Source organism: Columba livia, chromosome 5 (assembly GCF_036013475.1).
Source record: "Columba livia isolate bColLiv1 breed racing homer chromosome 5, bColLiv1.pat.W.v2, whole genome shotgun sequence".
Lineage (NCBI taxonomy): Eukaryota > Metazoa > Chordata > Aves > Columbiformes > Columbidae > Columba > Columba livia.
In genome coordinates this window covers 16,486,434-16,557,782 of record NC_088606.1, presented here as the reverse complement: position 1 = coordinate 16,557,782, position 71,349 = coordinate 16,486,434, and the positions used below count along the sequence as shown (strand labels likewise).

Sequence of the window (71,349 nt, the reverse complement as noted above, 5' to 3'; positions counted from 1 at the left end):
TTTCTACTTCAATGCCTCATTAGGTCAGAATACGTTGCTTTATTTTAAAGAACCACTCGTGCGACATGTTTTCCAGATGAATTCCTCTCTGTGTGTACCCCAACATCCTGGTCACGAGATGGTGAGGTCACTAGCGTGGGCTTGGCCCCTCCTATCTTTCCAAACCAGCAGGACAGCCTCCTTTTCTTAAGGCAAATAGGTCCATGGCCAGAATGGCGCTCAGGAATGAGCCTGGATCATAGCATCTTGGCCATTTCTGATAACTGTGACCCTTTTTTTTTGTTTGCTTAATGCTTTCTCTTTTGCTGGTTAGACCAAGAACACGTTGGGATGATTTGTAGTGTCTAGGATGTTTAACCTGCCAGAAAACAGGTAAGAGCTATTCCAATTAAAAATTGTATTAGTAACTCCAAATAGCCTTCACCTTGTCCTACTTAAAGCGGAAGAGCTTTAGAGAAGATCACATAAGTTACCTGCTCACCTCCCAGTCAATAACAAAGGCATTCAGAGACATGGGTTCAGCAGGGTAGATGAAATGTTTATTGAGATTTCCCCCACCCTGTGTCAGCAGTCTGATCTCTAAGATTTGGGTGAAAAGAAGCCATGTTGTCCATCCACATCTTTGCTCTGTGAGATCTAAGTAAATCAGGACTTGCAGGGGAGGTTGACATAGCAAAATCAATTTATGAGTCCTGTCTGGACCATGTTGGTGTACATAAGACAGCTCATTCACCTCAGTTTTCATTACCTGGTTTTAATCTTTAGGGAACATTAGTAATGATAAAAATAAGGTTTACAGTTGGGAAGCCAGAATACTTCCCCCTTGTTAATGAAAAAAAAAATTATTTTAAATATGAAGGATGTGGTGTCTACTACAGACTGCCCTATCAGGGGGAGACTATTAATGAAGCCTTCTTTCTCCAGCTACAGGAGGCATCATGCTTGCAGGCTCTTGTCCTGCTGGGGGACTTCAATCACCCCGACTTCTGCTGGAAGAGTAACATGATGAGCTGTAATCAATCCAAGAGACTCCTGAAGTGCTTTGAGGATAACTTCTGAAGCCAGGCAATAAGCCCCACCAAGGGGGATGCATTACCGGACTTGATGGTCACCAATGCAATTGAGCTCATTGGTGATGTCAAGATTGGAGTCAGCCTGGGCTGCGGTGTTCATGTGCTTGTGGAGTTTGCAGTCCTGAAGGATATGGGAAAGACAAAGAGTAAAACCAGGACCCTGAATTTTAGGAAAGCCAGCTTCCAGCTCTTCAAAGAGTTAGTCAACAGGATTTCCTGGGAAACTGCCTTCAGAGACAAGGGAGCAGAACAGAGCTGGCAGATCTTGAAGGACATTTTCCATTGGGCACAAGAGCTCGTGATCCCCAGGTGTAAGAAATTTGGTAAGGAGGGCAAGAGGCTGGCATGGCTGAGCTGAAACATGCTGGTCAAACTAAAGGGCAAGAAGGATATGCACAGGCAGTGGAAGCAGGGACAGGTACCTTGGGAAGATACCCCTCTACCTTGAGACACTGTCCAATTGTGTAAAGATGGGGTCAGGAAGACCAAGGCACAGCTGGAGCTGAACCTGGCAAGGGACACAAAGAATAACAAGAAGGGCTTCTATAGGTATGTAAATCAAAATAAGGTCAAAGAAAGTGTGCTCCCTCAGCAAGACTGGTAAACTGGTAACAACAGACAAGGAGAAGGCTGAGGTACTGAACAACTTCTTTGCCTCAGTCTTCATCAGCAAGCTCTCTTCCCACACTTCTCATGTGGATGAACTGCAAGGCAGGGACTGGGGAAGCAAAGTCCCTCCCACTGTGAGTGAGAATCAGGTTTGTGATCACTTAAGGAACCTGAACATACGTCAATCTATGGGACTGGTGAGATGGATCCCAAAGACCCTAGGGAATTGGCTGATGTAGGTGCCAAGCCACACCCCATGATACTTGTGAAGTCATGGCAGTCAGGTGAAGTTCCGAGTGACTGAAAAAAGGGAAACATTGCACTCATTTTTAAAAAGAGTAGGAAGGAGGACTGTAGGAATAACTGACCTGTCAGCCTCACCTCTGTGCCTGGGAAGATCATGGAGTTGGGGTTGTTCAGCCTGGAGAAGAGAAGGCTCCAGGAAAACCTTATTGTGGACTTTCAGTACTTAAATGGGGCTTTTAAGAAAGATGGGGACAGACTTTTTAGCAGGGCCTGTTACGAAAAGACATGGGATAATGGTTTTAAACTAAGGGAGGGAAGATTCAGGCTAGACATGAGGAAGAAATTTTTTACAATGAGGGTGGTGAAGCACTGGAACAGGTTGCCCAGATAGTGGTAGATGCCCCATCCCTGGAAACATATAAGGCTAGACAGGACTCTGAGCAACCTGATCTAGTTGAAGATGTCCCTGCTTATTGCAGGGGCGTTGGACAACATGTTCTTTGCAGGTCCCTTACAACTCAAACTGTTCTGTGATTCTATGAAAGAGCTATTCGAGATAAATATTCAGAGCAGTTACACTCTGTGGAGCTGATATAATGTGTGCCCACGATTTGCTATTCAATATTTCTTGAAAGGAAGTTGTTCTGTCATTTCAGTGCTTAGAGACCAGATTTCACCCTTAAAAGCAAATGTACTTCATGACTCACTAGCTAAATGCCATGCAACTGCATCAAAATTGTTAAGGTAAAGATAACTGGGTACTTACTTTACATTCAGAAGGGTCTTGCTCTCGTATGGGTTGTGCTGTTTCTTGCTGCTTTATTCACACAACTGTTTTCCTCTGTTAAACATTACATGGCTTCAAATACATATTACCTAGAAGGACAAAGCTGAATGCTGATGAAGCTAATTTTCTTGGACATCATTTGCATGTGTCCACATTTCTCCACTCTAAACAGAGAGCAAAGACCGTGGTGCCCAGATGGACAGTACAGTGGAGTGTTACAACCCAAAGGGTATGTAACTCCTAAGCAAATATTTATTGGAAATCAGATTTTTGGGCCAAGGGCAGCTACTTGGCCCTATACACTACCTGAGATGGACATAACTGCTCCTCTGGAGACACATAATGTTGCCCATCACTAAACTCTGAAGGACAGGTTCATGATGAGGGAGCTGCAGGGAACACCGCTTGTGCTCAGCCATGTTACCCAGCCTACTGGACTCCACTTAAGTGTCAACATGTCATCTTTATTTCTACACAGTAGACACCTCACTGGTCACTATTCAGAAACCAAAGAATCTTCTTGGTCTCATTAGTAAAGATGGTACATCATTCATCCATGTAAGAATGGTGAACTTTAGCTGTATATTGAGTGGTAATCTTGTGATCTTTCAGACACAGTGTCTCCTCACAACTTAATAATGGTCTTTATATGTCTGCTTAGGGCCACCACATATATTAAGATCTGAAAAGCACTTAATGTAGGCTTTAGCACTTGAAAAGGCTGTGTAAAATTTGTGTGCCATCACTGCAAGTGCCCAAACGTAATATTGAAAAAATGCAACTGTTGTAAAATATATAAAGAGTAAACCCAGGCACAGTCTCATATCTCTCAAAGAACAGCAAATAAGAGAAGAGAGCAACACGGTAATGTTAATCTGTAACAAATCAAAGCAGTCTCAAACAATAAATTTCAGCCTTCTTGTGAAGATGTAATTCAATTTCCTCGGATTATTCCAAAGGAATGTGAGTGCTGTGAAGCTGTCTGAGCAACATTCCCAACCGGATGGATTGTTTAGATGTGTGGTTTGATCAGCCAGCTGGGGAATGCCTGCTCAGTACCTCTATGCCTCTGCTTCACCTTGCAAGACTTGTTAGTGTCTGCTCAGGAAGGGGCAGCACAATTTTCTGGATCTCCAAAGAGCCAAGGAACTGTGTAAGTAAAAGAGTGCAAACGAAACAGTGTAAGCATGGCCACACCCAGTCCCCAGCTGTGCTGCTTTCAGAGGGACTTCTTTGTCTACAGGATCCATGATTTGGTCATGCAGCTAGCTTCCCTGCACAGGATTGCACCCTCAGATCTTTATTTTTTTTTTTACAGAATGCAGCTGAACTCTGCATGCTCACTTTAGATACAACTAAGATTTGCTGTTAGGTACTTTGCTTTTGAATGTGTACTTTTTCTTACTAGAGTACCACTTCCTGCTGTCCCCTTAAGCACGTCTGTAGGTCAGGTGAGGCTTGATGGAGCAGACTGTTCTCTTTTGCCAGACACAAACCCACTGCGTATTAATTAAATGAATGTATTAATATAAGCTCGAATACTTGATTGCAATAAGGCAGTCTTTCAGGAAAAAAGAGACAGATGTTCACACTGCTCCAAGACGGGCTGTTAGCGCTTCTGTGCTGCTCCTTTAGTCATACAGCTGCGTGGTGTTAAGCATTGACACTTCAGTTAAACTTCATATGGATCAAAACAAAATTATCTGAGGATGCAGATAAATGCTGATGAAATTATTCTCCATCCACATGTAGCCATGGAGAGCAGGTAGAAATCAGTAATTGCAGGACCAGCTGTATTCAATGTTTTCTGTTCCCAAACATGCAAAATTGCCATGGGCAAACATGCTGTAGAGAGAAGAGGTCCATGGCTATAAGGAGCTGTTCTACCAGACCTACCTTACTAGCTTGTTGCCAGCTAATGACACCAGTGCTAAAACATCTCCTGAGGTGTCTTATAGCCTGCCATGGGGCTTTAGTTTCCAGACCATGCTGCTCAGACACCTGCCACAACATGCTAAACCAAGCTAACTTTCTGTTAGATGAAAAGCAGAGCAGAAGGAGTAATTAATATGCAAGTCATTTTTCCCCCAAAAATGAACTTAACATCAGTTCAGAAACAGCCCCATACTCAGAAACTTTCTCTGAGCCTTGGTTTAGTCACATCAGAAGAGGAGGCCTGCGCAGCGGTGTCCACTGTGCAGCTGCACGGCCAGCTGAGGAGGAAAGTAGCAGGAGAGAGAGACTCAGTGTTGTAAAGAAGAGTTGCATGCCAGCGTTGGAGGTAATTCTGGATTCCGTGCATGACTTCAAGGTGAACCAAAACATGCCTCACTACAGCGAGAAAACTGTGGCAGAGGCATAAATGCAAATCTTTTTGCTGTTTAGACATTGATCTGTACTATTGTCTTGTTGAGAGTCAACATGGATTGATTTTGAAACTTTAAAAATCCACCTCTGCTTTAATTATCAGTGTTCTCATGAGAAGGTGGCTTGAAGAAGAGGTCCACTGTCCTACCAGAGAGCTAACCAGAGGTTCTGCAAGCCAACAGCTGGTCCACCACAGGACTTGCTTCTGGAGAGAGTAACCTTCAAACTGTGCCTACACTGCCACTTTGATTTACACCTTAGTTCATTCCTGACCATATTTTACTCCAGGTGTCTTAGGTATGAGCTGCCTAGCTCCTTTCATCAGCAAATGCTCAGCAAGCGTTGCAGTCTCAGACAGCCCCAGCCATGCCCTGCTGAATGCAAACCACACCCTTAGCATCACTCTGTATTAACATTTTCTTGCACTGTTACATGTGTAACTCATGCCATTTTGGGCACTCTGAAAGAAAAGAAAAGCAAAACAAAAAATTGAATTGTCTCAAGGCAGCAGAAAGTCAGCTTGGGCTGAGGGAAGACCCAGACTGAGTGCCTGGGGAGCAGATACAGTCACCCCACTCTAGAAGATCTATAATATCCACATGATATGTCACATATTTAGTATAGACATAAGCACATATTTAGTATAGACATAAAGTCTGTATCATTTGGCCCAAGACTGTCTTAAAGTCTTGTCCACAAGGACAGTATACGCATTGCCAAAATTCACCATTGCTTACCCCAGCAGCAAACTCTAGCAGAAAGGATGCTGTCAGTGTCAGGTAGACAGAGGGGAGCTCTGGAGCAGTAGTCAGGATTAAGTTGAAGAACCTACCTAGAGCATCTCTTGAAGACATACATGGTTGCAGACAGATTTTCCCATGAATTTCTACTCTTACAACAAGATTAAAAGTTCTGCCTGCCCCTGGCTTTCAGGTCAGCAGGGAAGGAGGATGTGTGGAAGACAAGCCACAGCCAGCCTGGTGGTGGTTCATGTAAGAATCTTCCCTGCAATTCTTCTTCCAAAAATATTTGTCTTACCTCTGTTATCCCATTTGACAGATCCTGCATGGTCATTTATACTGTAGAGGGAGATTAATGAGACCTCTAAGTCAGGAGCTTGTTACCATAACGAGTCTTTAATACAAGAATTTGCATAATTTGAGAGAGAAACATATCCATTTGAAACAATGACTATAGAAATTACAGATGGAAATTATCCAGAAGGAATGTAGATCTATGATTCTCACTGAATCTAGATAGAACTGGGATTCACATGTCGGGCAAGTGTAATACAGTAGGAGTTCAGTTCCTGACTGTCATTAAAATCAGGACTTTAGGATAACAAATATAATATTTCATAGTTTAAAGTGTATTCAAAATTTTCTTTAGTTTTCTTTTAATAGTTACCTATGTAAAAAGCACTCCTAAGTGGAGAATTTCAGTGAGAAACACAACTCAGTTATAAAGAGATGTGCATAACGGTTTTGTTACCGTTTTCATATTGCAATACCTTGAAGATATTTCAGCTCTAAAATCTCAGTAAAGAAAGGATATGATCCCATTTTATGTCATTCATTAAACCCTCAGAATTATTCTGCCTATGTATAGTATTTACTGGTTCAGAGAAAAACTGTACAATTTATGTATTTTATAGAGTTTTTTATGTCATGTGGAAAGCAAACTTCTTATACCAGAGTGGTTGAAAACAGATTTTCTAAATCCTTGTTTGTGAACCAAACCAAAAATATCTTAATAATCATCTGTACTTCATGCTTACATTTGGCAGATACTTGAAAGAAATGTTAAGGTGCTTAACATTTGCTGGCCAAGTCACGTTTTTATCCAGAAGCCCTGGTGTGACTTAAAGAGTGTAATTTTAAGACTCCAACTTTGAAAACTCTAGTTAGGCTAGTGGAAAGTCAGTATATGGAAAAATGTTACTGGGTGTAAGTAGCTGTTATTCAACCTTCTTTTCTGAATAGTAATGGTTATCTTAAAAGAGACTTTAAAAACAGCAGCCTAGAATCTTACATTAAACATGCAAACAGAGGCTCCAGATGCACTAAAATGTCTCTCACTGGCTTAGCTTGTTTCTGTTTTTAGTGCATTTTCTAAAAAAACACAATTTTGCTTTTAGCTCTAATATAAACACAGTTTGTGTGCAAGGCTGTTGTGATCTGATGTACTGTCTTTATACTTTTATGGGAAACACCTGTCTTGATTTCTGTGATTGATATTGAATAAAACTCTAAACTCATACTTTTGCTTGGTTAGGGCTGTAAGAATTGGTGAATTGCTGTGAACAGTTACACAGTCACTGTTCAATGAACTATACCTAACAAAGTAATAAGGTTTAATTAGCCAAATCTAATCTGACAGCTTTCTGCTGGCATGCTATCTGTTAGTACAGCTGGCTAGTGATACATGTATGCATATTAAATAGAGATCACTCCGTGCAAATTTTCTTTGCTTTTCGAGTATTTTGTGTTTCAATTCTCGCAATTTCAAGTTTTCTTCTCATAAAAACTTTGCTTCCTTCTATCCGATTTAAAAACAGGTCAATAAGATTAAGACGTTCTTCATTTTGAGTTTTGATAGAAGCTGTTTTCACTCTAAGCATTGGCAATACCTGTACAAAATTCATATTTGAGTTGTTTGGGTATGTCAAAAGTTTGGATCACCCAAAAACCACAATCTGTGTGGCCAAGCCGCTAAACCTGTAATATCTCCAACATATACCATTGTGTCAGGGTGCAAAAGCCCTGAGTGTAGCACAGAGCTAGGCTTCTCAACACAGCATTGGGCCTGCACAGTGATAGTCACAGATTTAAGTTTACAGCATTTTCATTTATACTTCAAAAATAAGTCCTTTTCTTTTGTTCACATGTTGATGTTAATAGTACAAATGGAAGATTGGGAAATTGCCTTACATGGATTTCCAAACTCAAAATTCTAAGCCAAGGTTACCTCATTTTTTGCTGCAGACAGCTTAACCTACAGTCACAATCAATTATGACTGCTGAATAGTCAGAGGACAAGAAATAAACCTCTATTCAGTAGCCCTGGCGAGTGCATGCTCCCTGTGCTTCCCACCAAAATTCAGCCGGGCTTTGTAAACACCTTGCAAAGGAAGTGGGCAAATTTCATGGGAACAAGGACTGGCCAGCAGAAGTGTGAAGGGAGGTCCCTGAGGCAGTGGCTCCCTGGAGCTGTTGCATCTGAGGAAACCCAGACCAGGAGCTGGAAACAGACCTAGTGGAAAGCAAAGAACTGGAAATTCCAGAAAGGGACCGAAGTAGAAAAGAAAGAGAGAGGTGTGCAGTGCTCCTCTAACAAAACACACACATCCACTCAGTAATAAAATCTTGTTCAAATTCCATCCCACTGTATTGTCCAATTGTTTCTCACAACAACCTTATAAACAATCAACATGTCAGAGAAATATTAAAACTTGGGGATCATAATCAGACATTAAAACATATTTCTGAAACAGTCTCTCTCTACAATATATTTTACTTTTATAAAAAAATTTAGTCAACCAGTGTACCAGTGTGTTTTCCCCACATGTTTTTGCCCCTTTGGAACAGAATCTTAGATTAAAAATCTAGGTTGAAAGGAACCTCCACTGGTCATCTTGTCCAACCCTTTGCTCAAAACATTCCTACTTAGATCAGATTCCTAAGGGACATGCCTCCAAGGACAAGGATTTCACAACCCCTCTGGGCAACTTCTTCCAGTATTCAACCACCACATAGTAAAAATGCGTTCCTAAGTATAATTTTCTACATTCAAACAGTTCATTGATCTTCTCTTCAGTTTCTGCCAGTGTTAGCATCATTAGTCTCGTTCTCATAATGCAGAAACTTCTGGGCTGTCATTTGCAGACAGGGCATTGCATTTGCTCCTCTGGACCTTGCTTAGTAGTAATTGAAAGAAAATCTCTACAGATCTTCCACTCCCCTGTGTCCGTCAAGTGAGATCTTTGTCAAAGGAGAGAATAAAATGTTCCTGTCATCTTTCTCTGTCATGATCTGCTTGTAAAGTCTAAATGTGAAGTCAGCATTGCTGGTGGCTAGTTTGAGATGAGCCAGGTTTTTACTACATTGCTGCTTTTCCAGGAGGTGTCTCAAGCTGTAGTATTTACTGGGGTGACCACTTAGTATGTGGGAGTGAAACCCAATCCCACAGTGGACTACTTGCTTGCTGGCTGTCATTTACAAGATAGTAAGGGATGGAATTGACATCTGAGTAAGAAAGCATCATGAAAATTACCCATGTCTCTGTAGAATGCCATCAATATTTGTTCCAGAGGTTAATTTTATGCTAGTTCAGATCTATGACTGAACTCAAAGACCAGCATGCAAGCAATGAGAAAAAGGATTTTAATTAATGTCTTTGAAGTAGTTTCTAAAGAAAGACTGGAACACCCATTAAATCCACAGAGTGCCAAAAATAATTCCTCATTTTTGCCCACAGAAATGAGATACAAGGCTTAGGTCTCAGTGGTTAGTTCAGTGTTGCCAAAGTCCGTGAATACGCAAGTGTTTAGAGAAGTTGTTTTCTCCTTGAACTTCTCTTGACCTTTCATCATCTTCCACCCCCAAATTCCACCTCCATCCAAAGCACACATGTCAAATCCAACTGGAGCGTGTTGGAAAGAGAACAGCTGGTTTTCTTGGGTGATCATGGGAAGAACATTTTGGGGGTCAATGTCAGTAAAAAGCAATTAGGTAAATGTAGTCTTTACTGTTAAAAAATGGAAAGATGTGACATATTAGACCCCTCTTACTTTCTTTGAACTTATTTTTGCTTTTAATTTTGTTGTACCGAATTAAATGAAGATGTATATCTGTGATGCTTTTGCTTATGCAACAACACAACTAGAGAAAGGTTTATTTATTTTTTTTTTTTAAGAATCAAGAATTAAAACTATGTGTGTGTTTACCCCGACTGTGTTTTCCTCTCTTTCTTTATTTCCTTTTAGTGCAGAAACTGAATTATTTCTTTAAGGAGCCTCCACATCTTATACTATCCAAAAACTGGCCAAAAAGTGAGTCACCTTGGACTGAAATAGCTCTGAGTTTTGTTTATGATTCATAGGACTTTATTAAATTAGTTGGATGTAAATGGGTCTAAACTAAATACTGGGTCTAACTCCACTGTACCGCATCTACAAAATCAAAAAGAGAGAAGTAACCATCACCTCATCGAGCATTGTATGGATCAGTCTTCAAGCAGACACTGAGGTGGCAATTGCTGGCAGTTAGAACAGATATAAACATGTCTCAGCAGAGAAACTCAATTTTCTGCAGTGCTCTAAAATTGTTACACATGCAGGGAGAGCTTCATTTACTTCCTAAAGAAGGAAGAAGGAGCAGGAAGTGATTGTGTCATATCATCTGCCATCTCCTATGCATGAGCTTGCCTTGAAGAAAGAAGTTCTGGAGCCCTGTCCGAAAGACGCAAGGGTAAGCAAAAACTAGAATCAAGAGCTTAAAACCAAAACCTGATGTGTGCCATACAGTACATAAATAAAAGACAATGCAAATGAAAGTGTCACATAAAATGACAAACAGGTGGAAAGTTAACAGAAGGGCAGAATCTTTATTCTGACTGTTTCCAAGTTTTAAAGCTTTAAGGATCTTATCTGGACAATATGTGAGGGACAAACCACAGCTAAACTTTGGACTCCAAGTGATGGAGAAGCAACAGTTCAATTGTACTTGCACGGATCTGAACCTGTGCCCTGTGTGTAAACAACATTCAGCTGATGGAGGTGAAAAGTTCAGTGTTAAATCTTCTGCCCTACAATAATTTCCTTTGATTCTCTTTCCATTGGCTTTTGTTTTCTGGCTTATTTATGCCAAAAGCTTTAACATCTGCTAATTAAGTTCCGGTCAAGCCTTAGAAAGGCTCAAAGACTACATTGCATGGAGGCCTGCCCAGACAGATGAGCTAATTAACCTCAGCATACTGCCAGGCTGCTACCACTTCCCTGCTTCCCTGTCCTTATCGCAGCTGCAAGAGAGACCTCAGCTTGTGCCTCTGCCTCCCACAGCACAACATGGACATCTTGGTCTCCTTGGTAATTCCCCTGTCCCCCCCACCTGCTCCCCATGGACCTCTGCCTTTTTTCTAGGAATAACAATGCTCTTCAAGATGTAACATATTTTTTCACAGAACCTCCAAGGACATTTCTATTTTCTTATCATTTCACAAGAGCACATATTTTCCCCAGTCCTTGCTTTGCAGAGAGGTAATTCACTGTATCACCACTGTTGAACGCACCCTTTTATATAGGCAAAATAAGAAACCGTACCATAAATATCACAGGTAACATGGACTCTAATACAAGTTCTATCTCATATTCACGCTACTTGCAAGATGCCCCCTTAGCCAAGACATCCTCTTCTGCTCTTTGTTCTATTGCTTGCACTCCACACAGCATAAGGCAACAGGATAAGAAGCTAAAGACAATCCTAGAGGCTGCAAATCAGCTTCTAAGGAGGGTCTGTTCCTTTTTTCTCTTATTTTTTTCCCCCCTCCTTTTTTTTTTCCCCACAGTGCAGGCGCCTAGTGGTTTAAGTGCTTTTAAAGGCATTGTGATAGAAGCCTGAGATGTATTTTTCAATTAACTCATATCAAACACTTGCAGGTCCATTTAAATTGGAGAAATCTCGTAAGAAATATCTAAGTCACCTACCTGGAGGGTATGAGAGATATAACAAATGGGATGGAAAGCCAACAGCCTCAGCTAGAGCATGCTTTTCTTATGGAGGCATCAATTTCTGATGAACACTGTAAACCTACCTTCCCAGCCTTTTTCCCCAGCCTGAAATGGTTTACAATTGAAATGATTTCTGAGTTATGAAGTTGTTCCTGGTCTATGGCACTCTTAGATTTCTGGAGGCTGAAGCAGGTAGCTATTCCTGGAAAGGTGGAGTAGGAAGAGCTGGTGAGATGTTCTGACAGCTCGGTAACTTCAGCCTCTGAGGCCATAATCTGGAAGCAGTCCTCAGAAAACAAACCGGTCCTTAGAAAAAACACCTTGTGAATCTTTGTCTGGAAGAAAGCTGCAGTCAAAGCCTGGAACCAGGTAAACTTCAGCATGCACCGAAGGGAGGTTTCAAACAAGAAAGTAAAGGAGTGAAAGGCAGCTCTACTTCCAGTGATTGACTTGTCTGTGTGCACCAACATCTAATTATCACAATACTGTAGTAATAAGAGAGAAATATCATGTTATATGTAAGACAAAAATGACTGAACCATGTTGTGTTTGAAGAAAAGAAATATAACTCTTTGACAAGCCTTTGCAGGAATCAAATGACCACAGATCTTCCATTCTTCCCCACAGATATATTTCTCCTGGCCAAGTGACAGAGCACATGCCAGGAATAGGATATAATATATTTCAGAATAACTAACTTAATATTATGGCTCTCCATTAAAAATGCTTGGAAACTTTTGTGTGAAATACATCAATTTGTTATGGTCTGGCTTTTGCAATCTCTTAGCATCCAGTGGTACAATTAAATCCACTCCATTAGAGAAAACTTTTTCTAGATCCACTACGATAATGGAACTGTTGATGTCTTCAGGCTCCCATTCTGAGTCTCAATCATACCTCACATAGGTGATTATGTGGCTGGTAACTCCATCTGACACATGCCAGGGGTATGCATGTGGTATTTGGGGTTACCAAGGGTCTGTGAAGTCTGCAGGAGAGCATTGCCTCAAGCAATACTTCTCTCACAAAGACTTCCTGAGCCTAAGAATTAGTGTGATTAACAGGTGATGGATTCTTCCTGTGTGGATTTCAGCCACAGCATCTTCATGGCTGCCAAGTCCCTGGTGACAACAGAAGCCAGGTTTTCAGCCCTGAGTAATCACCAGGTTCTGACTTACTGGCTGTAGTGGTTGGAATTCCTTTGTGCTGCTCTTCAATTGCTCTCCTGCTGACCTGTGGCTGTTCTTCAGGCCTTGGGCATCTATTGCAGTGCTGGCATCAGACTGGTAGGAATGGCATGGATTGAGACTCCCCTCCCCTGGCAAGTTTATCTTAAAGCCCTCTTCACAAGCTTGGCAAACCTATGACCAAAGATGCTCTTCCCCTTCTCTGACAGAGCATTTAACAGAGCATTAGTAGGTCTTTCCAGCAGAATAAGCTATTTGCTTTTCAGCCCATGAACTTTAAAGCTGTTGCTTATGTTATACACCTTTAATTTCTTCCTAGCAGACACTGCACAGCACTGGGAACAAGGACAGACCTTCCCACTGGCACTAACCACTGGTTGTTTGAAATACATTATTTTCCTTTATTTACTTCAGACATACTATTTCCCTCTCTACCCCCACATGTCCCACATATACACTTTCCTTCTTTCTGATTGTTCCTTCTTTTATGATCTTTAGCACTACTCAAAAGTGCTGCTAGTTTTCTTCCAATGTCTTTTGAACTTCACATAGTTTGCTGGTAAGAGTTAAATCTATCTCCACCATGGATTAATCCTGGTTACTGAGTGCCTCATTTATGCTTTTAGACTTTGTTTCACTTCTGTAGATAACTCCTTCCTAGGTATAACAACAAATACACCATTTACTGCCATTCCCACAATGCTTGTTTTCACCTTATTTCTGGGACCTGCTCAGTGTGTGCTGTTCCAAAGCTTAGGCTGTGCTGGCAATTCTTCTATGGCTATTACAGAAGACCACTTTCAGCCATACCATCACACATTTCTCTTGGGGTCCACAGGGGCCACAGGGGCCACAGGGGCTGCTGAGGCTGCAGCTCCTGTGTGCCCTTGGTTACATGCACTCCCACAACAGATCTGTGTGTAGGCTTCAGGGCAGGCTGGGTTAGAAGATGTCCTTTGCACCTTGTCCCTCAGGTGATTCATCAGGGCAGCTCCATCCTCCAGAGACATCACTGCATTGAGGTGCCACACCATGGAATTTGCACGCAGCAGCAGCTCTTGAGTAGAAAGGAGGAAGATCCTTCCCCTGTTACATTGAGGCTTCTTGGTCATGAAATTTACAGTCAGCAAACAAATCAAGAAACAAAAATCCAGGACAGAAGCAGCAAAAAAACAGCAGATAGAAAGAAAAAATACTGTCCTGAATAAACCATGACTGCACTGGATTTGTGACAACATTTATGCTGACAGTTTTGGGTGGTTGTGCAATCCTTCCATACTCGATGTTTACCAAACAAATTTGCTGTCTGCTGCACATTTCCCATGAAGGACATTTCCTGATTATTGTCAAATTAGAAAGAAAACCAAGGCAAGACTCATGTATGTGGTCCCTACTTCCATTTGAAGATGATTCCGTACCAACAATAGTTTCTTGATACACTTTGCTTATCCAGTTCTTAATTCAGCTTGATTTTTCTCCACCCACTTTCAAATAGGTTAAGCAACAAGCTTACGTCTCAAAGTGAGACTTGATTGGCAAAATCTTGTTTAGATATTTTTTGCCTCCTAGCAAACAGAGACTATTGATCTGAGGTCCATGAGGAACAACAAACATAAAGTCTATTGGTATTTGCTTACAGTCATTTGTCACTGCAAAGCTGGACTTTGGCATTCTGTCCTGAATTAGCCCTGAGATTTGCCAAGCACTTTTAAATGATCTTCTGTAGAATCAGTTTATTTGTATTATACCAAATCCTTATATGTTTAGAGGTGTGAAGACAACAGTTTGTTACTAAATAATGAACAGACTAAATACAGTTAAGAGTAAGAAGCATTTGTCATTGATTTGCATGATTTTATGAGGGCTTTGAGAGTGAATGTCAAGTGTTACACGTGTGACAGATAGACATGGAAATATTCTTATATTCCTTATTGATATACTTACAGCTACAGTTTACTAATCTTGATAAAATTAATGTCAAAGAAAATAAAGTTCCCCAAAACAATGAAGATAATGATATTTTATAAATATTCACCATAATTTTATGTTACATTTTTCACAGACATTTTAAGAGACTAAAGTTTAAAAAGTTGCCGTTTATATTTTACATTTTTTGCTATTGGTGTTAGATATTCTATAGCAAAAGATTTAATCAATCTGTGATTTAAGACTTTCATTTGCTTTCTATACTTTAATAAAACAAGATGTTGATCTAAAAAATTAAGGAAAAAATAACAAAATAATTTAAATATTTACTGGTTTGTTTTTCTTTTCTTTCATAACCGTAAAACTATCTAGTGTATCTGGTCTGTTAAAATCCTATCAACTGACTGAGTCACTCACTACAAAACAACACAAAACCAATAAGTTAGACTCAAGAAACCTTAAGTGAAAAAGATACAAATGTCAAGTCACAGTATGTTTTTACTCTGTAATAGTAATCCACTGTTAATGTTTAGAAAGGTGACTTCTCAAATATTATCTGCATTTTGTATATGTGGCTATGATATGTGTCTATGATATTTTAAAGCAAGTTAACGGTACCTAGGAAAGCTCTGCTCTTGTTACTGAGGACATACAAGCTCTCTCATGTTAAAATTCTCACTCCTCCTCTTTTCTACCACAGTCTGACAAGTCTAGCTAGAAAGTGTGATAGTGAAGGCAATGTCAGTGGGAGAAAAAAGACTGAGACAACAAATCTATACAAAGGAAGCTGATGCTGATGTCATGGACTGCTCCACCATACTCTTATCACAGGGCATTGACAATAACAGCTATATTTGTAAGAGAAAACAGAAAGTCCTTTTGCTGTCATGGCTTCCTTACTTAGTAGGATAAACATTATCTGTAAAGCAAAGAAACTCTTCTTGTGTTCATGAGAAAAGCTTTCACTGAGGAGGAGACAGATGGAGACAATTTAGATGAGCTGCACTTGTCAGTCCTTTACACTGTTTTGTCCTTCAGTGTGCCAGTTACTGGTTTTGCAGCTTCATGCCATACTTGGTTAAACACCAAAGAAATTAAATGAAATTCTCTCCAACCTTAAGGGAATCCACATTTAAGACTAGTTGTCAAAGTCTAGTGGATTGAAATGACAGCAGTTATACCTCCCACCTCCTTTTCCCCATTTCCCTTCTCCTGCTCTCCTGTACACACACCATGAGGGTGCAGCAATAGCTACATGATCCAAGGACTTTGAACAATCTCAAACACTCTAGAGGAGCATGTCAGGAATGGCTTCTTACAAAACAGGTGAAAAGTGACTTGTATTTTGTTAACACTGCCAGCTATAACCAGCTGTAGACTGGGGTGGAGAGGAAAGGGAAATACCAGAGACTTTTGGATAAGAAGAATAGTTTTTGAGTTTTAAGGGATTAATAATGTATATAAGGATAATGGTTGAAAGGTGAGCACTAATATAATACTTTGTGGTATGTACACAGAAAAGTTTGCTGGATTACAGGAATTTAGGCAGCAACGTGCGTAAGTGGACGTCCTCTGGTCAATCAGTCATTTTTCAGAGGGTTTACAATTTTCCCTATGAAGAGGACAGTGCGGGTGTGTTTATCCAGAATCACCACGAGAAAGGGCCTGTTGAATCTGACTCTAGGCGGATGAGGAACATCTCCAGATCTCCAGGTAATCTCCTTCACCGTTGCCCCTGCTGCTTCAGTGCCGTTCTCATGAACATTCAGCACAGCTCTGTGGATCACCTGCAAGGACACAAAGCAAAACGACCTCCAGGTGACAAGCTGGCAAGAGGAGAGCAGTCTGCCACCCTTCTTGCTCTTGCCCAGGGGAGCCCTGCCTGAGGCGAGGCCCAGCAGCACCAGCCTCAGGAAGATCATCACCAGCCGTCCCCCTTCCCACTGCAGCTCCACCATCCATCAACCCCTTTTGCTAGTTCCTTTACTGCGTGTGCAGGGAGCAACCCTCAAACAGCAGACAGCCAAAGTGCACTCAAGATGACTAATGGCAAGAAACCCTGGAAGCAAAAAAACCTGGTAATTTAGCCTAGACTTAGTTTTGCCTTTGGCAGCTTCATGTATTATTGTGAATTTACCCTATCATCTAGCTGAAAAAGAATAACTTTCTGAGAGCACTAGAAGGGCAGAAATAATAGCCTGTTGACCTTTGTAGGGGGAATTAGAGGATATTTTGCCAAAGCTAGTGTGTTACCTTTAGATAATTTTGTTTAGTAGCCAAAAGAACATTTAATTATATGTACATCTTCTTCCTCACCCTCAAACCATGTATGTGTAACCCCTTGTAAGTATATTTGGCTTCGGTTTTAGGGAAGATATGGCTTGCTTTGCCTCCATACAGGCAGCTATTGATGACTGAGTTATGCTTCAGAGACAGTGGGATAATCCTTTCATGGGTTATTAATGTCAGATTATTTGGAACAGGTAAATCCTGTGGTCTTTGTGTTTCATGTGCTGACTTACTTTTGAAAGCATCAGTCCAGGCACCTCAGTAATTCCTGACAAATCAGCTTGTTCAGTGAATAGGTCAATCATGCCCACTTGTTTGATTATCTTTTTCACATCGTAAGTGCCAGAAATAGAAAATTTTGGAATATGCAGATGTATTTTTCTGTAACAAATAACATGAACAGGGACAAATTTTCATCTGGGTAACACTCCTCAATGGTTTCATTATAGTTACACTTCACATTTATTTTTCTTAATGCTAAAAGTCTGCTCTCAGGTTTCAAATAGCACTTCTGACCAGGTTAACTATCTAATATGGAGAGCTGGAGCAGAATGAGCCTGTTATCCTCTGCTGCCACAGGAGGGTTCGAGGAATGCGGTGGAAGACACAGCTGTTCCAGCTCTGTAGCAAACAGAGCTACTATTTCTAGATAGTTTTTTTCAAAAGATCATAACTGACTGTCCTAAGGCTGTTCAAATATACAATAGGGCTTGGACCACCACAGAAAAAGCTGCAGTAATGGTAAATAAATAAAATTTTCTCTTTTACAGACAATGCTGCAGATCATACCTGACCCTCGACACCCAAACACCCAATACTTCAGAAATAGCACTCCATTTTATTTTCACAATGTCCATATATGAAACAAGGGCCTGTTAACTTCATCATGATGCTAAGCAACTTGTGGTTGAGCCAGAAACTTAACACAAGTTGGATTCCATGTTCAGTGCCCTATATGTTCATTACTCGCAGCACTTCTTCATTTTCCAACTAAGAAAAGGGAAGTCCTGCACAGGAGAGGGACCGTTAAGTGAACAGAGTTCAGTAAAATATCCTTTAATGTTTTGTCTTGGTGAGATAAACACTGCTGATCAATAACAGGCTCACTTTTCACCTTAGCAAAAGCACTCACCTGTCTTGGAGGGACTTTTCCCATTTAGACACAGTCCTTTTCAAGAAAGCATCTTCCACCTGCTTCATCTTCCCTTCATCAGGCAAAACAAATAATGCTGCAGCATTTCCATTGTAAGGTATCTGAACGAGCCAACAAGACAGCTCTTCATCAAAGTAATTTCTGTAATAACCCTTTCGATACATCATGTCAACTTTTACAGATGTTTTCTGATCCACAAAAAAATCCTCCTGCCTTGTATATGAAGTACTGAAGGGTTTCTTCCAGTGGGCTTACGACAAAAAGAAAAATAATTCAGCAAAATACAAAGAAGAATGGTCACAGTGAATAAAACAGGATCTGGTCCCACAATTTTCCTTGGATTAGTGCAAATATTTTTCAAGATACCGCACCCTCAGATGTTATAGCATTGCAGTCTTTTTCTTTTGTTTTGTTTTTAATTTCAAGTGCTTAAAGATAACTACAGGCAGATAATACTGAAAACATCATCTTTCACTGGAGTATGAGTCTATGATCACATTAAAGAATTTACTAAACTCAACAAAGATATTTGTTAAAAAATACAGGTATTTCATTTAATCAGGTGAGGACACAAACATTTATACTGGCAACAAACAAACATGGTTTTATCGCAACATTTTCCAGATACTGAACATGGCTTCCTCAGCTTAAATTACTTATACTACAGTTTATTTCGCATAAGTTTTCATTCCCTGTCGTAAGCAGTAAACATATAAATCACAACTTTGCAACCTTTGGTATTTCTTACCTTTAAAGAAGACATAGTTGACAAGAACCATTGCCGTGAGAGGATCAAGGTTTTTCACTAGTTTAACAATTTTCCCATTTGTCTTTTTCTCAATATAAGCATTGATCTGATTCTCAGCACCAGAGGAGTTGTTAAAGTCAGTAGAAAATACTTCAGATTCATAAAAGCTTTCAACATCATCCAAGAACTTCTGTAGTGGTTTTAGCGTCTCTTCTATAAAAAGGGCATTGCCCAGGCTCAGCTGGAGCTCACTATCTGAACGGTTCAGCATGTGGAGGAGTTGGCAAAAACCTTCATGTATTTCCTGATCCTGAGTCTTTTTCAGGTTAAAGGCAAGCCCTTCCAGAATCTGCGTCAGTGTCGCTGACTTGGCCCCGAGTGCCAGCATTGCAAAGGAAGCAGAGATGCTTATAGGTGAAAAGAAAATATTTTGATCAGTTTCTTCGGATGCAACCAGCTTGTAAAACGAAAATGCAAAGTCAGCATTGCTGGGAATTAGTTTAACAAAGGTTTTGTTCTTAAGTGGATAAACTTCTTCCCTGTGAGAACTGTGTCCTGGGTAGTATGCCCCTTTAGGATCATCCTGTTTATTATGTTTATGAGGATTCTGATGACACTGGGCAACAGTACACAAGCCAGTCAGCACTAAACACAAGGAATACGTGGGCTTCATTTTCCTTTTAACTGTTTCTGGAAAAGAGATAGATACACAAAACATGGCACAAAAATTAATTTTTTCATGCTGTGTGTTCCAGGTAAGTAAAATGAGGCTCTCAACAGACCTGTTCTCCAAAATCCCACACCTGGATATTTCACAATCCTGATGCATGCCAGTGATCCCCAGAAAGAATATGCCTCTTGATACACTATTTGTATGATCAAGTACTCTCTCAAAAGAGGAAATTTTTGATCATATTAACTTTTAAAAAACAGGGTAGGACTGGTGACTTTTTTTTTTTTTTTTTTTTTTTTAACTGGAAGCTTATGACTTTTTCCCCAGAGTAACTGGTGGAAGTTGCTTTTGTACTTGCTACTGCAGGATGGCTACTGCAGCCCTGTTAGTCTTCCTCAGTTCATCAAATAATTAGAGACTTGAATCTGTGTTAAACAAAAATGTGATATCAACAGAGATCATAGTGTCTAGGACCCAAATTGAAAAACACTTTTACAGCTTCTTCAAAGACAAAATATTGGATCTGTGACAGCAAAGTCTCTATAGGTATTACTATTACTTACAAAATATTTTTAAAATTTAATTATGTGACATTTCTTCTTCGCTAGCAGCCTGGTCTTTCTGGTTCTTGGCATGTTTTGATGTTTTGATGTTTTGCGTAACAGTTTTAGCCCTTTGTTTACATGTAAAAAGATACCCTTCTCGGACAACAACATAATCTGTCCAAATGAAATATCCAAATTATCCAAGGGAAAATTAAAAGAGTACTTACAGTGCTACAAAAAGGATACTACTGTGTCCATCTGGCCTTGTCTGCTCCTTCTTCTTTTCTGTACCATTGAACAAGATTAAGGAGAGTACTCCCGTTAATCATTAATTAGTTCAAATAAAAATTGCCAGCAAGGATGCAAAGCAAGCAGTAATGACGCTAGATATTCTGGACAGTTTGTCCAACCCAGACACAAGCTAGCAGTGCTGGGTGGTGGGGCTGTGGACAAGAGGGAGCAGAGCAGGGACTGTATCTCCTGCTGCTTCCATGCTTGCTGAGTGACATGAGAAGCTGCTGGTGTATGTGCTGGGCAGGAGACTCATACCCTTCATGGCTGGAACTGAATTCTGTGACTTCACGTGAAGGCCACCCCTTGCCTGGGTCTGGTTTTGGGTCTTTTCCTAAGGGGAGCAGACTGTATGTGGCTGGCGAACAGTCTCCAGATTTCTTTAGAGAATAACATATGACATTATCACTCTGCTGAGACATTTCCAGTGTACACAGTTGTTCAGTCGTTGTTGGCCATTGCTTGTGACTGGGTACTTGGGGACTTCATGAAGAGTTTTCCCCTGATTTTTAGAAAATATATCACAACAAACACATCACCACTAAGAAACAATTACATTAGACAGTTCCAGAGACTGACTGCAAAGATGGACATGTGGCTAGTGGATATCTTGTTTCCTCAGGTTAGCCTTTGTATCATATGCAACTGAAATGAACCTCAGCAGAACACAAATCAGGCTGACAAACCACCTTTCAGCCACTGCTAAAGAAGACATGCTGCCATCACTGGATGATATTCAGGGTTGAATATTGTATGTGGATGGATCACTCAAGGACAACCTTAAATGGAAAATGAATGTTTTTTGCAGTTCTTGTTGCCACTGTGGGACTCCTCTCCATTATGTAGGATAGTTTTGTAACTCCGCTTATCAGTTATAGTGTCATTTCCATAATGTAAATGTGAAATATGCCATCTGCATCCCATTGATTCCACATTGCCAGAACACTCAAGAGGTTGATAGCAACCATCTGATTTTGAAGTGAGGGTAATATCCATAATCCATAAATCACTGAACCATTGCCTGGTAACTACAAGTGACAAAAAATAGCCAGCAATGTGTGTGGTCACTGGCTTATTACATCTTATAAAACAGTGAACAAAATTTACAAGAAGGAAAACAGGAATTTGAGTGTTTCCAGTCCAGCAAGCCCTGTAAACTCATACCAATAACCCTAGATCTTCATTAATAGATATAAGTTTGTGTATTAGCAGTGATCCAGAAAAAAAGATGAATTGTGGGACAGCCTGAAGAATTACTCCTTTTTTGACTCAGGATGCATGCAAGGACACAGATACCAATACAGATGGTCTTAGTTCATACTGGCACTGCAGTAATGTAGAGGTTTTCAACCTGTGGCCCAAAGCCAGGACCTGTAAGGGAACTCTGAAATGCAATCAAGAAACACAAGCCAGCATGTGTCCCCTTGGATCCATTCCTCTTACCATTGCACTAATTCTTGGAGCACCAAAACAAAGCTGTTTCCTACAAGGCTGCATGTTACTGAATGTCACTGGTATCCATTTCAAGGAGGATCTATAAACTCCACTCTGCAGTTGATGGTGCTTATCCATACCTGAAATTCCATCACGGGTAAAGACTTTGGGAAGGCACCACAGCTGACAGGGGATGCAATGCCTGCTCAAAATGCTCCCCTGTCATAACCGAGGCTGCAGGGAATAAATGGTTGCAGTTCTGAGAATTAAGCAACCATCTTACAAAGTGGAGGAAGGGAAGGTGAGGATGAGACCTGGTGGGTAAATGCCTGGAGAAAGCAATGAAGAGGAATGAGGGGGCAGGTGTTAGGAGAGGAAAGAAACAAATGAGCCTTTAGAATATATCCAGTCTAAGAAATGTCTCTGCAGCTGTGTCACTAAATCATGGGCAAAACATGTCATGCCTATTGCCATTATTGCAGCCATTTTTATTACATCAAGGCTGCACAGTATTAATTCTGTTACTTTCTAAAAATGAAACATTTGGCCTTACAACTACAGTGCTCTGCTAATATCCTTCTTTGGGATACGACATACAATTTTGTACCCTCAGTCTGTTACCAGAGCCTCATACTTGCAATGAAATGATGTAGTATATCATACCTTTAAAGAAAAATATAGCTATACATAACCTCTGCATAGAATCAAAGTTCTTTCTACTTTTCTCATGAATCCCTGTTATTTTCTTCACTTTCTAATGAAAGGTATATTTATTAGCCTCAGAGATTCTGGCAACTGTGTCTGTTTCAAGCTACCTTCTGATGCAATCTAAAACCATATAAAGTAGGAAACATTTATATTGCTTGCAATAGCAAAACCACATTTGTTGTGGTCTATGACTTGGAGAGCATCACAGGACTATGATTTACACCTTGACTACATCAGGAGATAGCAATTCAGTGATGCCATGTTGCCCAGCAAGTAGATAATCCGTCCAGAGGACTACTTTTTCCAGGCTCCACTGTTCCAAAAGTAGATATATAAAAGATAATGCACATAATTCCTTCTTTACCCTCCAAGACAGCCAACACTTATTACTGTTTGTTTCTGGGGTTTCTTGCTTTTATAGCTTTACATTTTATTTCCTTTTGTTATATAGTTTTTTACCTTGCCAAGATATTATAGAGAGAGAATAATTAAAACAAACAAACAAACAAGTCACTAATTAAAAATTTCAAAGTGCTGGAAAAAACAGAACATACTTTCTCACCAATGTTACTGACCAGTACTGAGAACCCATATATAATTTCCTAGAACGGCACTAACTGGTCATGTTGACAATAAGTTCTCTTAAAAGACTGTCATGGTTTAACCTCAGTGGGCAACTAAGTCCCACACAGCTGCTTGCGTATTAACCTCAACCCCCCGCAGTGGGATGGAGGAGAGAATTGGAAGGGCAAAAGTAAGAAAACTCATGGGTTAAGATAAAGACAGTTTAATAGGTGAAACAAAAGCCATGCACACAAAGAAAGCAAAACAAGGGATTCATTCACTGCTTCCAATGGGCAGGCAGGTGTTCAGCCATCTCCAGGAAAGCAGGGCTCCGTCACACGTAGCGGTTACTTGGGAAGACAAACAGAATCACTCTGAACATCCCCCCTTCCTTCTTCTTCCCCTAGATTTTTATATTGCTGAGCGTGTGTGATATCAACAGAAGAATAATCCTCTGGTCAGTTGGGGTCAGCTATCTCAGCCATGTCACCTCCCAGCTTCTCGTGCACCCCCAGCCTGCTCACTGGTGGGGCAGTGTGAGAGGCAGAAAAGGTCTTGACTCTGTAAGCACTGCTCAGCAAGAACAAACAACCTTTTACTATCAACACTGTTATCAGCACAAATCCAAAACATAGCCTCAGACTGGATACTATGAAGAAAATAAACTCTATCTCAGCTAAAACCAGCACAGAGACCAACCTAGAAGATGCTTATCATTTTCCATTAACTCCAGCCTCCATTCTAATTTGCATTTCTCCACCAGGGAATCTCGATCTGCTCATTCCTTCACACAGGTTTTGCTTCATCTGTTTGCAAGAAATCAGTTCTTAATGTGCAAATCGTGATAACTGAATTTAAATATAGAAGTTGAGGAAAAGTGAATACAAGATGGATTCTAATCCAAAAGGATTTTGTTGTGTGGATGTGGCCTGATCATGTGTTTACTTTGTTGCTTACTGCTGAATCATAGGCAGGAGGATGTAATCTGGCGGATGTTCTTATCAAAAGCAAACTTCAAAAGGAATACATTGTAACTGATAAAGAACCTTTTTTTTTTTTTAATGTATGGGTGAAGAATTTCACTGTCTTCTCAGAAAAGAGCATTAGTATAGATGAGAGCCTGTGCCAGAATGGAGAACTATAGTAATACACAGCAAAGAGCAGTGGCCAGGTCAACACACATGTCCCGCTCTGCAAGCTCCCAAACATCTGTCTCCTTAGCAGGAGTCCCAAGATATGTCAGGTGTCAGAATGCCCCACATGAGGTTTTCAACACCTGTGAACAGAAACACACTTTTGGTGAGCAGTATTTAGGAATCCGAAGGCAATACTTGAAAGGGAACTGTGCCTTCTTCCTCTCATTTTCAAGCCAAGGCTCTTGTCCTGTGGTTGTCTCATATGGCTGCAGAATCAAGCAATAAAGCTGGGCAGGGCACACCATTTTCTTTTTGAGCTCAGCAGTACTAATCTTTTGCTTACTAACTGGAGCACTTGATTGCTTGATGTGGATGCAAGACCCTCAAGTCTGACAAACAGTTCAACCTGAGATAACTGGACTCAAATCGTTCACTTGGCAGAAGAATAGCTCATTTTCAGGTGACAAGAGGCTGATGAGAAAGTGAAAGGTCCCGGCCTTCCTTCTGACAATCTTCTGCTTAAGAATCAAAACAAATATAAAAACTGCTTATGTGAGATGTGTAGATAATTGTGTGTAGATAACTGTGTGTGTTTTCATCTACCTGTGAAAAATACATGATATCTATGCACGTAAATACACCCACCCCGTCGGTATTCACAGTACTGGAGAAAGATCAACTAGTATGATGTGTTAACCTAATAATGCCAGCACAAGCTTGGGAAACTTAGGTTTCTCTCCAAGAACAATTCAAGTAGAAGAAGAAACAAAGGCCCTAGGAATTGTTTTTGAATGTGATACCTGATTGCACAAGATGTACAAGTGTTATTAATTCTAGTCATATGAATAGCATGCGAGTAGTTCTGCCAAAGATAATTGTTATCTTTGCTAAATCAGAACCGGTGGCAATAATTAATGCATTATGATTTGAACTGAAAAAAAACTGAAGAAATGCTATCTCAAATTAATTGTGATGTTTAGATAGCATAACAATAACTTCAAAGCGCTTTTTAAAGAGTTTTGAAGAATTGCACATTCAATAGATTTTATATGCAGAAATTCCCACAATGTTTTAAAGCAATTTTTGCTGAAAGCTAGTAAAAATGATTTTTTTTTACCATCCGGATATGAAGCGATGTAAAAATATTTTAAGTTTATGTACCATGATTTTGTTGAAACAGCTGAAAATCACTGTCAAATGTAAGGAAAAAAAATAGTATATTAAAAATAAGGCATTGAAAGAAGTTGGTTAGGCTGTAAATATCTGGGCTGAGAGACATTAAGTCTTTCAGAGAATCTGCCATGAGGACAGAATATGCCATTAGTTATCACTACTTTATTATTTTATTTTCCCTTAGATGTAGACACCTTCCAGCAAGCTGTGGTGAGGTAGATATATCTGTCTTTATCTGATCTTGAAGTATGATGGTTTAGTAACCAGCAGCTCTATAGGCAAACTATCCTATCATCGACTTCAGTAGTGTCCTCAGTATCAATCTGGAGCAGAGCAGCCCAGCAGTCCTTCAGGATTAAACTGTTGCCTGTTTCTAAGTGAGATACTTAGAGCTTTAAACTAGAGTCCTGCAAAACCATTTTGGAGAGGATTTTCCAAGTGCATACAGTGAATTACAGAATGGGAAAATGATGAAATTATGCATCTTTGACCTGTTGTTCATTGTATGCTTTGGACTGAAAGTGGTTTGCTTACCAAACGAATGCAGCTGACCTAAGTTTCCACCGCTTTACACTCCATATATAAGCGACAGTTATGGATAGAAAGCACTAAGCATTCACATTGCCCATGCAGAAATATGTTTCTAAGATAGAAGGCAGCTGTTAATAGGTTTGATTTGTCTTGGGCCAGTGCCTACATGACGGGAGGACACAACAAATTTCTTTCTGCAGATCATAATAGGGTGTCTGACCATCACATTTGAGTAAACACAGGTCTTTTCTCACCTTTCCTATTGTATTAGCTCACATGTTCCCTCAACAAGAAAAGCCTGAAGTTGGCAGGGCAAGAGATTGTTGAGAGCTCAAGAACTTTTATTCAGTCTCCTTGGGCTGGGCTGAACATACTCCCCAGAAAATGCTCTCAGCCCAGGTCTGTCATGCAGGGGAGCACCAGGAGGAGATGCATGAGGAACAAGTACTGGGCTGATACACCCTTGGGGTTGCAGGATATGCTGTGTGAAGAACCACCCTCCTTTTATTGACTTTGAACCTGGCACCTGCATTCAGTCCCTATTAACCCAGTCTGAGCCACAAATAATTTTCACCTTTATGCTGTCTAAGTTGTTACTTTTCCAGGCTGAAGATCTCTCACCTCAAATAGGAGCTGTTCTTGAACTTTGATTAATCTTACCATACTTTTCTAAAAATTTTCCGGTTTTCATTCATCCTTTCTGTTGTTACAAGACCAGAACATGCTCTAATAGAGGCACAGATGATCCAGAGGTTTAGACAGTGGCACACTGTTCCAAATTTGCTCTTTATTTTTTTTTTCCCTAATGATTTCTAATATTCAGGTTGTCCTCTTACCCACTACTGAGCTAATCTGTACAGGAACTACCTAACATAACAGCAAACCCTTATTCCTGAATGCCAGAAGTCAGTTCAGGTATAGCATTTCACCAGTCCTGCAGCTAAAAAAATAACAAGAAAATTAAAATTCCCATTGACACACCAACAGCAAGCCAGAAAGTGTCTTTTCTTTCCGGTTTCAAAATGAGACAGAATCTGTCATGTCCATTCCTTGATTTTACCAGAAGATGGTGGCACAGGACTCCTTTTCCTATAATCCCCAGAACTTGAGGGTCCACACTTACAGTTCTACCTGCAGAAAGCAATGTAGCAGAATCACACTAAAAGCTTGGCTTCTCACAGGATCTTACTACTCCGACCTTTGAGCTGGATTAGCTAAAATTGAGGTAATTTTCCATGCAGTTAGAATATTTTCTTCTTAGTAGCTAGCATGGTCTTTTTATTTAGTTCGAGAACAATGAGGATGGGATAGAGCTAATGTTTTCTTCCAGCAGTCTTCCAGTGTTTGGGATTTTGTAAAAAAGAATGTAAGAACTCATTAATATCTTGGCTTTTGCCAAGGGGATGAAGGACTTTTCAACTGTCCAGTGGCAGGTGCAAGATAGCACTGCAGAGGAAGAAAATGGGACAGCACCTAGATCGACATAGAAGTTGATCAATAAAGCATTCACATACCATGATCTTCATGCTCCATACATAAGTGGGAAGTTTCTGGGGATGGTTTTTCTTCTTTGATGGCCACTGTCCATGTGGGTTCTGCTCCTGGTGCCTGATCCATGGCTTCCCTACACCTGTTCCAATCACTGTGTTTCACTGAACTCACTGTGCTCGCGGTGCCCATCCTCTGGTGCGCATTGCTGGGAGCGTGTGCTCCTTTAACTAAGTATTGCTCTGCATGTTTGTATAGCTTTGTATATTTTATTATAGTCACGTTATTATTCACTCTTCTTTTATTATTGTTTTTTTCCATTCCAGCCAATGAGTCTATCTTTCTTTTCCCTTCTTTCTCCCTAGGGAAGGAGAGAGTGGCTATCTACTGTTTAGCTGATGACTAGAAGTAAATGGTAATAAACTGGTATACTAAAATGATAACATTTTACTAGCAGAATTTGCCCTACGGGCCTTCTTCTCTAGTGTAAAGGAACCTTTCTTATGCAAACAACTTTTAGAGTGGCAAGTTCAGCAGAGAATAAAAGTTCTCTTTTTGAAATGAAACTGTTCTACACAAAGAAACCTCTTGGCATTTCTATTTAAATTTAAAATGATGCCTTACATTATTTTCTACATGCCCTTAAACAAGCACTAAGAAAATCTCTTATGTAGATATTTTAGAATTATACTTGAAGTTTTTTGGTCCCAAAGCCAGATAGAAGGTATTAGGGCTAAACTTTGGAAAGCATTATCATTTGTTATTATTTAATAGATTAATATCATTGACTACAGTAAGAAGTAGAAGGCAGATCAGTGTGCTTAATCAATATACTCAATAAAATGAAGTTTGTGATATGATTCCATTGTTCATATCCCTGTTCTTAAACAAGTCTTCGACACTGTAAGCTTTTAGGAAGCTGAGGATTCTGACATGTCACTGGAATGGTTTAATGCAACAATTCTCTTCCCTGTTTCAATGGAGGCAAAAGGGGCTGTGTGGTTGTGTTTAGCCTTTGCAGCTCACAATCTGGCAGATTAGCACAATTGCATTTCCATCAACAGTTTAGATTAACATGCCTTCACAAGAGACTTTGGAATTCAGTCTGTACCTTTCTGTCATGATTGCTGAACCATCTTTCCCACCCTGCCAATTTAGAAGCAGCTAGAAGGGCTGGAGTATACTTGCCTCTGATGCCTCTGCTCAGTCACCCTTGACACAACTGCGAATATGTCAAGGCTGACACACAGCACAATGACAGGCATGGACATGATGTAGTAATTTCTGGCTGGAGCACCTGGGGCCCAAGATATCTGAAAATTTCATCCATAAGATTTACCAGACGGACAGAGCTCAGACTTGGAACACTGAACATACAGGAGCAGAGAACAAACTCAAGTTGTATGTTCCAGTATCTGTGAATCCCTTGAATCTGTGAGATATGGTATGGCTTTTTTGATGGCTGAAGAATCTGCATCTGTGTGAACAGCAAATCTGAATGAGGTCTAAGCATATGGTCTCTCTTGCTTTCATTTGCATTTTAGGACCTACATTTCATTACATCTTTCATCTCCTCTGTATGCAGATGTTTTCTCTTGCTGTGACATTTTTTCCTGGTTGCAACCAAAGTTCTTATGACAACTACAACCATTAGCGAATTACCTTATTCTATGTTGCTTTTTCCTTTCAAACATTTTCCTTCAGCAAAGCATCTTCCACATCATCTGTGTTTCCTATATGAGACTCAGTAAACAATGTAGCAACTTTTCCTTAATAACCTATTTGTTCAAGTCAGGAAAAGCCTTCTTCAGACCTTCCATATGAGCATCACATTGCTCTTAACAGTAGTTTTCCAACTGTAAAGGATACGCTCTTTTTTAGTAAAGTAATAAATCATGAGTATTTTGTTTCCAAATGGCTTATGGAAAAGAAACTGAATGGAATCCAATATAAGAGAAATAAGAACTTATTTGTATAAATCAGACAAATTCCCTTGTAATAAATTAATCTCCAGGGCTAGGATTGAACTTAAAAGCTACTTTTGTCATAGAAATTCTCTTTCACAAGAAGCCAGAAAAGTCGTTTGCAGTAACATCAGTGCTGAGCTGAGTTTGTGTAACCAGTGTATCAATCATACTCAAAGACATCGACATGACATGAATGAATTCTATTGTTTTGTTTAAAACTGTTAGTCTAAGGAAAGCACAATTACCAAATTATTTTAAAATGTATTCTCTGTTAAACCTGGGACTGGGAACTTAAAAAATCTATTTCCAGATAAGTCTTTGCTGGCTAACAGTTTACAGGGAATGGATGATAACACCTTTGCATACACATGCTCAGTTTAAATCTAATGAAAGCAGGCCCATGTGGGTAAGCACAGAGTTGCACTGTCCAACAAGGAATGTTGGCTGGATGGATATGATTAGGAAGATGTGTCACAGGACTCAGAGATACTAGCTCATGGTGGTCTTCATGCTCCTTTTCCTCCTGAGAATTTCCACTCATTCCAGCTCCCACTGCAGTGAATATTTAGAGTTTTCATTAAAATATTTGTATTTAATAATGTATTTCTCTTGCACTTTTTTTCTGCTGGAAAACTCTAGTGCCTCTGTTGCTTGGAGACAAGACTTGAATGCTGGATTAGGGAGTAACACTGCTACGAGCTTTTGTTTCATTTTGTTTTGTTTTTAATACCTCCAAAAGCTATTTAGACTCACACCAAAGACGAGCTGGATTGTGAAGCACTGAGACCACCTTGCAGCTCCTGTACAGGTACTCCTCATTCCCAGAATTCACAATCAAAAACCACCCTGCCCAGGAATTACCATGATCAATTCATTTTTAAGAGCTTAGTGATTGTCTGCTTGAAAAGTGTGAGTACAGGGGAAAAGCCTGGTGCTTTTGTTGTGGTGAATCTATTGAAACAATCAGAATATGGTTGACTTACATCTGGGTGAGTTCCCATTTCCTTGAAACAGTAGCAGTGGTCAAGGGCTGGGCAGATGACACAGATCTGGGGAGACAGATGGTGTGCCCATTCAAGGGTGAGTTCTCCAGATACCAGAGGCTCAAATCACATAGCTGGGAATAAGAAAGTCCAAAGTGCTGGTAGCATCTGATTAGCAGGTCTTACATGAGCAGCTGGTGTTTCTGTGATTATCTGATTGCTTTGTGCCTTTTGGCGTTGAGTCAGCTCCTTTTCTTTTTGATGAAAGGTAAAATGCATTGAACACATCCTGCATTAGACCTGAAATCCCACTGCTTCATGGTTTGTGACAACATGCTGCATGGACTCTGCCATGGGGCAAAGCAAACAGAGCTTTACTGACAGAAGCTATCCCATCAGCAAACAGTCCCAGTGGACCATTATCAAGGTCAGACAGAACAAACTTGCTGTCTCCCACACGGCTCAGAGGCTGCCAAGAGAAGCGTGGCAATACGATCTGCTGGGACACAGCAAGGCTGCACTTTAGGGACCCAATGAAGTGCGTAACTATCCAGTTCTTAAAGAATGTTATCAGGACTAAGCTCACAGTAGCATCAACCAGATGTATTTAGCCACCTGGTGTATGGATCTCCATACTGTGAACTAGACATTTTTTTGCCTTCTGTATATGTATGGCACAAGGTTAGTGTTCGTTTTTTTGGTTTGGTTTGGTTTGGTTTGGTTTTCCCCTGTCCTCCAAACATTCCCCCATTCCAGAGAGATTTGGGACAATCCCTCTTCCCACTCCAGGTCCCATCCACATCTCAGGCCAACCTGCTGGTGTGAGCATGAGTTCCTCAACTGGAGGACAACTGTGGTGGTCCCCCACATCCTTGTAGATACCTCCCAAACCCATTCAAAGGTGCCTTGTTTGATACTCTTGCCAGGATCAGTCATTCTTCACACTCCAGTATGAAAACTGTGCAGCTGTCCTCCTACAACTCCTTGTCTCCACTCTTGAAAGCAAAGACTTTTGAGGTAGACAAGGCAGGAAGTTGCTCCATGTGTTATTTCCCAAAGCCTCTGCACTGTCCTAGCAACCAAGAGATCTTTCCTAGCCCTTTAGCAATAGGCAAAGAACCTGTTTTTCTGCCACCCCATTCGGATAAAAATCTCACCATCCTACCTTCTAATCAGCACTGGTGCACTGATTTATCAGGATGGGATCTCACCGGAGCTGCTCCCAGCTCTTGTTGAGTTCATACAGACACCGCAGAGCAGGCTGCCTCACACCACAGCAAGTTATCATTGATCTCAATTCCATAAAAGCCGCTGCTTTGCACAGAGGTGTGGTATCTCCAAGTCCACTGAATGATGGTATCTTGCTGCAGTAGATTCAATAGCTCAGGGCTTCCACTGAGTTCTTGCTGCTTGAAGCAAATGGACTCAGACAAGACAGCAGTCTCTAAGTCCCCCTGAATCAGAAGCATAGCATGTAGCCCCCGCTGCACACCATACTCATGCTACAAGCACTGATGGGTCTCAATAAAACATCTCTGTGCAAGGTAGACCAAATCTGGGAGAACAGGTCGGAGGGCCAGAAAGATGTCAGAGGTAAGGAGGTTATTTGTTGTACTGGGGCTTGCAGGCTTGCCTATTGGCAGGACCACTGCAGAAACAAGAAACGTATATTCAGGAGCATTACCTTCCCAGGGACAGGGACTAAACTCCACTTACAAGAAATGTATCCAGGGTAAATATACAATGGGACGACTCAAAGCAGTGCAGTGGGAGAGCAGCTGTCAAGGCAGGAGTCAGCCTCTCCTTGAGGCAACAGATGCACAATAAAGGGTTTGCTATGGAGTTCAGCAAGGCTGAGCACTGGGCCCCAGTGCTCCACTGCAGTGAGAGAGGGTGATCTGCTGACACACAGCAGCAAGAGAGTGTTTATGCGTTTCTTGAAAACAATTTTTTACCCAAGTAGGCACATAAGGAGACAATTCAAATAATCGCCATCTCTAGGTGAGAAAAGTTGGATTCATTCAACAGCCTTTAAAACATATTTTACAGACACCCTGCTATGTTAATAAGAGTAAGTGAAAGTTTTCATTGATTTTAAAAGATTTATAACAGGATAGGATGAGACTGGAAATGACAATGATTTAAATGACAATGCTTATTTTATTAATCAGCCATAGCAATGGTTCATACATGACATTGTAGCAGGACAATTCTTTGACAGTTTGCTCCTTATGTCACTGTGTCTCACAGGTTTTTCTGATCCTGTGAGCTACAAAAAGAGACTTACAGTGAGTGCTGCAGCAGAATAAGTCTATTGTCTCAAGGATTTTCTCTTTTCTGTCAATTTTTTTAAAGATGTTCTAGACAAAGGGTTGGAACATGTGAATGAAAACAGGTTGGTTGAGGGTAGACAACAACTATCTAGGAAGCAAAGAACTATGTAAGGAAGAAAGGACTCTACAGGGACTGGCTCAGGTGAGCACTCATCATCAGAAAGTTCTGGAGAAGATATAATAAAATTGTTACCTGTTGGGATAAAGCCTTTGGTGAGTAATCCAGAACTGAAAGCAATCCGGACAAAACTGCTTAGCAGAGACAATAAACTTTTAAAAATTACAACAGACTTTACAAAAAATTGTCTTCCAAGGAAGATTCAGAAAATGTGTTAATAACTTGAATTACTCAACTGGGAAAAATACTACATTTTAAAATTATCAGTTGCTTGGGATTTTTTGATACTTTTGCCAGAATCAGTCATTCCTCACACTCCATTTTTTTTTCTTATTGGTTTGATGAGGAAATTCCTCATTTACTTCTGAATATCCCTCAATCAGAGAGTAGTTGATAGCACAAACTAACTCACAGGTGAAAATACTGCAGCAAATGTAACTCATGCTGAAAACCAGAATGTCCAGTAACTCAGCAATTACTTCTGAGTAGGATCAACAATCTTCCCCATGAAAAGTGTGGTGCCAGTTATTTTTTCAGTAATCAATAAAATGAAGGGCCTGTTGAATTTGAGGGTAACAAAAGGACGGAAAACTCTGGTAAGAATAATGGCTGTGGCTCCTGCAGCCTCAGTTCCGGCCTCATCAACTTCCAGCAGGGCCTTGTGAACTGCCTGCAGGAAAAAGGAGAAAACGTTGTAGTTTATATATGGGACAGCAAGAAGGAGGTGAAGATAAACTCTCTTCTTATGGAATGTTTAAGAGAAGAAAGGTGTGATAAAATCCAGTGGCATAAATTTTCTTGTATGGTAAATTTCCAGCAGCCTGCAACAGGAGTGGTTTCCATCTCAGGAGTGAACGAGGAGAGCCAAAAATAAAAGTGTACACACTGTAGGTCCAGAATCACTGGTGCTAAGTAGAGGGAGATAATAACAGTCCACGCACTAGATGGTTTGTTTTCTCAGATGGTTTGAACTTCCACTAGCAACACTTTCTCTGTTATTCCAAGTTTAGTGGAAGACTGTTGTTTAAATGTTAATATAGGAGCAGTATTTGGCATCTTTGCAACATTAAATAGTAACTTAAACTGACTTGGTGAAATTCTGCTACTGCAAACTGGAAGTCTCCTGGACACTTTGAGAATATTAAAAATGAACTACTACTCAAAACAGATATCACAATATACCCCTCATTTATGATTTACTTGACACAATCACATGTAAACAAACATATTCCAGTGCCAAGAAATCATTTAAAAATCTCATCCAACTTTTCTATGTACTTAATATCCAGACTTTTTATAGAGATATTAAAATAATTCAAAGGTAGGACAGCAGACCCTCTCTGTAGAAAAGTACAATTCCTAAGCAAACCCCTACATGTCATTTACTTACAACTTCAGTAGGACAAGAAGGGAAAGGAAGTCTTTAGAATCCCAGACATAATTGATCAGAGCAATCAACCACCGCCCCACCACCAGCTCTGTCCACTTACTTGTGAAACTCGAAGATCATGGCTGCCACTAATTCCAGACAGATCAGCATTACCAGAGAACAGTTCAGTAATGCCCATTTCCTTGAACAGTTTTCTAACATCGTAAGACCCACTAATAGAAATCTTTGGTAATTGCAGATTTAATCTCCTGTTGAACAAAGAAAACAAAACAGCAGTGAGGCATTACAGCCTTGTTTCAGCCAGCAGGCTGGACAGTATGCAATTCAGTGACACTTGAAAGCATTCCCTTGATTGCTAGTTTGTTTGATGGTAGCACTTGTATTCCCTGAGTGATTTTGGCATCCATGGAGATATGCCATCTTCTTGCAACTACATTCTCTCCTTGATTTTGGAAAAAAAAAACAACTATTTTCTTCATTGCCACTCTTACATCCCAGTGCCGAGACATGCACAACTAGCAGAGTTTTTGTGACTGGAGGGCTACAGAGAATAAGCAGACCAGCTGTGGAAAGGCTAAAGAAGAAAAGGGGAAAAGGAGGATAAAATCTAAGACACAGTGAAACAAATGAATTACATTAGTAGCATGAAAGAATAGGTAGCCAAGCAAGTCTTGAGGCAGTTGATAAATGCTGTGTACCCTTCTGTCAGGTCAGAGAACCTGCAGTTACTCATCAATTATGGTCTGCTCTGGCTGGTTTTAGGAATCACTTAAGACTCTGCTTTATGGAATCAGGATGCTATATCCAGGAGGAGGAGACCTGAAATTACTACTTTCTCTTAAAAATAATACTGTGTCCTCAAATATAGTAATCCATCTACCTAGAGTTACCTGCTTGTAAGTTTGCTATCCCATTTACAAACAGTTTCCTTGGAGAGAGCATCTTCCACTTGCTTCATCTTCCCATCATCAGGCAGAATGAGCAATGCTCGTGCAGTGCCCTGGTAAGGCAGCTCTACCACCTCGCAAGACAGATCCTGGTCGTAGTAACTGTCATAGTTAGAGTCACGCTGCATCATGTTTACTCTAACAGATGCATTTGTGTTCACAAAAAAGTCATCCTCATATGTACGCAAAGGATCAAAAGAATTTTCCCAGGTAGCTAATGGAGGAAATAAGAAGATGTTGCACTCAAACACATGAAGATCATAAAAAATGGCTGATATAAATCAGACTAACTTAAAAGTTAGGATACTTGAGGACTGTTCATGGGAGAAGAGGATCACTAAATCACTTCAACCTTCTGCATAACACACAATAAAGCATTTTAGCTGTACAGCAAATTCAGTGTCATAAGTGTCTTGCTGAAAAACAACCAAAGGTTGTTGAGGACCAGTTGAGGGAATCCTGCTTCAATTGTAGCCGTATGTTCCCATCACTTGTGCCTTTTATGTCATCTAAATTCAACTACTTCAACATTCAGCCACAGGATCTTGTTATGCCTTCCCTGTATCTGATGCAAGCTGACTGCACTCAGCCTGGTGAGAAATTCATCAGCAGAATAAGGGATCCTAATACTCAAGCAGGGCTCCAGAAGAACAGGTCCTCAAAACGCTGTGTTCCAAGTTTACATGCAGAATACCTAGTAGAACTACCGTAATTCCAGGGACCCTGGAACTGAAAGGATGTCAGTCCACTAAGTTTGACTGTCACATACAGTCAGCAGAGAGATCTTAGAAATGTCTTCAGTCATTCTGCCCTCAGACCAGCAAGACTGCATGCAGTGGGTACCTGTCAATGAGGCAGTCCACTAGAGTGGGACTTTACTCTCCACAGCTTTCAGGCAAACTGGGCCAAAATCAAGCAATCAATATTTCTCAACAATCGGATACCCACTTTTGGCCAGATGAAATCTTTATTTTGAAGGTCCTGCACAGTATAGCTCTTTCCTAAATACTCACTCTGCTAATAAATCATCCAGAGTTCCCTACAATATTTGGTTTGCATCAAAATCATCTATTGGAATATTATGTTAGATATCTGTCCTGGTTTTGTTAAAAAACAAGTTTCTCTTTTAGTTAATTTGCCTGTCAGCTAAAGCTTTCGTATTAGCTGCATTTTCCTGGAGAACCAAATACATGTTTTGGTAAACATAGCAATGGAATGCTAACTTATTGATAAGGACAGATTCACATCTTGTGAGAGGGGCAATGAGAAACAGGTGACCAAGAAACTGACCAACTGTGTATAACATTCCATTCACGTGAACACTTCATATAAAAGTGGGAGATCATGAGGATCTCATCCCTCTTTTTTTCCCTTTTCCTTATGGCTGACATTAGCAGAGGACCTTGCTAGTCGTACCTGCAAACTGAGGCCCAGTGACAAGCTGAATCCAGCTCTGGCTGGCTGCAGAGTCCAGTCCAGAACTTTGGGTGCCAGCTCTGCAGCTGCTGAGACTTTCAAGATTGGTTTTGTATATTTTGTATTATTTTCTCTATTCTTATTAGTAGCATTAGTAAAACATTTTTAATTTTTCCAACTCTCTTCTTTCTGTCCTTATTTTCCTCCCGATCGCCTGTCCTTAGTGGGAAGGGGGGGAGAGGGAGGGGCAAAAGGGGGAAAGGGGCAGGAGAGGAGGTTAACAATACATCTGCCAGGGTTTTATTGTCACCCTGCAATCTAAACCCTCGACAATATCTTACCTTTAAAATAAATGTAGTTAACAAGAACCAACACAGTACTTGGATCAAGGTGACCAATTAATTCTGGAATTTTCCCCTTGGTTTTCTCCTCTACATATTTATTGATTTGCTTCTTAGCTTCTTCTGGTTCATGGAAATTGCTAGAAAAAAATTCTGCCTCATAAAATTTTTTGGTATTTTGTAAAAATGTCTCCTGTGGTTCATTCCCAATAGCTGTAAAAAGGGCATTCCCTATATTTAATGTGATGTTAACATCAGTACAGTTCAGTACTGCTGAAACTTTATGAAAACTTTCATGTATGTCATGTGTGCGAGTCTCAGTCAGACCATCAAAGCCCAGTCCTTCAAAAATCTCAGACAGGGTGGTTGACTTAGCACCAACAGCCAGCATGGCAAAGGCAGTGGAGATGCTCATAGGAGAAAAGAAGACATTTTTACCAGTTTCTTTTGATATAACCTGTTTGTAAAATCTAAATACAAAATCTGCATAGTTAGAGCCTTCTTTTTCACAGTTATGTGTCAATAAATTTTCTGTTCCATCATGCAGATTAGTATTATCAGTTTCATGGCAAATGTCTTCATGGCGGCAAAGGGTTACGGCACAAAGAACAACAAGGAGTAAACACAGGCACAGGAGATACTTCATCTTCTTTTCAGATTAATCTGTCACAAAATAAATAGTTGTTAGGTGAGCAAATGGTTATGATGATCTTGATAGTAAGAAAAAGTGAATAGTTTGTTAGTATAAATACTATATAATGCAACTGTAAAGATCTAATGCATGTATGATGTTTAAAGTGCCCGTGGACACAATATTAAATGTCATTAATAAATTCAAGCAAAATATAATTAAAATATCAGGCACAATAAAATTATAACATTCCATTGTAACTGCCCTGAAAAGGCAATGAAAGTATAGAACCAAAGTTCATAATAATCTCTGTTAACAAGGACATTATCTTCCCTGGATCATTGTCTCCTGTGGAGTACATTTAAACAACAAGTTACAATCAGGTGAGACAGGGTATGTGTTTCAAAGACAAATACTCCACAGTACTTGCCCAAATGCAGTTTGGTCAATGTGAGGAAGAAAAAAAGAAGAAAGCTCATTTCTCACTGGAAGTGGGATAAATTCCCTCACTTTCATCATTGCGGTAGCACATGGACAGACGGCTATTATGGACTAACCAGTGCTTGTAAAATTCACACCCTTGTTTACTTCATGGTTACTTACTCACATGGACAGTCATTGGCCACAGTTGATAAGTGACGGATGAAAGTCACCTACATCAACTTCAAGACAAAATTCAAGGCCAAAGCCTGGAGCATCCTGTGCTGTGGCAGCAGGACACTCAGAACTGGGCATAAAGACATGTGGGCAGCAACAGGTTTGTACCAGATAATGATGTGTATGATTGGAATGAAGGGCTCCTCCTTTCAGGGAACAGCAACAACGTTAAATGGTGGCTTGCCCCTCACCATGGGTTAACCTGTGTGGGATGTGTAGCTCCTTCTAGAGACACAGGAAAGACCCGAGTCCAAGAGGAAAAGAGGAGCACAGATCTCATTTGGAAATCAAAGGACACTCAGATTAATTCCCTTGGAGAAGATAAGTTTCTTCATTATGTTTGTTCTCCTAATGCTAACATGATACGCTTCACATGAGCCTCCTGCCCTCCATAGGAGCTGGAACAAGTTTCTAGATAATGGAATCAAGTTTCCTGCTATTCTGAGGAGGCACCTCATGTAAACCCTCTTCAGAAACGGGACAAGCTCTCTTTGAAAATAAGCTTTTTGCCCTCACAGCTTCTAGGTGAAAACATCTCTAGAACTTGTATTTTGTTATGGCTCCATTTCTTCTGTTTTCCAGTCCACACAGCCTGTTCGTATCCTTCTTTTCCAATAATGCATTTTCTCATGTTCTGCCAAGGTGAAGTTCTCCTGGTCCTGTATTCATAACCAGATGTGAAAGATGACAGTATCTACTGTCTAAATAAGATTTAGATAGAGTTTCTGAGGGCAGACCAAATTCCAGGATTTCTGGTGATTAACTAGTTGCTTGATTTCTTTTTTTTTATTAGTATGGTGGTCTTTCTTGTTTTTATAGCATATTTATACACTAGCTGTGTGTTCTCATATTTGCTGGGATCTGAGTATGTCTGAGAGAGACACTGACCGCTCAAGTGACTTGTAGTAGGAAGTGGTAATGCTAAATTTTAACTTCCTTAAACAAAAACATGGAATGTGGCCCTAGATGAGAATATAGTTCAACTATTTGCATATCTTTTAAGCAGAGCTCTCCCTCTTCCTTCCAGACACAAATAAGGAAGCTTTATGTACTGCAGACAAATGTAACAATCATATAGTACAGACGGTGTTTCAAAAATACTGGCTGTTAAACATTTCATACACTGTTTTTCTCTAGTTATTTGAGATACTGCACACTTGAATGAGAAAAAGGATAATTTTTGTCTATCCATGACCACTTCCTGCGTCCAGAGTTTAGCTTAAATTTATGAATTTATGAAGCACAGGGTATGATTTTCCTGCAGTTAGCTTAGGCATGGCTCTGTTTTTAACTTCTACTATAACAGATCAGTTAAAAAATTTCTCTTAGTATCACAGCTCTCTATAGAAATATTAAAGTACTTCTACCAGAAACTAGAAAACACTGAATATTGTCATCAAGCTTTCCCCACATAGTTTTCCCTTTAGAGATGTTTATTACGTTAATTTCAACATTTTTAAATCAGAAAATTTTAGCCACAATACTTTGTTTAACATTTCAAAGCTGAAAAAGATGGAAAGCCTTTATCAAATCTGGGATGTATTTTTAATATGCAAATTGGAAATTCAGAAAATTATTCTCTGCAAAACCACAAATTAGTTTGTCTATGGGACTAAAATGGCTAATTAAATTTAAATTGTGGCCTTCCACCCACCCCCTACACTCACCCAGTCCTAATTAGAGAGCCTGGCCTTAGCAATCCAGTGGTTGTTTTATACATGAAGTCACCGGAAGAGTTTATAAATTGGACCTGATTGTTCAGTTACTAGTGGAATTATGCTAATTTTGAGTCACCGTGAAGACTGTTTCCAACCTAAAAGGTGATTTCATCAGTATGCTGCTTTAACAACTACTTAATAAGTCTCTGTGACTTCAAAGGTTACTTTATTCTGATTTCAGGCTAAGCATATTCCCCCAGAACAGCAGGTTCCACTGGTCCCTTGCACATTTGCTCGATTAATATTTCATGGCAACATCCACACAAAACCAAGTCACAAGCAGACAAATGAAATTAACCTAACATGAAAATTCCACTGACCACAGAAAGCATCATTTGCAAGTCTCCAAGAAAAGTACACATGCGGTACTTACAAAATCAAAAGCCCTGCAGCATTCAGTTGGCCATGCTGTTCCACACTCTGTAACTTATACTACTACATCATCTTCTGCTTAGTTTCCACTGTTAAACATTAAACAGACCTGATAAAAATTAAATCCAACCAAAAAAAGCAGGAAAGAGAGCAAATATTGATGAAATAGGGTTCCTGAAGATCATCTCCACAATTCAGCCAATGGAGCTGACAATCTTTGGCCATTTGAATAGTAACTGGGACTTTCCGTCTGCCTCTGACTATGTGGAGGAGCTTACCGCAAACCTTGTGTAACTAGGACCCTACTGAAAATCAGGAGGTTGTGCCTGGAACCACTGGAAACAGATGCTAACTCTTGGTGCCAGAAGTCCAAATTTCTGTGCCATGCTGAAGCACCCTTGGAGCTGACAACCATACATAACAGCAGCTCGGCGTTCTTACGAAGTCTGACCAGAGCCAAATCTTCCTCCTGATCCTCAGCCTAAATCTGGACTCTAAATTAATTACCTGTACTTTCTGAATCTGACCGTAATTGGATGCTGTTGAGGGGATAAGTGATAGACATGTTTCCCCAGTGGGTTTCATACTCTGACTGATGTGGTCCCATCATCTATCCCAGTTCTGTGTGTATCTAAGTTCCTTGCCTTGGGCAGGAGGTGAGACTACAAGTAGCAAGCTGTTTTCCTTACTGGCACACATGCACATACTGCTTGTGTGCAACCACTTCTCCTGCTCCTTGTCCCTCACATGCAAATTTAAATTGTTGGAATGAAAAAAGGTACTGCTTATTTCTATAAACTTTTTCCAATAGAAATAAAATGCTAGTGGATCAAGCTGACTCAATTTTTTTCAGTTAACAAAAAAGACCGTGACTGAGTGTTGACATGAAATACATTTCCACATTTGTGGCGGCTCTTTTTCTTTGTACTTATTTACCCACATATGTAATTTTGTCATTACAAACATAGATAAACATGGAGAGAGAGCATACATAAACCTGGTCTTGACACTCCCCTTCTTTGTTTTCCTCTTTGTTTCTTTTCCCGCTTTCCTTTTTCCTTGTTCTTTCTAATTCTGGCTGTAAAAGCTCACAAACACAGAGATTATTTTACTCATCAAAGCCTGGGTGAATGACAGATCACGGTGGTCAAGGACAAACTGTGTTACAAAATGGTTATAAGCCTCTTGTTTTCTTTTTCATTCGTGAGGCCTTGTAATTACTGTTTTGTTTTTAATAATGTTAAGCTACACTTTAACGAGGCATTTTCCCAGCATTTCATTATAGCAGCACCAATAAGGTGCTACAGCAGCTTTAAACTAAAATTATGAACAGGTGCACATGTGCCAGGTGTCCCACGCACTGACATGAGCCATTTACAGTCCCACCTCTCTACTGACTTTTTAACTCTAAAACTATGTCGTGAAACCATGTTAACCAGATTGATACTTATCATTCAACTGCTGAACTATATCTTGCTTCTCTACTGGTTATTTTTAATAGGAAAAGGTCCAGAATGCTGAAATAACCAAAGAGATGTGGTTTATTCCTTCTGATAATGAAAACCATTACAAAGTCTGCATTCGCCAAGCCTATGTTATTGCTGTGTACTTCATGCAGGTCTGTATCTATACCACACTCCAACTCACATTTTGACTGCTTTCAAAGAAATAGACCCGTACAATATTCCATGTGTTTATCAACATCTTTCAAACAGCTTCTTGCCAGTTTGTTTTGTTTTGAACAAATAATTCTGAAGTAGGTTTAAAGAGATCTTAATTAACCACTGATTGATACAGTCGATGATAAAAGAACCGTTCAACTTTTCCAGAGATTTGATTACACTTCTACACCTTATGTCAGTAAATTCTAGTTCTTGTATAAACTTAGCAACAATAACAGCTGTTGTGGGACTACAGCTCACGGACACACAGGTTACTTCAAATATAAAAAAAATCTTTTTGAAAGATTTGTAAGCTTTAAGTACACAGGTCACAAACATATTCACATAGCAGCAATATGAACGAAATGGAGTGTGAAATTAGGAAGGAAATGGACATTGCCTTCCTCTCCTTTCCCCCCTGATAGTTTTGAGGTATTTAGTAGCTTTTGTGAGGGATCAGGCAGCCAGAGTACAGGGAAAAATTTTAAGATTGAAGGTGTATGCAGGTCTTGTGAACTATGGTTCTAGTCTGGATGAGATTATATAATGAAGAAAAATGGCCTAATCTGCACACTGTGGCCATGTCAATGCTTTCAATACTTCTTGAGAATCTCCTTCACTGTCCTGCCAGAAGGGCATTATTCATTTGTTTAGAAAGAGAACGTGGAATGGCGATGAAATACAGTCTGCAAACAGTGACGAGAACATTCACGAGGAGGGGGAAGTTTTGCTCACAGAGCTGTTTTTCATTTGAATTAACATTACTAATACTATGTATGCACCAGGTAGAGAGTAGGGACTAGAACTGAAGGAATAACTATGCTATAGCAATGGCCATTACCAACAACTAACACTCATCACCATTTTTTGGTTGGAAAACCAATGCCAGTTACAAATTAGCTACTAAAATGTATTAGGTGTGCTACATGTGTGGTGCACCAATAACAACTAAACCTCCTACTGCTGGTTCAGAAGTGTGCAGGTGGACAGATATGACACTGGACCTATAGCAGACTTGAAACCTCCTGGAAAGGCACAGGAGAGTAGACAGCTTGCTCTAAAATTAGAAACTTTTATTTAGACCCAAGAATCTTGTAAAAGAAGGCCTGTTTTTCATTATTTCTGCATGTAACAGCTTCACCATATAATTAATTTTCAGACTTGAGATTTTCTGTAATCCAAATATTAGTAACAAAATAGCTTTCTAAGATTTTAATATCTGAACAATTTCCAACAGAGCTCTTGAGAAAGAATAGCATGCATTCAATTTCCTCTTCCTTCTAACCCCCAAAGTAGTTGACAAAATAACTGTGTTGCAATCTTACTGTCTATAAGTTCTCCAGGAATATTTTCCATTGCCCAGATACTGGTCAGGATGCTGGAATGACTTCAGGATGTGACTGACTGCCTGATAAAAGAACCACTGGGTTGAAAATTCAGGATAGATTGCTAGCGCTGTTGAGCAGCTCAGCTTTGACCTTGGGAACATCACTAACACTGCCTGATGTGCTTCAGTTTTCTCACCTGTAAGATAAAAAAGACACATCTAGCTTCTTCATTGAGATGATGTGAAAATAAAAAGCTACTTTCAATGGCCTTGAGCATCATTTCAGTTCTGTATTGAGTTTAATGAAGACAGGATCATTTTTTATCAGTTTGATACCATGGCACCTCTGTTTGTAACAGTGATACATAACTGGAAAATCTGTGGTCTGCAGGATGCAGCTTTATACAACTTCAAAGTGAAATTGGAAGTGTTCTTCAGCTGCAAGCCTCCATAAAAAGTCCTCTGGACTTTACAGAAAGTGTCTTCTTTCCTAGTGTGCTTAGTACTTGTATCAGAGGTGATAGCTACCTAGGTACATTACAGCATGAGGAGAGGTGATTAAACATACACAAATAGCAAGTATTAATTAATAATCTGCACACACCACAGGACACTGCCCAAGTCAACCCTTTTACCAGAACAGTTTTTTTTAAGGACTAGAAAATACAAATGCCCGTTGCCAGTACCTACAACACAAGAGACTTGTACAGGAGAATAGACAAGGATATTATCATCATGCTCACTAAATGTTTTTTTTCACCTTCCAGTTTGACCCAAGTCCCATAGCACCAGGGATCGTTTCACCTAAACCTCTTCATCTACTACCAGTCTTGCCTTGTGCTTTTAAAATTGTGATATTTACCTATGGTGAGACACTTAAATCCTGCTCTGACTGTTTAAACAAAGAAGGGGAGGATCATCCTCAGTGGATACCTATAAGCAGACAGAAAGCTGAGTTTATACAAAGTGAACCTGTGACTGAGCTGGGGAGGGAAGCAGAAACTCCCAAGTCCCAGCCCAATGCTGTGCAACTATAGGCCCGTCCTTCTTTCCTAATAATGTTCTTGCGTTAAACTAATTAATTAATTAATTAATTATGGGATTCCAACAGCAATATAGTACTTAAAATTGTAATAAATGTGTGTCTATACAACATGAAAATACAGTTAACAAGAACCATCCCAATGAGTAATTTAAGACTTAAGCAACTGGCATAATTTTGAAAGCCTTCATTAAAAAGTTCTTCTTCACCTTCCCATTTGATCCACTGACCCTGTTATCTGGGACCATCTGATCTGAACTGCTGTCTTTACCTCCTCTGTACTCCTGAACAAAATCGAATTGAGTGCCTACCTTTAATCATGTATCTGATCTAGAAAGGCTGATCAAAGTGGATTGAAGTAAACAGTAATGACATTATTCTGTGACTCAGAACCTCAGCTGCCCAAGCACAGAATATGGATTTTGGCTAATGCTCAAAGGAAGGACCCAGAAAGTAGTCTTGCAAGCCATGGTGGCAATTTACATTGTTTATTACTCTTTGTCAGCCTCTCTACTCATACAGAACAGCTTTGTTGAAAATAAGGATACAAACACAGGAGTCCACCAGGGAACAAACTCAGAAGTGAGGTAGATTTCAATTTTGTTTTGAATGGACTTAGCATAGATTAAGCTTTGTTCTGGTCACCGCGTTTAACTATTGGGAGAAGATTTAGGTCAACACTGCATAGCTTTTAAAAATCCTACTTCAGATCAATATGCAGAGAAGTAAAAAAGATTCCGTGTAATCAGCCATCACACTAGTATCTCAAATTTGTTAACTTTGACAGAAAACCATTGGAAATGTGACTGCTTCAAAGCAGATCAAAACTTCCCTAGCCCAAACAAGTCAACACCCTGTCTAGTGTTGGCTCCTACATAATGATATCTTCTCTGACATTCTTTTCCTGACTTTCTTCATATCACTCACAGTCACTTGCAAGACCACTCTCCTTAGCAGACCATGCCTCTACCCCCTGCTCCCTCCATCAACCTGGAGAGCAATGGCCAATAGAGCCCCTTGAAGAATCATGGAGGGAGGCATACCCAAAGGAGTCACAGCAAGATCCTTCATCAAATGCCAACCTTTGGGTATGAGGGAAAGCCCAGACTGATTTTCACAGAGTACCCAGGTGTCTTCTTCCATAGAACAGCAAAGCGTTATGGCACTCGTAGAGTTTGGGTCAGCAAGAATGGGGCTCAGCCATAGAGAGTAAAAGGGTTAATCAGGTCACAAGAACTTCTAGGTGACGATGTCCTGCTCTCAGGTTCATTGACCAGCCAGTGAGAGTATTTTTTTTTCCTTTATGATGCAACATTTTTTAAATTAATGCCTTTGGTAGAACTCAGGTGGGTGGAGATTATGAAAACCAGTTTGAACTGGTCTCCAGGCTTTGTGAGTGCTCCAGCTCTCATACTAATGATGATTGAATTAATCTCTTAACAAACACATTTGTTTTTCTAATTCGCCTCCACACTCATAATTACTATAACTCCAAATCCAACACCCAAATATTACAGCACAGATGACACTTAGCATCCCCTGCACTTTGGAGATCTCCGAACTACTGAGATCACTCCTGAGGTAATTTGTGAAGCACAATGACTAGGATCTCCTCAACAGAAACAGAATCCTGTATGCCAGGACAAAGCCGAAGAGGATTCACTGTCTTCAAAGGAGACCTTTTTTTACCAGCATGTTCTAAACATATTTCCCTTCACAGATGACTTTAAACCCATTTTTTTTCTACTACTGCTCCATGGGCACTCAGTGCACAGCCAAAGCTAAGATGTCCATAAATCCTTTGAGTTGGAGGTTCCTATTTCATCTTTGATGGTAGTAAGCTTATAACTGAGCTACAACTTCAACATTGTGTTACTTACAAACTACTTGAAAAATGTCCACCTCAACATTTTTCTGCAGCTGAGAAACTTTCCCAGATTGTGCAAGTACCCAGATTCTTCCTGTAGCACATATTGTCCCCCTTAAAAATCTTTCCTAAGAAAAACTTCTTGGAGGTTGTCTGAGGGAGCAATTTCCATGTAAGGAAGCAGAGTCAAAGAAATCAGAACATTTTCAGGAACGTGTTGTCTTTGTCAACATTTTCAAACAGAAATTATGAAAGCGTTCTGCACTAAATTTTACTTTATAAGATGCTATCAAGTGATAGACTTTTCTACTCTCTACCAATAAAATTGATGAAAATTTCAAAACTGTTTTCAGGAAAATTGTTGAGATTTTAGATTTTTATCAGAACTTAGGAAAATTCAACATCTCAAAATTTATCTTGGGAGACAAATGTCATTTATTGGATATGAACATAATACCAACATGGAACTATGGACACTACCACAAGGCTATTGTAGAAAAAGACTGACTGGAAAGAAGGTAATCTTTGACAATAAAGTTTAGATCAAGGACTTGTTTCTTCAAGTAAGGATGGAATAAACTTTTGTAACAGTTGTAGAGGACCTGAACAATGAGGAAGTTGTTCTTTTTCCACTCAAAGTTTTATTTCTCATTTGCTTTTTTTCATGAACTAAAAATAGATTTTTCATATACTGTAAGGTCATAAATATAGAGGAAAAATAGTTTAGAACTGGTATACTGAGAGCTAATTCATATTAAAAAAAAATAAATTTTAAACAGGAAAGTTTGGTATTAATCTGATGGGAAAAACAGGCTAGTGATGAGATTTTACCATTAAAAAAAAAAAAATAAACATATGTTTGATAAAGAAATAAAAGAGCAAAACCCTGAAGCTTTAAAGAAGAGATGAATAGATTGGTTTGGATTTGAGAAGGTACACTGGTAAATAGCAAGGCATTCCTGTGGTTGTAAAAAGTATGATCAATCATTATAAAAAATTCCCAAACTGTAAACAAGCACACAAACGTAAATTCACCTACTTCTGTCACTCAAATAAGTGATAAAAATACCCTTGTAAAATACCCCAAAACACGGACTTCTTTTTTTATAAAGTATGCTCTTAAACCACTGAGTCATATACATTGCCTTCGATTTTTATTTATTTCCTACTGAACCACTGAGCTGGTAGAAGTATTGCTGCTAATTGAGGAAATAAAAATGCTCTTGACTGCCAGCCCCATAGTGTTGTTTTGGACACCTTCAGGCACAGTGAAAGGAAATGAACACTTAGGCTTTGGCTCTGAGTTGGGCCCACAGATACACCGTATATGTGCAGATAACACTATCCTTTAAGCCACAGAAAATGACCAGCCTTAGCTTAGACTAAATTTTCATCTAGTTCAGTATCCAGTGCTACACATAGTGTACACAGTGTGAGCTTACCATGGCACAGGGGCACACTGATGTTACATTTCTCTCTCTTCCTTTCTTGGTATCTCCCACTGCTTCATTTCCTTTTTCACCAGCACTGAGCATGGAGATGACATATTCAGTGACCTATCCAGCACCACTGCAAAATCTCTATCTGAGAGCTAATGCCTCGCTCAGGAGACCACTATGCCATATATAAAACAAGGGCTTCTTTCCTCATTCTTTACTTTGTATTTATTGGCAGTGATTTTCTGCCATTTTATCAGCCAGTCACTGTGTATCAGGAGATCCTTACCCATGAACAAGCTGGGACCACAAGGAAAATATGTCACCTCACAATTCATTAAAGTTCCATATGACCTCTGACTTCTCTGAATAACACATGCCTGAACTTACTGCTTGTAAATACTCTTCCCTCTCTGTTAGCTTAAGTTTGGGTTTTTTTTGAGATCCTTTGTTGAGGAATCTTATCTTTTGTTCCAAATTATGTGACATATATCAATCTATCAATTTTAATCCACACCCATATAAACTCTTTCAAAGAATCCTTTGGTAAAGGGTTCCAGCTACTTCCCTAAAAGAAAATTTTAAAATGTTTCTGTAAATACATTAACAACAAAAGGGACGCTAAGGAGAATATCCACCCTTTATTGGATGGGAGGGGAAACATAGTGACAAAGGATGAGGAAAAGCTTTATTTGCCTCAGTCTTTAATAGTAAGACCAGTTGTTCTTGGGGTACCTACACCCCTGAGCCAGAAGACAGGGACAGGGAGAAAAATGAAGCCCAAATCACAGTATCACAGTATCACAGTATGTTTGGGATTGGAAGGGACCTCAAAAGATCATCTAGTCCAATCCCCCTGCTGGAGCAGGAATGCCTAGGTGAGGTCGCACAGGAACATGTCCAGGCGGGTTTTGAATGTCTCCAGTGAAGGAGACTCTACAACCCTCCTGAGCAGCCTGTTCCAGTGCTCTGTCACCCTCACTGAGAAGTTTTTTCTCAAATTTAAGTGGAACCTCTTGTGTTCCAGCTTGATCCCATTACCCCTTGTCCTATCATTGTTTGCCACCGAGAAGAGCCTGGATCCATCCTCGTGGCACTCACCCTTTATATATTTATAAACATTAATAAGGTCACCCCTCAGTATCCTCTTCTCCAAACTAAAGAGACCCAGCTCCCTCAGCCTTTCTTCGTAATGGAGATGCTCCACTCCCTTAATCATCTTTGTTGCCCTACGCTGGACCCTCTCCCTGCAACCCAGCTCACTACTCTATTGTCTAGACCACACCTCTTCAACTTAGCTGTGATTATGCTGTGGGAGACTGTGCCAAAGGCTTTACTGAAGTCAAGGTAGACCACATCCAAATAATCCAAGGGGAAATGGTTAGTGACCTGCTACACTGCTTAGACATCCACAAGTCTATGGGGCCAGATGGGATCCACCCAAGAGTTCTGAGAGAGTCGGTGGAGGTGCTCACCAAGCCACACACTTTCAACTATCTATCAGCAGACCTGGCTAATGGGGGAGGTCCCAGTTCACTGAAGGTTACCAAATGTGATGCCCATATACAAGAAGGGCCAGAAGGAGGATCTGGGGAACTAAAGGACTGTCAACCTGACCTCAGTGCCAAGGAAGGTTGTGAAGCAGATCATCCTGAGTGCCATCACATAGCACATATGGGACAAAGGGGTGATCAGACTCAGTCAGCATGAGTTTGTGAAAGGCAAGTCCTGCTTGACTAACCTGATTTCCTTCTATGACAAGGTGACCTGCTTAGTGGATGAAGGAAAGGCTGTGGATGTTGTGTAGCTGGACTTCAGTAAAGCTTTTGACACTGTTTCCAACAGCAGTTTCTCTCCTGGAGAAACAAGCAGCTCATGCCTTGCACGGGCATTCTCTTTGCTAGGTGAAGAACTGGCTGGATGGCTGGGCCCAAAGAATTGTGGTGAACAGAGTCAAATCCAGTTGGCAGCCAGTCATGAGTTGTGTTCTCCAGGGCTCAATATTGGGGCCAGTTCTGTTTAATCTCTTTATCAATGATCTGGATGAAGGGATTGAGTGCACCCTCAGTAAGTTTGCAGATGACACCAAGTTAGGTGGGAATTTTGATGTACTGGAGGATAGGAAGGCCATGCAGAGGGATCTGGTACCATCTGAGTTGATGAGCCAAGGTCAGTTGTATGAGGTTCAACAAGGCCAAGTGCCAGGTCTTGCACATGGGTCACAACAACCCTGAGCAGTGGTACAGGCTTAAGGAAGAGTGGCTGGAAAGCTGCCTGACAGAAAAGGACCTGGGAATGTTGGTTGACAGCCAGGTGAACATGAGCCAGCAGTGTGCCCTGGTGGCCAAAAAGACCAACAGCATCCTGGCTTGTATCAGGAATAGTGTGGCCAGCAGGACTAGAGAAGTGATTGTCTCCCTGTACTCAGCACTGGTGAGGCCTCACTTTGAATCCTGTGTTCAGTTTTGGGCACCTCACTACAAGAAAGACATTGAGGTGCTGGAGAGAGTGCAGAGAAGGGTGACAAAGCTGGTGAAGGGTCTGGAGCACAAGTCTTATGAAGAGCAGATGAAAGAATTGGGGTTGTTTGACCTGGAGAAAAGGAGGTTGAGGGGAGACCTTATCACTCTCTACAACTGCTCAAAAGGTAGTAAGGTGGGTGTCAGTCACTTTTCACAAGTAACGAGCGATAGGATAAGAGGAAGTGGCCTCAAGTTGTGCTGGGGAGATTTAAACTGGATATTAGGAAAAATTTCCTAATTTAAATGGTTGTCAAGCACTGGAACAGGCTGCCCAGGAAAGTGGTTGAGTCACCACCCCTGGAGGTGTTTAAAAGGCTTGTAGATTTGGTGCTTAAGAACACTATTTAGAGGTGGACTTGGCAGTATTAGGTGTACAGTTGGACTCAATGATCTTAAAGGTCTTTTCCAGTCTAAATGACTCTATGATTCTATGAAAGTCATGGTAGTTCTTCAATATTTTGTCATATTTTTCAATACAACTACAAATACTACAGTTTCCAAAATACCAAAATTCCAAATGGACTAACTGTTCTGTAATTCACTGCATGCTCACTTGAACTTTTTTTTTAAAAAACTTATGTCACATTTGTCACTTCTTATTACTCTGATACAGAGACCAGTCTAACTGATGCATCACAGTGGAAAGCTTAGCATTTTTCTTCTTCGGACAGTTAAGTATGCATGCATACTAAACAGTCCTGGCAATTTGTTGTTACTTGGTCTTTGATATTTATTTCTAAAAACTTCTGTTAGTTCAACTTGAAATAGTTGCTCAGGCTCAAACTTTGCAAAGGAAATGCACGTGCAATGGGACGAGCTTTTCTGTTTTGCCAGTACCCCACTTGAGCACTTTTTTTACACTTTCAACGTCTCCTGGCACCTCAGGCTCTCTGGCAGGATTCTGATGTCTTTGAAAAAGGATATATTATTATACATTTTACCTTCTGCAAGTCTTTTTTCTCAGAATTGTCCTTGTCCTTTCTTATTACAGTTTAACATTTAATATTGTGACATTGTTCTTCTTGGCTAGGGGCATTCCCTGATTTGATCATGACTTCCATTTTCTGAGGTTTTTCCTCACAATTACTAATTTACTGGGTAAATATACCTTTTTTTTTTCCTAAGTTTGCATTTACATCCAAATGCATTGTTATATATTTTCTCAGGATGCAGGCTTCGAGACCTGGTTATATCAGAAAACTGCGACCTAGCAAGATCTGCGGTGCCTCTAGATCAAAATAAATTACAAAGATATGTAAGAAGCTGTAAAAAAAGTACCTTCTGTCGAGGTTTGCTATGGATCCAGAGATGTAGTCAAAGAGAAAAGAAGACAAATGAAAACAAATTGATTACATCTAACTTTCAGTTTAGGAAATACTAGATTTATTCTTCCATATTGCCCAACTGGAATGCCACCCAGATGAGTTTCTCTTCACTGTGATTTTAATCTGGAAGTGAGCTCTTCTACAAAAAGATCACTTCTATGCCTTTTTTTTCTGTTGTTGTTGTTTTTGTTTTTGTTTTTGTTTCCTGACATAATCTATTTTAAAAAGTATAATTTAGATGACCCATATTTTATTTAAGGAATATTAGGAACAGCAGCTCAAAACACATGCCAAGGCTGGTGATATAGCTATTAGAGAGAGTCAAGAGAGAATTTTTTTAGAAGAGAGATAAGAGATGCACATAAAAGTTGATACTCCTAACAGAGATAACATACTATTTGCTGAACAGGGATTTATGGCTCAGGCAAAAGGCAGATGGCTTTCTGGCACTACCATGCTGATCTAATGCATATGAGCAGTATATTAATAACGGGTTTTTGACATTGGTAAAAAAAACCTGCTTGAACCATTCTTAAGACTTAACTCTGAATTACAGACATAAAATAGCAAAAATTAGAAACTTTTTAATGTCATCTTTATTCATTGTTGTTCATCTATCATAGTACATTTGTCTGCATATTTCAAGACTGTACAGAGACTGATGTTAATGCTTAATACCTATTAATAGATTAACCCATTTTAGTCAATAATTTACCCCTCCTGCAACCAGAGATCAGATATATACCATGAACAGCAGGAAAGAAATAAAATAATGATAGATGTTGTGGAAAACAGAAGAAAAAATAGATAGGAAAGTAAACAAGAAAAAATAAATAAGCATGTCCATTATGAATGTGACTTTTAGTATTGTTTATCTTAATAGTAAAACCAGATCTTTATAATAGTGTGGCTATACTAACCATGAAGCAGATCAGAAATAGAGTACCAATGTTGTATTACTGGACAATCTGGGAACAGAAGGGGTTATGTCAAGAGACATGGTGTCACTGATTTGGTATAGATGTTACCAGTAAGGTGCTTGATCCTACAAACAATACTGGAACGGTTCTTACTACTACAGGTTATCTCCCAGGACCAGATGGTAATGGTAACAGGCGCTGGCACCAGGGGCAGATGGCTTGTGTTTCCTGCTTCTTGGGGGCTTCTACAGGCTGGTTCAGGGGCAGGCATAAGCCAGAAGTAGTTTTCTGATTGCTCTGAGCTATGTATCTTATTCATAAAGGCTGGCTCCAGGGCACTGGATGGCAGACATCTGATCTACCTCTCCTTTTCTTAGACTCAATTCTTAGACCCTCTAACATTTTCCCTGGAATAAGTCTGGACTGTAAACTCTCATAGAAACAGTGAGCAGGCCAGTATATATCTGCAGGGGAAAAACACACCTTCTTTGTGACCCCTTTGCAGCAGCCTAGCTGGGCTGACAGCTGAAAGGCAAGGATATAATACACTCACTCGACAACAATGGTACTATGCAAGGTAGTAAGCTCTATGCATGTTAAGATCTATGCTAGATATGAACTTCATGTTGGTAGGAAAATGGGCACAAGTAGTAAAGTGCTGTAACTTGTACCCATTTGTCACACAAAAGGTGAGAGGGCAACCGTGAGGGAAGAAGCAGGCTTACACAACCCTCTCCACACATATGCTCCTCATCTTCCTTGCTAGGAGATGTATCTATGCTCTCAGTATTACACAGGTCTACTTTGTCCCAGATCTAATGACAGTTCTGCCTGAATGCAACCTTCTTAAACAAACAAAAAAAAAAATCAAACAAGACCCAAACAAACATGCAACTATGACAACTTAAATCGATGAAGAGTCTCAACTACAAAAAATGGTGAATAACATCAGTTAAGAGGTGAAGAGCCCTCTGTAGCCATGCCATACTCATCAGGTCAAACACTTGATTTAGTAATGGCGATCACTGCATACTTAACATGTACGTTGACTTAATCTTTTTTCAGAGGGTTCACAACTTTTCCCATGAAGAGCATATTGTTGCCCATAGTTATGGTCATTAGGAATGGCCTGTTGAATTGAATGGTAACCGGAACAGACATAGGCACTATTTCCATGCCTGTGGCAGCTGCTGCTTCAGTACCCGTCTCATCCACATTTACCACAGCCTTATGAATAGCCTGTGAAGAAACAGACATGTTACAAGTCAAAGGTGTAAAAAATTAATCATCTGAATAAGAACATGAGCTAAAGGTTCCTGATGAAGCTATTGGTAAGAAACAAGCGTCAGTTGAACAGGTGTGAGTCCACTGCACAAAGGCAGCAAAGTTGGAAAAAGGTCAGCAAGCTACACAGCATAACTTTCCTGGCCCCAGAGAGGAAAAGTTCATCCCTGGCAGAGTGGCATGTCCCTGCTAGTGAAAACATTTGCTTTCTTTCTCTTCTTATTCTCTGCACCCACTCGTGCGGATCTGTGAAGACAGACTAAAAAAAAGATTGAGAGAGCAAGATCATATTTAACTGTCTATTAGAAGTTCATATAGTTGAAGAATTAACATGCAGAGTAGCACAATGAATAGCAGCCTGAAATTATGTTTTTCATGTCTCTTAATAGTTTGAAAAAAATGAGAGCAAAGGAGAAGGACCAGAAATGGAGGGCTAGAGCACACAAACATATAAGTTTTACCTTAAAATCAAGACATTCACAGACCCTAATTCACTAACTTCAACCAGAGGTCATCAGGGGAGTTGTTTCATTACATTAGGCAGGGAAATTTGCACTGATTATCAGTTTTAAACTCTAGGTTTATTGAAGTATGACTTATCTGTAACTTTTGCCTGGACCCGGCACTAATGAGAGTCATTGCTCATAGGCTTGAAGCCAAATGTCTCTAACAACTGCATTTTCCTTTCTCCCAAATATTTTAAAAGCAAGTAGTGTTTTCCTCTCCCCTCCATAAAACACAGGCAGTGATACATCCTACAGCTCCCTGCTTGCCTGCAGACAGGCTAAAGGAGATAGACACAAAAAGAAGCAGCCATGTGACAACTGAAACAGGCTGCAGGAGGGTACCAAGGTGTGGATAGACAAGGATTTGGTTATCTCTGCTTTATAAGGTTGTCCCATGCAGATCAAAAAAGACTCCTAGATTAAAAAATGACAGACTCATAATCTGTTCCAACTCAATTGCACTGACAGCTCATGTAACATGGGTAAAATACTCTGCATGCCAGCAGCTGCTTTTTCATGTGAAGCAAAACCTCTTTACATGAGTTTTGCATCATGACTAGTTGTAAAGAAAGAGACGTAAGTATCAGTAACCATGGGCCCATAAACCAAAAGGCAATATGACTTACCTGGGAAACTCTGTGCTGGGGCTGCCCAGTAATCCCAGACAGGTCAGCCTTATCAGTGAATAGATCCTTGATGCCCATTTTATATAAAATATTTTTTAGGTCATATGTCCCATAAAGACTGAATTTTGGAAGATACAAATTTACGGAGCCACTATAAAAGAAGTGCAAGAATATGGTGAATCTTTTGATCAGTTATTGCAGTACAACATAGAATCCCAAGAGGCAAACTCATTTTGCTTTCTCCCCAAAGATATTTTGCTTACAGGCTCTCTCTAGCCTACACAGGAGATGTGTAGTGACATTAATCTGGGGAGAAGAAAAGATTTATAACAATGTTGGAAGGCTGATTGAGGAGCTAGGGCTGTAGGCTGGCTCAAGGTCTGCAGTGAGCTGACCCATGAGTAGTGAGATTGACCCAGTGAACATGCAGCATAACAGTGCAGCTGCACCTTCCTAAGGATCTTCATCTGACGGTTTCAGAAACTAGCGATATTCCGTGCATTCTGCTGGAAGCACCTTCATCATGCCCGATAACTGAGGATACAGAGGATCCACCTTGTGAAAAAGTGATTCTTTCAGATGTCTCAGGCTGGGCACAAAAAATCCAAGACGCCCAAATTCACTAGGTACTTTTGAAACAAAACAAACCAAGCAAACAAGCAAAGTTGGCCTTGTGTGTTTATCATATGAATCAAGACAGAAAAAACAAAAATATATACCAAAGGAGCAGGACAGTATGTGGTGATGTGGTGGTGATTGCATGGATGATAAAGTAAAAAACAAAAGCACACTGATGGAATATACTTGATCAATGCATTTTTTTTTTTTATGTCAAGTCCAATGTCTGATATATTCAATTTTATTTTTAAGTGACTAGCTTGCTGCTTTCCATAAATGAATCAATGCTTCATATTTCTGACTCATTTCTTTCTTGCTCTTTCAGTAAGCATCTAACAATTCCTTTTCAAAGTTTAAAACCAATATTTACAGCTAGAAGCAGCATAATGAGACAGAGGTTAGTGATAATGAAGACAGTAGGTACTATTTTCTGCTGAGAGACCAGGACAACTGTTCAGGGTTCCAGGTCAGGAAGATGTGGAACACTTAATGAAGCTGGCCAAAGAGCACTTAATTCAGTGGACAGTTGGAAGGAAAAGGCCCACTCTCCCAGTGTAACACAGCAGCTACTGCTAAGTCTGGCTGATACCCAAAAATGAGAGTCCCTGTGGATTGATAATGGGTTGCTGATCTCTTACTTCTGCCTAATTTCTGATTGTGCTGATTGTGTCTCAAATGAGGATGCAACTATCACTGAATCATCTGTCTTGCTATTACATAAAGATGCTCATTCACAAGCCCCCACTTGCTTTCAACATGCAGGAAAGGGAAAGCCATAGGCACACATCAACAATGTGACCAGGCAGGAAGCACTGGGGTATACTTTCCAAAAGAGAAAGTGAGGTTTTCTCCACAGTTCTTCCATTAAATAGATCTCAGCTGCCTGTTATCACAATATTTTGGCACTGTCCTGTGTTTGGCAGCCAACAGTAATGAAAAGTATTCCTTCTGCATCTGTGTCAAAGTCAGTTTGCAGACAGAGAAACGGGGACAAACATATCTTGCCCATAGTCCCTAAGTCATTCCATATCCTACATCAAACACAATTATTATGACCTCTCAGAGACTCCAAATAATAGCAATGCAAATCAGTTGCTTTGAAAACTAGAGGGAAAAGCAGGTGTTTCTGTCAGTTTGCAGGAGACAACTGTCATGATAAAAAATGAGGACCTGCATGAAACAAGCTCATCTTTGACACTGATGCCTTTTTATATTATAAGATTTACATCTCCCACTCATGGCTTTTAGGTAAGTTATTCCATTTTGGGGAGAGGGGAGGGGATGGAGAGAGAAAATATAAATCCTCTCAATTGTATTTAGTGTCTTTCTTTCTGATTTTAAAGGCAATTGTGTTTCTTTGATAAAAATGATTCATCAGTATCTTAATTCACCATCTTATTTGTCCTATAGTGATTTTAGTCATAAACCATATAGTTGCTCCCAGAAGTTTCAAAACTGTCAAGGTGCACAGAGAATTACATTTTTTTTGTCTTATTTTTAAATGAAAACAGATTTTAGATTCTTTTTATGAGACTTAACAGTGAATCAGAGTTAAGAGAATGACACTGGGTTTGGTATTCTGTATCAGGATGTCAGGTTCTTGAAAACTGGTAATCTAAAACACAATTTTTAAATGTGTATCTGTGAAGGTCTGTAACACAACACATCAGATTTACGAATGGACACAAAAGTTTGATTCTGTAAATACATTGTGCCTATGCTTGTACACATATTTTCTCTCATCAAAGGCTACTGCTATACATGACACTAGACTGAAGGAGTCTAAAGTTGGTTTTAGAAAGCATATAAACTTTCTGCCTACTAGTATCAAAGTCATCCTGAAGTGAGTGTAGCTTATTCCAATTTTGACTTCCTAAGTCTTCACAGAGCCTGAATATAGTGACTCTGCAATGTGTCAGCTGCTGTGTACACTCATCATTGAACTTTATCCTCACAGTTACCAAATGGAAGTTGTTATTTCAGCATTAAATGTGCAATTACTAGCCACTCTAATGGGTAGAAATGAAGCTGAAGGAAAGTGGTAGGAATTTACTTGTAAACAGGAAAAGGCAGAAGACCTCCCCCCAAAAAAGTGAGAAGAGGTCTTCAGACAGAAAACAGAGGGTTATCAAGAGATGAAGATTGGAAACAAAATGTGGAAACAGCGAAAGTGCTAAAGCTGTGAAGGTTTTCACGTTGTGCGGTACTGAATGTGAAAGCACAGGGACACCAGAGAGCCAGGTTTCAGCTTTAGTCAGTTCTACTGTATATTAAAACAGAACTAAAAATAGTATCCTGATTCTGTGTCATAGCCCAGCAGACTGAAACATGTCTCCTTGTCTACAGTTTGAACCAAGAACTGCAGAATTTTACCTTTTTGAGACTAATGTCCTCCACCTTGACATACGTTCACAAGACAATCTTTTCTCCAGTTTCCTCATTTTTCCTTGATCAGGCAGAACAAAAAATGCTGAAGCACCTCCTTTGTAATCCATTTGCACCACAGTGGAAGACAGCTCTTCATCATAGCCATGCTTGAACATGCCCAATCCAAACATCATTGGGACTTCAACAACCTTGTTCCCATCCACAAAGAATTTGCTCTTTTTAGTGTTTTTTGGATCAAAAGGTTTCTCCCATTGAGCTTGAAATATAAGAGACAGAGTTAAAGGATATTTTGAGGGCATGAAACCATAGGACATATCACCATAGGACATATTCATGGATGATAGAAACTGGTACAGTTGGATCAGCTTCAAAGACAAACCAGTTTGCAATGAGCACTTATCTTACCAAATACTCAGAATAATTCAGTAGTAATGCACAGTACATAGAGTGTGATGCAATAAATTCCCTCAGATTCAGAAAAATGAAGGGATTGAGGTTGCTTGCAGAGAGAGGCTTTTATGTGCCACTTTAATTGATGGCTAATAAAGTCATGAAGAACTTAATTCTACCAGACTGCTGGGTTAAAAACCAATCCAAAACAACAACAACAGAAACCTTTTGTACTGTCATGCACACCATACTATATTTCCGAAGGCTCCTTACTTAGTCACAGTGAAACATTGGATTGAAACTCTGAAAAATTCTTATCCTCAGCAGGGAAGATTTTCTAAGTCAGATTCCAGGCATCCACCTCATCCATTTCAGAGGCTGAGGAGACTAACAAAAAGTTGGGTTTGTTTTGTTTGGTTTGGGTTTTGTTTGTTTGTTTTTTTGGTTTTTGTTTGTAGATTTATTTTTTTTAAGAAAGAGGTGTTTCTCCGTAGTAAATTTTACCTTCTAGAACAAAACTATTTTTTAATTAAAATTAGTGAACAAAAGTAGAGCCACAATGCTAAGTAAAAGAAGTGCCATCAAGAAAACTGAAACAAGATGCAACCCCTCTTGACTTCTGATTTCTATTTGAATGATGATTACTAGGCAGCTTTGGACAAATAAACTAATTATTGCTATTTCTGTCATCTGTGAAATAGTTATAAATAGCACTTATTTAGTTTAGTGAAACAAGAGTTAGTGCATATCTTGGGTTCTGAAAATACAAATTCACAACTGCTAATACTCTGAAGATGAGAAAAGTTACTACTTTTATGTTTCTTCATTAACAGTGACTTCTATCATCAGATATACAACAGGCAGGACTTCTGCCTTGATATGCTTAAGAGGAATTAAAAAAAAAAAAAAAACAAAGCACAGCAACAAAAAAACACCACAGCAAAAAACCCCCCCACACAAAAAAACTCCAAACAAACAAACAACAAAACAGAAACCAACAACAATAAAACAAACAAAAACAAAACAAAACCCACCAGGTAGAATGAATCACAGAAATATGAATGATGCAAGTCCTGAAACCTTTATCTAGTGCTCAACTCAGGACAAAAAAAACCACTGATTTCAGAAAGAGCTTTGCCTGATTAAAAACTGAGTAGGATGTTAGAATTTAACATACAGATTAGACAGAGGTGATATTCACTAATCTTTTCTACCTTTTAAGAGAACTGTTATTCCTATGCTCTCCTCTCTCTTAGGAGGCTACCTTCCAGGGATGGCACCTTTCTCAAATGCTTCACAGTGTTCAACTGTAAAAATGAACCCCGAAGTATGATATTTTGTGGTGACCAGCTTACCTACAGCATGATAAGGGACTGATGTACTGTAGTGGAATAGCATGTCTGCTGGCTGAGAGCCAGGAAAATATTGCCAGACTTTCGTCCTTAGGGAAGGACTTCTACACTGTGCTATATCACCAAAAAAGGGGGAGGAGAGTCACCAGTACTGTGCGAGGAAGGTTCTAACGCACAGAGAGTGGACAAGATCCTAGAAGTATTGACTGGTCGTAGAGGTACCTGAGCTTTAGAGATCCTCTCCAGATTAATCCTAGCCTACAGATCCATTAGCATCAATTTACTCTCAATGTGAAGAAATTTCAGTAATAAGAACTAATATATAATCAAACAAAAATACACCCTTATTTTTAGAACATACAGAAGTTATCTGTAAAACAAAGTTATCTTTAATACAAGGTTACTCAAGCTTTTGTCCCCATTGTGCTACTAAGTTTATTGCTCCTTCAAACACCTTTCAGTAAAAGAAAAATCAATGTATTTTTCACTTGTTTTGAAAGATGTGCCTGATGCTAAATAAAAGCCTATCCTAAAAGCATGATTTGAGACAAAGAAGTAGGTGTTCAAGAGTATTAAGAAACATCAGTCATCCGTATTCCAAACAGTTCCATCTAGCTGTGGTCAGATCTTCAGACATTAGCACAAGGAGCAGAGACACAGATGAAAAGCAAAACAAAACAAAACAAAAATATGGTTTTGAATAACTTTTGGAGAAAGCTTCATATTGGAGAGGAGAATGGAAACATCCGTGTTTACAGTTTTTAAAGAATATATTTTCTTTTGAAAGAATAGCATTTCTAATATGTCACCTCAATTTCAACTACAAAGATTAATAATATTTTTATCAGATAAATTACATAATTTTTTTTTCTGAGTAGAATTGCTTTGTTTCATAATATGATAAAATGAGTAAGAGGGAGAAGGTTTGAAAGAAGACACAATATCTGTTATTAGACCACTGATCAAGCCTTACAGCCTCGCTCCTCTTCTCATTATTATTTGATACTGGTGAGTTGGTCTCTTCACTGGAAAATGTGAGAGTTTGCAAATAAAAACAAAAAAAAAGGTTGAAACCTATGCCTCATCAGGACTACAGCTATAGTATCAGTAAAGGCATAATTCTCATATTTTCTTTTAGATAAGATGCTAAGTTTTACTTTAACGATGTTCTTTGAATTTAACACTGAACTTGCTAAACAAACAAACAAACAGACAAAATGCTGAATTGGATTTCAAATTAGTTCCCAGCTAACAAAGCATTTAAGCAAGTGCTCATATGTCACTAGACTGCATAAGACTAGATCCTTCACTGAATAGAGGTGCCTTCCTCAAAATATATTTCACTTAATCTTCAGCAGGAAAGAAATTTATATATTAAAAAATACAGGAAAAATTGCCATAAATTTTGCTAGGAATTGTTTTCGGCATCAAGCCGAACATAATTTCCAATATCTTTGTTTATGATTAAGTGTGAGGACCAGAAGTAAAACCACACATGAGTTTATCTGCAAAAATATATTGGAAAAAAAAAGGTGAAATCCAAGACTGTTCTGAGGCAATAATGTATGAAGTAGGAAAATATGTATATCTTACCGTTAAAATAAATATAGCTAATAAGGAGAAGTTCAGTAAGTGGATCAAGGTTATTTATGAGGTCCTTGATTTTCCCATTGGTTCTTTCTGCTACGTGTTTGTTGATCTTTATCTGAGCTTGATCGGCCCTCTTGAAGTTCATAGGATAAACTTCTCCTCCGTAGAAGTTTCTCAGGTTATTTAAAAATCTACGTTGTGGCTTCAGTCTGTCAAGCACATACAGGACATTTCCCATATTCATCTGTGACCCCTCATTATTTCTGTTTATCATTTGCATGAGTTGACCATAACCTTCATGTATTTCATTTTCAGAAATCTGTGGATTAAAACCAAGGACCTTAAGAATCTGTGTCAGAGTCTCTGATCTGGCACCCAGAGTCAGCATTGCAAAGGCGGTAGAGATGCTCAAAGGAGAGAAGAAAACATTCCCATTGTTTTCACCAGAAGAAATCTCTTTGAAGAAGCAACATGCAAACTGACAAACACTGTTCTCTATAGTCTTTAGTGGCACGTTTTGGTTTTCTTGGCCTCTTTGATTTTGGTTTCTTACAACTTGGCGATCAGGCTCACAGGGATAACTGTTGGAATGAATCCCAACAATTAAAAGACACACAAAAACCAATGTCTTCATGTTTCTATAACTCTGTAAAAGAAGAAAAGAAAAATTACATTTGGCTTACAAATCTTTTTACCTTGTGCTTAGTAATAAGTCAGTCACTTTACTGCACAGAGCTGGCTTGCTACCAGTGATTCCAAGCCATTTGAATTCAAGGATGCCAGCTTTCTATTTCACGGAGTCAGATTCTGGAAAATTACTCAACCTACTGAAGAAGTTATGACAGAATAAAAATTAAAGTCAAACAGGGATGAAGTAATACCAAAGACGCCCTCATTAAGGTTAGGCTACAATTCTTTTGAAACTGTTTTGTTTCCAGTGTTCTGTTTTTAATGTGGCTTTAAGTGATAAAAAAGCTGTAAGTCAAAAGTACAAGACCACAGAGCAGAAAGTAAAGGAATCAGTCAAGGCTAGTTGGTTAAGTTTAGCAAGATGAAAAATCAAAGCAGAAGAAAGACACAATATCCCTTCATTGTGAGAATGAAAATATTATACGTTTTTTAATGAGCTATGTGTAAACATATAGACAGACACTAGAGAAAAAGTAAATGCACTTGTTAATGACAAAGTGATGAACATCCACTGTAATTCCATAAAGCTTCAACAACCGTTCAAAAAAAAAAAAAAAAAATCCACATATCTAACAAAAAAAGGCAACATGCTTTCAAACAACTAGGAAGTTATCAAGACCCTGGAAATACAGTATTGCTTATTAAGAAAGGGAAAATGAATATGTACACAAAAGAGCAAATGGAAACAACTGTTGCTGCTGCATGCAGAGGCACGTCCAGCACAATGATGAACCAAATCACGTAAAAAAAAAAAAAGAGGAGGAAACTCTAGAACAATCATTGTGTTCATCATCAGAAAGACAGCAAAGAGTGATTTTGGCAGAGAAGACTGTAATGATAAAATATGAAGAGTGAGTGAATTCTGGAAAAACAGAGATACTAAAAGATACCAATAGAACACGAAAGCCTTTTCCAGAGAAGCATGGAAATCATCCATTCTACATCTGTGGTTATACTTTTAACTGTACCACACTTGCTTCAATAACTTTTGTTAACAGAAAGATCAAAGTAAAGATGTGGAACATCTAGTAATCCAGAGCATCTTCCTACGGTATATGATCACTTTACCTACAGAATATTTTATAAAATAAAGTACTCTCTAGAGGAAGATATAAGGATTTTCAAAGCAGAAAAATATCTTAGGTTTCTGACTTGCAATGAATACTGGCATTCAGAATTTTGTGCCTCATAAAATCATTGAATCCTTTTCAGCTGCCACCATGATCCTACATTTGTGTTCTCCACTTGCCAGTGTCTTGCTTCTCCAAAATTCAGTCAACTCAGAATACTGATCTCTGTTTTAATAACATATGCTATAAATATTCCTTAATTCACACCCTTGAATATCGCAGTTATAGCAATACTGCTATCGCTAGGAAGGGCCTGAGCCCCATGACAAACCCCTTTCAGACAGTTCACTTTCCTATCCAGAACACAAGCAAATTTGGGCTCTGAGTTGTTTGTGACTTCTTCCAATATCACTTATTCTAATTCTTCTAGCCTTTACCTCTATCCACTGTTTCTTTTTTTTTCCAAACTCTCTAAAGGTTTTAGAAAACAATCCTTAAGTCCACACTTCCATTTCTTTCGCCCTACATTTGTTATTATCATCCATTTACTTCATTTAAATCTCTAAAAGTTTTGGAGACACAGTTTTCCTAAAGAGAAATATGCTATACAAACACACCTATCTCACAGAGGACTCATCTTTTTTATTAAAAAAAAAATAAAATAAAATAAAACAACATAATAAAACTATTTAAAAGCTTTAAATTGCAACTTGAATACGAACATGGTAATTTCTCAAGTGATTAATCAGAAACTATTGTCCTGCATATAACATTTAGTGATTTTTCTACAAGAAAAATCTACATTACTTACGGTACAGCCACGAGGGTCCTGTTGTACATACCAGGTCTGCACAGGTCCTTGCTCAGTTGTTTGTGCTGCTGAACACAAAGCAGGGTATCCTCTAGTAAAGGTTAAGATCATCTAAGGGCTGTGACTCACACGTTATAATTTTAGAGATTAAGTAGTGCAAACGATGTTGAAACTAGTTTTACTGGACACCTAACTTTGCTGAATATGTTTCACACGTGACTTTTTATTATTCATGATCACCCTGGTTAGATTCAAACCAATTTTCCTCAAACTGAACATACTTTTTCTTAATATAAAACATTTATACACATCTCAGCTGCCCAAATCTACTATTTTATGAACAAGAGAGCCATCAGAAGTAGTAACTAGAGAGACACATCTCAAACATAATTTCCAGTGACCATAGCATTGCTGCCACTAATGCAGGAGGAAAAGGCTTGATACACTGGGACAATCTGAATTTTTGCAACCTAGCCTGCTTGTCTCCTGCATATGGATACCTGACCTTGATTGTCTCCAGGGGAAGCCAGTGATGATTCCAGTAGGTGCAGAGCTTGAAACATTGTTTTGCTACTGTAAATGTACCTGATTATCTACTCCCATATGGGGAATCCACTGGCAGCAAGGGCTGTGATAGCGACTCCTGGGCCACTTGCATGGCCCTGAGCCCGGAGAAGAAGGAATGTTGCTGGGATGCCATTGGACGCAGGTGATCCCAGTTACAAGCATGGCCTGGGGACAGGGGGCGGAAGCCTGGGAACATGGGTATTAAACAGAGCAAGTCTTTAGATCAGCTCACTGTCTTGTGACCTGGGGATGATGTGGGGAGCGGGCCCCTCTGATTGTGTGCCAAGTTCAGCTGGGTCAGATCAGACAGCCTGGCATCCTGCGCTCGGCTCTGCTCACTGCAATATACCCCTGTGACTGCTGGGGCAAGCTGGTGGGGACAGAATGGTGGAACCATTAAAGAAGAGAACTCTGGAGACCATGTAGTCCAGCCTCTTGCCCAAAGAAGGGTCAGCTTCAGTGAGTTGCTCAGGACGGTGTCCAGTTTGTTTTTTACTTACTCAACAGTGGAGACTCCACAATCTCTCCGGGTGACTTGTTTCAGTGTCTAATGACACTGACGCTGAAACAGGTTTTCTCTATATTTAAATGGAATTTCTTGTATTTTAATTTGTGCTCATTGCCTCTTGACCTGTCACCAGCTGACACTGAGAAGAGGCTGCCTCTTTCTTTAATCCTTCCATCAAAAATCGGGCATTTATACATGTTGGTGAGATCCCAGGCCTGTTCTTCTTTGGGTTAAATAGTTCCAGCTCCCAGCCTCTCCTCATACATTAAATGCTGCGATCCCTCAATCCCCTTTGAGGCATTCGAACGAAGTCACTCCAGTATGCCCAAGTTCTTCTTGCACTGGGGAGCCCCGAACTGGATGCAGCACTTCAGATGCACACACCAGTGATGAGTAGAGAGGAAGGATCACTTGCCTTGACCTGCTGGTGATGCTCTTAATGTAGTTCAAGATGTTGGCTGCATTTCCAGCAAGAGCTTACTGCTGGCTCTTGGTGAAACTGGTGTCCACCAGAAACCCCAGACCCCCAAGCACGGCATTTTATGTCTCCATTTCTAAAACTAGGATAATGTTTTATTTTCCCTTCAAAATGAAAGCATTTTGGGGGAGGAACCAAATCTTATGCAAAATAGATAGAGTGCTCATCTCAGTGATATTTCTAAGCAGAACTGAAATACTAACCACAACAATAACTCAGTAACATTTTCTGGGAGGCAAAGATGTAACCAATGAAAGTTGTTGATGATTACAACCTATCAAGCAACTCAACAGATTGAAAAATACCCTCTTAAACAAGTTGCTTATGAACTAAGGCTTGAAAAATAAAAGGCTTTGAGGCAGTATACTGGACTCACACATTATGTGGTCTTCATAAATAGCATTCATCTGAAAAAGTACTTGAGATACTAATGTCACTGATTCTTTTATAAACAAGAGCCAAGAATCTCACTTACAGCTAACTTTTAATAATGGGCTGCAGTTTTCATGGTATATAAAAACGGATTTCTGATGAAGGAAGGAAGGAAGCCCAATTAAATACAGACGCCATGCTAATGACAAGGTGACAGATGAGTGACTAAGCTAGATTTGAACACACCTAGACCACACCTCAGAACACTTGCAGGAGAAAGCCTGCTACCAAACATGGAAAAGCCAGCCCTCTAATTGGAAAGAAAGCAGATGCGAAAAATCAGTACAGGATCAATTTATTCAAATTATGTGAAACCCTGGACACTAGTATTATATTAAAGAAAGTCCAAATTTGTCTTTTGTCTCTTTCTAGTGTCAAACCATGAGAGGAAGGTGAAGGAAAAGGTAACAGCTCCTCACCCAACTGCATAAATTTGATATTTGCTGAAAAACTTAAACAACTATAAACAATCATTTTTATCATAACTATAAGCAGAATACTGTTTTACAAAGAATTCAGCAATTTTGTTCAAATTTGAAGACTGAGATATTCCAGATTCATGTTTCATGTGTTGAAGATGATGTGGACAGTGAACAGGGAATTCCCTCACCTTCACTGGGGACTTTTCCAAAAATTCCCACAGCTCTTAACACAGCTAACACTGAAGTGTTCATGTGTGTTTAAGCCCCAGCTGGTAAAATTTAGTGTAAATATATCTACGTTGAGCAAGGAGATTGAAAGAGGTTTGTTTACGCAAGGTTCCTCTCTTCACTACATCCAGTAACCACTGGTGGCACAAGCAGGGAATACTACTGCATAAACAAGGCCCCAGAGCCTCTCCTTAGACTGTGCTAAACCACAGATACCAGGTGTGTATGTACCTTCAAAGAGATGAAAGAATCTCTTAATTTGTTGTCCTATTGAAACTAAAGCACTTCCTCATAACCATAATTAAGAAGGGAGGCAACAGGGACACAAAAACAAATTTTAAGTTGTACTTTTCTGGAGCTGGCAGTACTTTCTCCTGAATATATAATAGGGGAGAGTGTATAGTTCAGATCTTGAAGAATTTCTCAAAAATTATTGCTCAGTAAATAAAGGACTGATAATGATGACCTATAGAGATAGACAGTGCTCCAAGGCTTCTCTGTTTAGTTGTGGGACTTTTCACAATCCTTTTAGTCCCAGGATTTCCTGCCAGTAAATCCATTACACTACACAACAAACAGGTGGAAGGATACACCAAACTATAATAGCAATGATTGGGATAGCTTGCAGTGGGCTGGCATCTCCAGAAATCATACAGCTATATGGTTTCTGGTCCCAAAGCTTTCCGAAACATTTCTCCACCCGGCAGCAGCCCTAATAGCATCCTTTGGGTGGGAGTCTCACCAGCAAGCAATGTTTGAATCTAATAGAATCAATTTGACTATATTAAGCTCCCTTTAAAAAAAAATATATAGATAAACAAAAACCAAACAATTGACAAACACCACTCACACAAAGGCTGGAGTGTTCTTTTTCTTCAGTGTCTCATTTATATTTCCAAATACCTTTCTCAGTCTCTCAGTCCCCTCTCTCATTACTCAGCGGAACAGACATCAGCCCACACAGCTTATGTCTGGAGCATCCTGGTCAATGATTCCCTTAACTTTAAATCTTCTCCTTCTCCAGAGCCACCAGATTCAGTCACACTTTGCCTACATGCATTCTTCAAGGACCTGTGCTTGTCATAAGAAATAAACACACTTTACTCTTCAACATTTCCTAGGTACACTTGGTGATATGTTACCTATCCCTGGAAATGCATAGCTGTTCTTAAAGACACGAAACTCTCTTCTACCATCACTACAAGTTTTCCTTGAATTAGGTTACTGTTGTCAAACCCAGCAGTGTTTTGTAAGAAATGAGAACACCTTTCAGGAACGGGGCTGAGGTGGCCATGTCTTGGCAGATCTGCTCCCTTCTGCCCAGCTCCCCACCTCTCTTTCCCTGGAGAGGAGGTAGGAAAGGATCCCCCCCAGCTTCTTCTGATATCATTTCTTCTGCAGTGGATTCAACAGAGCCATACACCAGCCCTGAATCCCCTTTTGGATGTTCTTGCTTTTCTAGCCAGAAGTAATGGCACCATGAAAGGAGGCAGGAAAAGTAAGGAAGAAATGTTAGACAGGACAGGCCTCCTCTGTACAATACTTCCGTCAAGTCAGAGACCAATCTCATACCCTCACACACAGGCCTCCCCTGAAATTCAGTGTCCTTCCAGCCCTCTCCTCAAATGTTCCTTTAAATTCCTCATCCAGTACCACAAGCCCTCCAAGCACCAACTCCATTCCAGTCAACACCTCCTCAAATGACTCACTGCAAAGTCCCATTCAGCTCCACTGACACCTTTTGCCCTCATGTCTCCTTTAGCCTCAGTGTTACAAAGGGGAGAGGCAGAGGTGAGGACAAGAAGTGGGTAGTAGTTTGTTTCAAGAACGCTGAAGAACCATCACACTGAAGAACTGGTATTGGTTTACTGCTCATGGCTTCTTAAAGCGAGGGAATTGTTTCTCCCATGAAACTAGTTCCCTTCCTCCTCAGCACACCCTTTAGGTTAATATGAATTTTGTGCTATAAAAGAAAACTCTTTTCCATTTTCTCTTTCAAATTGGTTAGTCAATCACTGCCCCATACTTCATATATTTTCTAATTTTAATGGCTTGCCCTTGCAAATTTGCTTTGATCTGCCTTCAGTGAAATTTTACACCTTTTATCTTTCTACCTGCTGAGAAAATCCACATAATACTGTTTTCCTCTTGGTTTCAGCAATCTCATTGTCCCAAAATACTAACACCTTGACAGCAGATACCAAGGTTAATGGCTTTCTACTGTCAGTCCTTATCAACAGCTCTTGACATTTTAAATAAGTGAGGAGGTGAAAAGACAGAGAAGAAAATCCCTCTATATTCAAAATGGGATCAATAGTTGACCACAAAGAGAAAATTCTCGATATTAAATTAAGATACCATGCACAGACAACTAAGAATAATTTCATTCCTTTTTCTTATGTCCTCTCTCCAAGGTTTGATTTCCCTTCTGAATGGCTTTCTCAAAGTAAACAAAAGTAAATAATTTTGTGTCCTGCACAGATAGTCAGACTGGTGGCAATCCCAAACTATAGTACTCTTCCATTACACTAGAAACATGCACCTGAAAAAAAAGGAGTGTTTACTTAGACATCAGACATTAGCATGTTTTTCATCAATAAATCTCAGTGCACTTCATACCATCAAAGAAACATCAACAGCTGTTTTGAAGAGCACATACAGTCAGCAGCTTACTCTGTCAGCACAAACAGGGAAGAGGATGACAGTTGTCATGAGAGATCTTCTTTTTTTTTGGGGGGGGGGGGCAAGATCAAGTTCTGATGTGTTTAGTTAAATGCTGAATTACGTGAATACTGTTGAGTACCAATTATCTGCATACCCTGGAAACAGGTGTAAGAATTTAATTATCAGCTACTTCTCATTTGGTGAAGTTATTTGATCCATTAGCACTTCTTATGGAGGTGTGGAGGGAAACATGACAGACTAACCTAAACTGCAGCATAATGCTCTCTCATATTCTTTCTGCTAAACACACATTGAGACCTCAGAGATTACAAACTGAGGAGGTCAAGTAAGTAGTTGTGTCTCAGAAAGCAAGAAATACAGGTATCCATGTAGGACTAAAGCATGGAAAGGAGACTTTTCACTGTGGGACCAAAGGAAAAATTAAACTAAGAAAAGAGCTGTCAGAAAGTACAGCTGAAAAGCTGTACTTTTCCGTTTTGGGAGCTAGCACTAGTGATTGCTATGCTGTGCAACAGATCACTTAGTGGTACCAGAACTGAAAGAAAGACAATTGAGTCAGTGACATGATGCTGAAACTGTGCAGGGCTCTAGATATCAGACTAATTGTCCTGATGTGGCTGTGCTACTGTTCAAACGTGACAATTGAATGCTGCACAGCACGTTGCTTGTCAAAAACTCATGTCAGCTTACTCAGAACAAACTTAGGTGTCTAATTTGACAAAACATTGCACAAATTGAACACAAACACCAACTCTGTCACCCAAAAAATCCTCCTGAATGGAGTTCAAGACACAGAAAAGCTCAGAGCAAGGCATCTGAATAAACTGAGAATTAGCCCTAGGAAGCAGTTCCAATACTGTCCTAAGGGAAGAATTAATCTTGTAGACAATACCTCGCATGCTCTGTCCCAGACATGCATGAGAATCCAGAGTACTACCAAAATAGTAACTCCAGTCACAGAGACATTCTGTATCAGAGTGCCACACTGCATGGCTCCACTGCTTCTGACACCTGACCCAGCTCATCCAGGGCTCCTGGGTATCTCTGCAAACAGCTGCCTTGCACAGAGTAGACATACTCTGGGAAGTAAGCAAATCTGGCAAGACTAGCTCATGATGTCTCCTGTGATGACCAGCCCAAGGCAATACAGATGTTACAATATGAAAAAAAAAGAAGCAAAATGCAATTGATTATACAACTGTGGAAGAATTTACAAGCCACAGCAGTTGTATAGCATAGTAAGACCCTTGTCCTTTCTGACTATTAATTCAAATGAATTTTTCATAAAAGCAGTAGATAACATTGCACCAGGAGATGAATTACTGATAATTAGAGAACAGAGAGGTCATTGCTCATTTTAAATTGGATTCTGGTGCACAGACTCATGTGATCATTAAACCTCTGAGATCATAACTAAAGAAAAACTTTGAGTAATGAAATCACACAAGTGAAATTCAAAGTTTGCAGCAATATGTTAATGCACACAGAGAAAATGTGTGAATTAGAGGTATGGATAAATAAATGGAGGGGAACAAAGTGTACTCCTTCCTGAAAGCAGGGTCAATAAAAATGTATTATATCCTTGCTATCCAGTCTCAGGGTAATGAACTCACTGGAAAAGGAAGTGAGACAAAACAACTGAAAACAAATGTGGGCATGTGCCCTGGAGCAAAGCACTCCCTGGAATGCAGATTAGATGTGAGGGGTGACCTCTCAGTGGGACATACTTTGAACCTAAACGAACTTACTTCTTAACGGGGCACACTTCATACTTCAGCAAGACACAACTTCTCCACTTCTGGAAAGTGACAAGTGAAGATTTACTCACACCATTTGGAAAAATAATATGTATTTTTTTTCAAATTATTATTTTCATTCCTGTGAAATAGCCTTTAGGGTGAAATACTACAACTGCACACATGGTTGTTCTACTGGTGCATTTCATGAACCCATTTTTCAGGAGATTCACCATTTCCAACTACACTGTTGCAACCATTTGCAGTTGTATTCAGAAGGTTAAACTCCATTATCTCAACTCTGACAGGCTGAAGAGTTAAATTCTGATCTGGACTTTGC

At 39.7% G+C, this 71,349-nt stretch overlaps 4 protein-coding genes across 7 annotated transcripts in view; all 4 read right to left on the bottom strand.

The window, feature by feature from the left end:
- Positions 1 to 2,811, bottom strand: part of LOC102091381 (alpha-1-antitrypsin) — an 8,030-nt gene extending 5,219 nt beyond the window's left edge. The window contains exon 1 of one of the 2 annotated variants that reach the window (XM_005506119.4): positions 2,695 to 2,811. The gene's annotated coding sequence lies outside the window, so the exon portion shown is untranslated. The remainder of the gene's footprint in view (positions 1 to 2,694) is intronic. The other variant, XM_065063577.1, reaches the window with a different exon arrangement.
- Positions 2,812 to 14,702: 11,891 nt separating this feature from the next.
- LOC102091201 (alpha-1-antitrypsin-like) lies at positions 14,703 to 20,702 on the bottom strand. 2 transcript variants are annotated; one of them, XM_021292337.2, is made up of 5 exons: positions 20,558 to 20,702; positions 19,113 to 19,802; positions 18,344 to 18,614; positions 17,445 to 17,592; positions 14,703 to 16,709 (listed from the first exon to the last, which is right to left on the bottom strand). In XM_021292337.2, the coding sequence occupies exons 2-5, from the start codon at positions 19,783 to 19,785 to the stop codon at positions 16,503 to 16,505; spliced, it is 1,299 nt and encodes a 432-aa protein (XP_021148012.2). In that variant the 5' UTR covers positions 19,786 to 19,802; positions 20,558 to 20,702; the 3' UTR covers positions 14,703 to 16,502. The 2 variants fall into 2 exon arrangements, with proteins under 2 accessions (XP_021148012.2, XP_064919648.1); XM_065063576.1 differs by lacking the exon at positions 20,558 to 20,702 and having other exon boundaries at positions 19,113 to 19,845.
- A 12,043-nt stretch (positions 20,703 to 32,745) lies between these two features.
- LOC102091027 (serine protease inhibitor 2.1) lies at positions 32,746 to 40,667 on the bottom strand. Its single transcript, XM_005506118.4, has 5 exons — positions 40,530 to 40,667; positions 37,151 to 37,813; positions 35,337 to 35,607; positions 34,547 to 34,694; positions 32,746 to 33,726 (listed from the first exon to the last, which is right to left on the bottom strand). The coding sequence occupies exons 2-5, from the start codon at positions 37,794 to 37,796 to the stop codon at positions 33,532 to 33,534; spliced, it is 1,260 nt and encodes a 419-aa protein (XP_005506175.2). The 5' UTR covers positions 37,797 to 37,813; positions 40,530 to 40,667; the 3' UTR covers positions 32,746 to 33,531.
- Positions 40,668 to 52,286: 11,619 nt separating this feature from the next.
- On the bottom strand, positions 52,287 to 64,110 carry LOC102088134 (serpin A3-4). Of its 2 annotated transcripts, none has more exons than XM_021292354.2 (5): positions 63,954 to 64,110; positions 61,386 to 62,028; positions 58,036 to 58,306; positions 55,045 to 55,195; positions 52,287 to 53,867 (listed from the first exon to the last, which is right to left on the bottom strand). In XM_021292354.2, exons 1-5 carry the CDS (start codon positions 64,062 to 64,064, stop codon positions 53,679 to 53,681), a joined length of 1,365 nt encoding a protein of 454 aa, XP_021148029.2. In that variant the 5' UTR covers positions 64,065 to 64,110; the 3' UTR covers positions 52,287 to 53,678. The 2 variants fall into 2 exon arrangements, with proteins under 2 accessions (XP_021148029.2, XP_064919647.1); XM_065063575.1 differs by having other exon boundaries at positions 53,518 to 53,867; positions 63,985 to 64,105.
- Between the last annotated feature and the right edge of the window lie 7,239 nt (positions 64,111 to 71,349).

Excerpts from the sequence above, each read along its gene's own strand:
- LOC102091201 (XM_065063576.1), bottom strand. The coding sequence starts at position 19,830 with ATGTTTTGTGTATCTATCTCTTTTCCAGAAACAGTTAAAAGGAAAATG. Across the intron at positions 17,593-18,343 it reads GAAAAGTCCCTCCAAGACAG|AAAAATACATCTGCATATTC; the intron begins GTGAGTGCTTTT and ends TATTTGTTACAG. Across the intron at positions 16,710-17,444 it reads CTGGACTGATGCTTTCAAAA|GTGATCCACAGAGCTGTGCT; the intron begins GTAAGTCAGCAC and ends GTGTCCTTGCAG.
- LOC102091027 (XM_005506118.4), bottom strand. The coding sequence starts at position 37,796 with ATGAAGTATCTCCTGTGCCTGTGTTTACTCCTTGTTGTTCTTTGTGCC. Across the intron at positions 34,695-35,336 it reads GATAGCAAACTTACAAGCAG|GAGATTAAATCTGCAATTAC; the intron begins GTAACTCTAGGT and ends TTTGTTCAACAG. Across the intron at positions 33,727-34,546 it reads ATGATCTTCGAGTTTCACAA|GCAGTTCACAAGGCCCTGCT; the intron begins GTAAGTGGACAG and ends TTTTTCCTGCAG.
- LOC102088134 (XM_021292354.2), bottom strand. The coding sequence starts at position 64,064 with ATGATCTTAACCTTTACTAGAGGATACCCTGCTTTGTGTTCAGCAGCA. Across the intron at positions 58,307-61,385 it reads TAGCTATATTTATTTTAACG|CTCAATGGGAGAAACCTTTT; the intron begins GTAAGATATACA and ends TTATATTTCAAG. Across the intron at positions 53,868-55,044 it reads CCCAGCACAGAGTTTCCCAG|GCTATTCATAAGGCTGTGGT; the intron begins GTAAGTCATATT and ends GTTTCTTCACAG.